Source organism: Dipodomys merriami, unplaced genomic scaffold (genome assembly GCF_024711535.1).
Source record: "Dipodomys merriami isolate MVZ:Mamm:240054 unplaced genomic scaffold, mDipMer1.0.p SCAF_46, whole genome shotgun sequence".
Lineage (NCBI taxonomy): Eukaryota > Metazoa > Chordata > Mammalia > Rodentia > Heteromyidae > Dipodomys > Dipodomys merriami.
In genome coordinates this window covers 11836378-11908466 of record NW_027206024.1, presented here as the reverse complement: position 1 = coordinate 11908466, position 72089 = coordinate 11836378, and the positions used below count along the sequence as shown (strand labels likewise).

The 72089-nt window shown below is 36.9% G+C and overlaps 1 non-coding gene across 1 annotated transcript; it reads left to right on the top strand.

The window, feature by feature from the left end:
* Positions 1-70169: 70169 nt before the first annotated feature.
* Positions 70170-70274, top strand: LOC138808630 (U6 spliceosomal RNA). Its single transcript, XR_011366540.1, has one exon. It is a non-coding gene; the product is annotated as a U6 spliceosomal RNA (small nuclear RNA).
* The last annotated feature ends 1815 nt before the right edge of the window (positions 70275-72089 follow it).

The window sequence follows — 72089 nt, the reverse complement described above, 5'->3', positions numbered from 1 at the left end:
TGCCTAGGGCCAGAGGGCTTGCAGGAAGGAAAAAAAGTGGGACAGCACAAAAAGTGGGGAGGTGTAGAGGGCTTGGGATTTTACATTTTTTTCTTTGCACTGTGACCATCGTGGGTCTGAATGACACAGTTGAAAAGTGAACCTGACCTGCCAGTGCTGATGGCTGGCAGGCAATCAGGGAAGCCATAAGCCAACAAGTCAACATAGGCCCTGGGTTCGAATCCTGGTCCTGACACCAACCAATGGCAAGAGATCACAAGAGACTCGTTCCTATGCATAAGAATACCGATTGAAAGAGTAGTTCACGCATTTGTCTAGTCTAAAATTGGAAGCAATAATCCTAGGATGCTGAGTCTATTAAGCATGAAAAGAATATTATTTCAATAATCAATATAATAAATACCTAATATTTGGTAGGAACGTAGTAAATGTCATTTAATCATAGATAGATGGCTCTGGATTTCCTTAACAATATATATTTATTTGTATACCACCCTCTGCCTATCCATGTATCGCTGTTTTGGCCAAACCTGGGGCTCAATCTCAGCACCTGGGAACCACCTGACAGCTGGGCTGGGAAGGTGGCTCAGTGGTAGAGCACTTGCCTTGCATGCATGAGGTCTGGATTCGATTCCTCAGCACCACATAAGCAAAAAGAAAAAAAGCCAGAAGTGGCACTGTGGCTCACATGGTAGAGCGCTAGCCTTGAGCTGAAGAGCTGAGTGACAGCGCCGAGGCCCAGAGTTCAGGCCCCATGACCAGACCCCTCCTCAAAAAAAAAAAAAAAAAAAGAGTGTCATTCTGTCGTCAGAAGCCAGTCATTGCACATGTTTTCCTCTCCTCTCCTGTGAAAGTCACAGGTCTCAACTAGGATGGGAATGCATAGGCAAATCTATAACCTTGGGAACAGGTTGTCTTCCATGTAAGCACAGTTATAGCTGTCACCATACTCAGTAAAATACACAATACGCCCATGAATTAGAGACAAAATAAGGAGAAGAAGTGCACTGAATGCAAGATGCTGTCCACACATGTATGTAAACATAGACCTTATGTTTAAATTATGAATTTATGAATATCTGGCCCACATTGGGTCTCAATCTCAATGTCAGGTCCTGGGAACGGCCTACCTCCTTCCTTACTCATAGGCTGGTGTCCTTACCTAGACCCTTTCCCCAATTGGGACTGAAAGGCTCTGAGTTCAAATCAAAACACTGCCAAAAGATGAATCCTGATGTGAGAAGCCCATCGATTCACCTGTCCTGTGAAAGTCCTGGGTCTCAGCTATGATGGAGAATGCATAGGAAACCCTATAGCCATGGCAATATGTTGTCATCCATGTAAGCACTGTTATATCTGTCACCATGCTCAGTAAAATACAGAATACTTCCATGGATAATACAGAAAATAAGTAGAAGAAGTACACCAAATGCAAGATGCTGTCCACACATGTATGTAAATATAGATCTTATGTTTAAATAATGAATTTATGACTACCATGGCCCACCCTGGGGATCAATGTCATATCCTGGGAATGGCCTAACTCCTTAGTTGCTCACAGGCTGGTGTGTTCACCTTGAACTTTTCACCAATTGGTCCTGCTAAGCCCTGAGTTCAGATAATGTTGTAAGAAGCCTAGTGTGAATTTTTTTCTCTGAGAGTCCAGGGTGTCAGGCATGCTGGAGAACATGTCTACAAATCTAGATGCCATGTGATAGCATGTCATCAATGTAATAAACGGAATGGGTGTCATCATAGTAAAATCAACAGTAAAATGAAGAAAACAAAAAATACAAGGAACAACCACACCAAATGTGTATGGGCTGAACATCCATAGGTACACACCCTGTCTTTACAATGTATATAAATAGTATCTTTTCCAGGGCTGAGGCTTGAATTTAGGCTTAGAGTACAAGCCTGACTTTCTTATCTTCAAGTACGGTGAGCTTCCCCTTTCTTCCACAGAGCTGCACATTTACCCAGACCCTGAGTTCAAATCCAAAGCCTGGCAGAAAAAACGGGGTGAATTGAAAGCCAGGGAGCTAATTTCTTTTAATATTTTTTTTGGCTCAACAAGGGGTTTGAACTCAGGTCGTGGCAACTCTGCCTCAGCTTCGATCACCCAATGGTAGGGTGCAGCCACTGGACCCACAGCTGATTCTGGGATCCTAGATCCCCAGACCTTGTGTGGGAAAAAAATGCATAGAAAAAATGGAGCGAGATGGCTTTTTTTCCTTTTCTTCTTTTGCACGATGACCCTCCTGAGTCTGAATGACACTGTTGCAAAGGTACTTCACCTTGCATTGGTAAAGGCTGGCAGACTATTTGTGAAGTCATAGACCCACGTGGCAATGTAGGCCCTGATTTTGAATCCCCCTCCTGACACCAACCAATGGCAGGAGCTTCGAAGAGATTCGTTCCCATCCATAAGAATAACAGTGGAATGATATCAATGTTATGGTTGAATGAGTTGATTGTGAATGATGCTCCTACAAAATTAGACAGCATGATTTCAGGAAACTGATTTTATTTAATGTTTATTAAGTATTAAAAGAATACTATTGCTTACAGGAATGCAATAATTTCAGCACCCTGATTGATTTACTTAATAGTTTGTTAAGGATGAAAACAATAACATTAATTACATGGAGGCATAATAAATACCCAAGAATTGGTAGGAATGTAGTCTATATAACTGAATATTGGATAGACATCTCTGGCACTATATATATATATATATATATATATATATATATATATATATATATATATATATATTATTTATTAGCGTACTACCATCTGTGTGTCAATCTATTCTTATTTTGTCAACAACTGAGGCTCGATCTCAGGTCTTGGGAACTGCCTGTCAGCTCAGTTTTCACCAGAATGGCATGCTGACACTCAACCATTCATGAATTGGGCCTCAGAGGCTGTGAGTTCAGATGCGAGCACTTCTAAAAAATGAATCATGGAGTAAGAAGCTAATGGTGACACATTTTCCTTTTATGTGAAACTCCTGGGTGTCAGGTATGAAGTGGAATACATATGCAGACCTATATCCTATGTAATCAATGTTCTATATGTCATAATAGCCAATAAAATGAATAGTCAATACATGAATAAAAAAATAAAATATATAATTACACTGAACGCACCATGAAGTCAATATATGTGTGTAAACATAAATCACATATTTAAAATGTACACAAATAGGATGCTTTCTAGTGGTGGGGATTGATTTCAGGCCTAAGGAACAGACTTGAATTTCTTGACTTCAAGGAGGCAAGCTTCCCCTTCCCACACAGTCCAACAGTGTTACCCAGACCATGAGTTCACATCCCATTCCTGGCAGAAAAAAATGCCACCTTTATACTATGTGATGTCCAATTTTTAGGTATTTCATTATGCCTCCATTTAATGAATGTAATTTTTAAATGCTTCATAAAGTATTCATTAAAATCGATCAGTGTACAATAATGTAATTGTGTAAAATTTTATCCTAGAATCATTCAAAAACTGCCCATTCAACCATGACATACATCACATTCCATTGGTAATCATATGGATAGGAATGAGTTTCTTAGGATCTCTTGCCATTTGGACGTGACAGGACCAGGATTCAAACTGTGGGCTCCAGCTCCTACCAATTAAACCCGAGGATAGGGAACTCACCAATCTGTCCAAGAATATCAGCAAGTCCAATGATTAGGCAGGCACCAGTGGCTCTCACCAGTCCTCCTTCATACTTACAAGGCTGAGACGGGAGGATCATGGTCAAAGTCACCCTAGGCATGAAAGTTTTTGAGACCCCTGTCCAATTGTGCCAACAAAACCAGAAATAGAGCTGTGTGGCTCCAGTGGTAGAGGGGTAGCATTGAGCAAAAGCAGCTCACAGACTGTGCCTAGATCCTGAGTTGAAGGTCCAAGAGTGGCAACAGACATACAGAACAATCTGTGCAGCCATCCCACTAAAGCAGGTCTCCCTCTTGTCTCCAACTGGATTGGACAAGGCACTGCTGTCATCTTGCCTCCACCCATTCTTCCTGGATCACAGGATCCAGATCCCCATTCTTTCATGGTTCTTTCTGTCCAATGGGATACAAGAATGGTGGCCACACTCACATTACATTCTGCCCTGTAGCACTGGGATTCCCTCTGTTGGTTGACACCACTACCAGCAGTTGAGGAAGGTAGAGGTGACTGAGTGGTGAGCAAGAGACTTGAGGCCTAGGAGAAGAGACCTTGCTCAGCCCCACCACATGCCCGCCCATGCCCCACCCCTCTACTACCCTTCCCAGCGGTGCAGCATTTCAAACCTTGTGCTGACTGCTTGGACCTGTGTTGCCTCTTGTAGTCCTCAGACAATTGTGCAATAGTGTACCACCGGCTGGCTTGCGGCTCTGATCTGGTCCTGGCCACCCTGTACGCTGCTCCGGGCCTGAGTGTCCACCATGCCTCTGACATTGCTGCTCGCCAGAGCAGCTGCCAACAACTTCTTCCTGCAACACATGTGAGTGTCTGCCATGCAGGCCCTCCCCGCGACCCCATATTCCCCTTTTCCCCCTTCCTGACCCAGACCCACAACTCCCTGCTGCCCCACATACTGGCCAAATGCATCCCAAGGTGGAGATGGGTGTTGACCCAAGGATCCCACCCCATCCGTAGTGGCCAGTGTCCCAGGAAAAGGGGAGATGCAGGATTGGGTGAGGAGTGGGCGCCACTGAGCCCCTGACTTGGAGCAGTGGGAGCCACAGAGCTGCACATCTACACTCTTCCTCTCCCTGTTGAGAACTTGGTGGCTTTAGTCAGAGGGGAACAACACCTCCACACCTGCCTTCTGGTGTCTTTTCGTGGGGGTGGGGGTGTTGGATGCAGATGATAGAACCCCCTTGCTGTGTGAGCCCTCGTCTTCTGTGATTGGTCACCCTTTTCAACTGAAGAGGGTCCCAGAAAAGCCCAGTAGGGAGGTAAGGGTGCTGGGGGTCAGAACAGAAGGTCAATATCTGGGAGGAACACCCCCCGCACACACACATACATACACCCGGCCTACCTCCCCCCCCCCCCCAGCTGTCAACAGTTCTCAGGCTGATCACATTTTCCAGCTCTGCCAGCTTCTGCTGGTGCTCCCGGTCCATCTGGTCTCCAACAAATTCAGGAGAGGCACTGCTCTGAATCTATGTGTGTGTGTGTGTGTGTGTGTGTGTGTGTGTGTGTGTGTGTGTGTGTGTGTGTTTGTGTGTGTGAGAAAGAGAGAGAGAGAGACAGACAGACAGAGAGACAGAGAGAGACTGAGAGAGACAATGAAAGATACAGAGAGACAGAGAGACAGAGACAGGGAGAAACACAGAGAGACAGAGAAAGACATAGAGAGAGAGAGAGACAGAGAGATCATCTTTCTCCTTGTACAGCCTGACTGTACTCAGGTGAGTAATAAGTTGGCAAATTACAGGTGCTGCATGGATGAGTGTTGTCACTGGTCTGGACGTGTGTGTGTGTGTGTGTGTGTGTGTGTGTGTGTGTGTGTGTGTGTGTGTGTGTGTGTGTGTGTGTGCGTGTGTGCACGTGCATGTGTAGAAGTGGGTTGTAACAAGGAGGCTGGATGTTTTGGTAACTTCTATCTGCTATCTTTGAGGGGGGGTGCATGGGCTTCACAGCTGAAGTCTGGGGGCCTGGAAGGGTGAGACGCTTGAAGGGGACTCAGCACATTTAAAGTACAAGAACAAGGGATCTCTTTTACCTGGAGCTGTGTACTCTCGAGTCTGGTAGTTGGCAGTGGGGTGCTTGGGAAGACCTGGGAGTGGCCAGCAATGGGTGGCTTCCCAGGGGTACAGAGAGCATGGCCAACACTTAGAAATGATATGAGCCTTGCTAGTATGGAGCACACCAACATAGGTCAGACTCCGGGTCTTGTCATCATGATGTCTGATGGGCAAGGCCAACCCTATTTTGAATCTTGAGCTGTGATATTCAGATCACAGCCTCTTGAGTAGCTAGGATTATAGGCATGAGCTTTGGGCAGTGGGCCTCTGATTCTTAGGTATGTTAGGGATTGACCTCAAGGCCTTTGTCTTGCCAGTCAGGTCTTCTACCATGCAAGACAATCTTTTCTGTCTTGGGTATTTCTGAGATGGAGACTTAATATATGCTAAGGCTGGGCTGGATCGCGGTCCTCCTATTTGTGACATGTGTGCGCCATCAGGCCCTGTCCTCTGTAGTTGGGATGGTAGACATGTGGTGCTACACTCAGTCATTGCTTTAGATGGATTGTCGCAAATTCAGTCCATGGGTAGCCAATTCTTAACTACAGGTTAAGCTCTGGGTTGGGCCCCCACCATTGGACTTCAATCTCCTCATGGGACAGTTGTGAGGAAACAAGGGATTAATACAGAGAGATCTCTGGAGCACGGCCAGGCACAGAGGGAGCAGCCCTCAGATATGGTTCTCAGCAGTTCTGTGAGCGTATGCCAGAAAGATACCAGGAAAGAGCTCAAAAGGTGTGTGTTAATGGTGAGACAGGCATTGGGATTATTTACAAAACATGTGTCTCTTTCATTATGACCCTATCCCTATGAGGAAGTGGATCCTTCACTTTGTTCAGTTTTGCAGATGTGGAAACAGGCACGGAGAAGCTGGGTGACCTACATGACTCCCATATGAGAGGAAGCTCAGCCTGACTTGCCGAGTCAGGCTCCCTAGGACAATGGGTGCTATTCAGTAATTTCTTGTGGTAGGAAGTCCACTTCTTTTCAGTCGTGGGGCTTGAAATCAGGGCCTGGGCGCTGTCCCCGAGCTCCTCAGCTCAAGGCTAGCACTCTACCACTTGAGTCACAAGGCCACTTCCGATTTTCTTGTGGTTCTTTGGAGATAAGAGTCTCACAGTCGTTCCTGCCCGGGTTGGCTATGAACCATGATCCTCATATCTCAGCCTCCTGTGTTCTTAGGGTTATAGGCCTGAACCACTGGCACCTGCCTTAAGTGTATTTCTGAACTTCTTTCTCTTTCTCTCTCTCAGGAACTGATTGAATGGTTGCTGGAGGAGGTGGCCCAGTGTCCCCAAGTGGCTGGAACCAAGGTGGTCCTCTCATTCTGGAGGTGGGCTGTGGGTCAGGAGCTGTCTCGCTCAGTCTGTTGTATGAGCCTCATGAGGTAAGCCCCTCTATGCCTTGCTAGACCATGATGGTTATTCATTGTCCATCTAGCCTTACTTGACACAGTATTGTGTTCCATGTCCTTTTCTAGCAAAAATTTCTGGCCAAGTTATGATATATAGTTACAAAATGAAAATGTAATGCCATCTTAAGAAAGTCATTTAGGGCTGTGGGATTGGGCTTCATGGTATGGTGATTGCTTAGCATGCCTGAAACCCTGGGTTCAATTCCTCAGTACCACATAAACAGAAAAAGAAACACTGGAAATGGTGCTGTGCATCAAGTGGTAGAGGGTTAGCCTTGAGAAAAAAAAATCTGAGGAATAATTCCCTATCCCTAAGTTTAAGCCCCAGGACTGGCAAAACAACAACAACAACAAAAATTTACCTAGTAAATGCAAAATAAAGAACCTATACTTGGAACATATAATTACTCCTTCCATACTGATACCTGACAATAGTCCCTAATTCATGTACTTTACCTATATTAGGATACTGTGTGGAAAAAAAGTTTTCTTCATAAGGTCATGGCAATTAATGCCAAGAATGTGCTTAGATGTCAGGTGAAGATTAACTCTGGAAATTCAAAGATTCCAGGCTTTTGAGTGATCACTGCTAATCACAATGGGAAGGGTAATCTAAGTGAGATTTGGAAAACTTTTTGGACAGTCATGGCACCAAAAAGGCAGAGGCTAATTAATAGTTGTGACAGAAGAGAAGGAACAACTCCAGATGGAAGGAATAAATGATAGTAACTATGGTATAGCAGAAACCATTCTAGGGAATCATTGTTGGTTATTGAAGAACTAGTTATCAACTACGCTTATTCCTCATTGCCTTTAGCATTCTAAATCTCTTAGGCTAGTTCTTAATCTCTGTGTGATAAATGTATCTCCTTCTATGCTGTTCTTTCATACCTTATATCCTTTGCTGTCTAAAAACCTCGTTCGTATTTCTATATGAACATTTCCTGATACTGAATACACCTACACAGATGGAAGAGGATGCTAATGTAAGGGTTCCATAGCTCATGAGTCATTAATGTAACAGCATGGAAAAGTAGGACATATTTATTGCTACCTCAATTAATCTGAAAAGCGGCAATGTCACATAATTTGGTTCAGATTTCTATTGTTTGAATTTTGTATTTTGTCTAGTGTCATTAACTGCACTAAACACAAATATGAGCCAGGTGCTGGTGGCTCATGCTTGTAATCCTAGCTATTCAGGAGGTTGAGACCAGAGGATTGTGGTTAAAACCAGCCTAGTCAGGAGCGTCCATGAAATCCTTACTTCATTAAACCACCAGAAACCCAGAAGTGATGCTGTAGCTAAAGTGGTAGAGTGCTCAACTTGAGTTGAAGATCTGAGGGACAGTGCCCAGGATCAGAGTTCAAGCCCCACAACTAACAAAAGTGCAAATATGACTTTAACTTTCCCCAAAAGGAATGATGAAGTAAATAGTAATCTTCCCAAGCAGAGATAGTAATTCCAAAATGATTCAGTGCACCTACTTTTGCTGAGTTACTTAAGTTATGTCTTCTTTGCTGAACATATTCTCTTCTTTTAAAAATTGTCAAATATTAACTTAATAATAATCTTCATCTAATATTTCTTAGTTCGAAAGAGAAGTCCATACAGTTGATGTCACTTAGCTTTCTTACTATCTTAGTTCAAAGTCAACTCAGGAGGCAGAGTCTGTCAAACTCTTAACTGTAATTAAACAACGAAAAAGCTAGAAGTGGAGTTCTGGCTCAAGCAGTAGAATACTACCTTTGGAGGCAGGTGGGCAGGAAAAATAACGGTAGAGAGATAGGGTGCACCCTCTGAGTTCAAACCCTAGAACCAGCACAAACTAAACAAACAAGCAAACAAAACAAACCCCAAGTATTTCTTTGGGACCCTCTTTGAAGGAGAACTGGTCTGTGGAGAGGCTCCTTTTGCTGCTCATACTCACTGGATCCTGCTTTTTTGAAATCCTTCTTGCTATTGAAAACTCAGGACCAGACTAAAAGAATTGATAACTGACTCCTGCAACAAGAGAATCACCTCAGGAGTGAAACATCCATCCATAAGACACTTTAAACCTCCATATCTTTGTTTCTTTGCAGTATAACACTTTTTTTTGGGGGGGGGGGGGCCGGTCATAGGGCCTGAACTCTGGGCCTGGGCGCTGTCCAGTTATAAACAGTGTTGGATTACATACAATAAGAATGACAAGAGGAGAGTTTCAATATCAATAAATAAAATCACATAAACAGGTACAGACAGTAAAAAATACTAACGTTATTCCTGCAGTTTCTCTAATGTGTACTCACTTTTCTTGGTGGTATTTTTTTCTAATAAATAAAATCGTTTATTTCCACATTTTGATGGACTAAGCTATAGTTTTCAACTAAGTGTGATTAGTTCAAATAACATTCTCATATAGATAGTATTCAAACCAATGTTTCCAATGATATATTAAGAGTATGTTCTTCAGTACAGCTGTAAACACATGACCCAATTTACATAATACTACTTACATATCTCTAGTTACCATAAAAGGACACAGGCCATAGAAACAGTAGTTAAAATTTATTTTTATTTCTGCATGACACTATTTGTGAATTTATACCAACAAATTGAATTTGACTCTTTATTTATAAGCTAAGGTGGAAAACGTAAGGACTCTTCACTTATCTTTTTTCTTGCTCCAGAAGTCAACAAATATATTCTTCAATATTTCTGGTAAATTACCTCCATTCACAGATGAGAAATGTAAGGCCAACAGTCAATATAGTGAGTAAATAATGATACTCGAATTTGTATATGAGCTCTTAACTCTGTGCGCTTACAAGGAGAGTAACTCGGTGATGGAGAGGACCAATATGAAAAGACTATGTGGAAAAATCATACTTTGTAAACGGTTGTTTTAGGACTAGAGGATCAGTGATGAGTATTTGAAACAGGCTGGTGTCAGGCGCATAAAAGGGAGTACATAGAAATTGTATTAGTGACAGAAACAGAAAATCTTGATCATTCATCTTATCTAATGGCAGGGAGTAGAAGGGTAAGAAGAAATCTAAAGTGCATCCACATCTCTGGCTAGCATTTGTGTTAGTTATATTCTTGGTGATAAGGACTACAAGTGGAAATGATGGATTTAGAGGAAAAAACTCTCAGAAAATTCTAAAGTTTATGTTACACAGATGCAAAGATAGGTCTGTTTAGATATCATCAAAATATCAATGACCATAAATATGAAAAAATGATAAAAATCAGGGGTATTATTAAAGGGAAGAGGAAAAGGAAAATTCTGACAAATGTGCGAGCAATGTGAGCAACAGTGTGGACAAGATTAGAAGAAAGATAAATAAGGAAACAAAAAAGTAATAAACACAGATTTACAGATGTAAAGGAAGGAAAGAATTTGCAGGAAGGTATTGAAGGAAATATGCTATTTGGATTTGAAAAGTAAACGACATAGACAAGTTCAAAAAAACCAGTGTTTTGGTGAAAGTCATATTGATAAAATTTTGAGATATGAATGTAAAGTCATGAAATTCTGGATCCATGAATTCAACAGATCCTGTTGATTTTAAATGTAGGAAACAAAGGCTTTTATTCTGACCTTAGAAGAATTATACAGATGTACTCTCATTAACTACTTAGAGGTATTCTGTGAATATTTTTTGAAGACTTTTTTAGCCAGGAGTTTATAGATTGAACTACACCACAAACCAGCCTAATTTGTGCTACAGTTCCAAGGAGTGACCCATGTATCCACACTAGTTTGGGATTTTATTGAAATGTCTTTAGATAGGTTTGGATATCTTATCAGCCTAATCATTATAAATGTAGGACAATAGCACCAAGTGTTAGGTTGAACATACAGCTTTACTGATGTGACTGAAGACTCCTCGAATTGATTCTTCTTTAGAATAAAAAATGCCTCAATAGCCATTGACAAATCATAACTGCCATATACTCTATTTAAATCTAATTTTTGTTAGGAATATCTCCATGCTGTAATAACTCTGTCAATCAACCTGCCACAAATTCTTATATGTAGGAAGTGCTCTTATAACCTTCAAGTTTTATCAAATGGAAGTGTTCAGACATTACCCTCACCACTAGGATTAAATGCCTAAAAAGATTAGACATTTTGTGTTAATGCCATTCTTTTATTTTTTCATACACATTGGCAAGTGAAGAAGGATTCTGATGTAACAATAATACAATTTTGACTTGTACCAACACAACATCTAGGATCTAGTGTTAATTCAGATACTTACTAATTAGCTCCATAATTTGTGGATATTTATATTTCTCCTGGTAAAACTAATGAGCTCCAAGAAAATGCCCCTAAGGAGCCTTTCAATTCCAATATCACTGTTTGTCTCATAATGCTTTAAATTCTACATTCTCGAATGTGGGCATAGGGTTATACTGTGGAAATTTTCTCCTCAGAGAGTGAGTACTACCCTATTGTTTAACATGGACAAAGTACCTTGATAAATAAACTGGGCGTGTGCAAACAAGAACTGGTAGTTGAACAATGTTTTAGCAGTTTGTAAAGATGAAATGGAAATAGAGCAACCATGATCTCAAAAAGAATGTGCAAAGAAGACAAAGTCACAAAGTAGAATGTGGCAAGGGAATGCTGAAGTATAATTTCAAATTATGTGCTCAGGTGTGAGGATATGTTCAAAGTACTGCTTCAGAGAATGTAGTTTACTATCTTGGAGAAAACTGCTTTAAACTACTCTGGCATAATGGTACAAGTAGAAGCCCCTAACTCCGACTGTAATCAGCCACAACATCATCAAATTAGGGACTATTTTCCAAGTGCAACGTGAGAAAAAGAGAGCTCATCACAGTTAGTGTTCAGGTTGAAGTAATGGAAATCATATAATTTTTCTTATAAATCTTCATTTGTTTTTGGAGCATTAAAGTAGGGAAAAGCCAAGTAAATATATTGCATGTTCCTAAATTAAGCGGGATGTATCATATTGTTCTGTCTTTTAACTTGGAAGTTGTAGATTATATCTTTTTATACTCTAACTTGGGACACTGCTCTGCTCTCAGTTATTTCTTGTCTTCCCCTTCTTTTGCCCGTCCGCTTGCATAATTTTTATTTAAAGAGACATACTTGAGCTTGCATTTCTAAATTCTTCAAAATTATGTGAATTTCTTCATACTTCTGGCAGCATCCTAAATCTTTCTCAAGGGAATATTTTGTCACTACCATTTTTATCCTATAGGATATCTTCCTGCCTAATTCAGTGCAAAATATACATAAGACTCATCCAAGTATCTCAACACTTGTACCAACATAAAATACTATCTTACTTAGAAATTATGATTTTAGTATATCTGGGGAGGTGGCATCTGTCATTTTTGAATGACTCTAAATGATACTTAAATGAAATCATGTTTTAAACCAATATGCCACTCAGAAGATGAACGAATCAATAAAATCGATGAAATCGATATCACACACACACACACACACACACACACACACACACACACACACGCACGCACAAGGTGGAATTTTATGCTTCCAATTCATAAGGAAATGGAAACACTTGAAAAAATTCTACTAAGTAAAATAAGCAAGACACAAAAAAACAGATTCCATGGTTTCCCTCATGTGTAATAAGTAGGGAATGTCTAGGATGGTCCTAGCAGATGAACAGAATGGCTCAAGAGCTATGTATTTATGACCCTATAAGTGGATGCTGAGTAAAATGAACTCCTAGACATTGAAACAGAGGTTTTCCTTTGTGGTTGTTATTTTTAATGTACTTTGTGATTTCTTTTTTCTTTTGTATTTTCCTCTGTGCTTTATTCCCCTGCATATGATTTCAGTATCCTTTGTATTATATACATACTTATCTTAATTTAGCAAGGAAAGAGGAACAACAAAATGGCGACACAACGGATAAAGGGCAAACCAATGCAATAGCAATACTCACAAGACAACATGTTGGAAATTTACACTACAACTTGTGAGGGGTGTTGTGAATGAAAAGTGTGAGAAAAATGAGGGAGGGGGTAAAAAGTTCGACATGTTATGTATTCACTACAATTACTGAAACCCCTTCTATATATTAAATTGACAATAAAATTAAATATAATAATAAGCTACATAAAATATAATTTCACTGTATTGGTATAGTAAATATTATTCTATGTGTATTACCTTTAAAATGAACAATATTTGGCTTCTAATTTGAATTAATTGCCCCTTTCTTTATCAGAGGGTCATCAACTGGAATGTTATCAAACTATACAAAATTTTCAGAATATACTTGCCATTATTTTGAAAAAAAAATTATTTTAGTATCGTCTCATACTAAATAGAAAATAGTTCAATTCTCTGGAAACTCCTAACTTTTAAAACTGAATTTTTGTTAACAGGAGAGAATATATGTGTTCTTTAAAATTCGTATGACTGCTAACTACTCATTTTCAAATTCTGAACATGCCATACCAGAGATATTTAAAACAGTGCCTGTATGCATTTTATTTAATTCTGCAATAGATGCAGTTTCTAATGCGGTGTTACATAATTAAAAGTCAATAGAAAAACTAGCCACATTCTGGTAGAAGATAAAACTATGAAGAATCTATATAATTAATTACACTAGAGTAAACATTTGTTCATCAGAGTAAGCTATTATTTCTATGACAATCAATCCCAACATTTTATGCATTGAAGTCATTCTAGCCCAACATTTTCCAACTTGTAAGTTGCACTTTAAAATTCCCTAAATTCACAGCATGACTATCTTAACACTATTGTGAAAAAATTCTACACTTCTACTAATGTAATGCCCTTTCTATTGTTCTAAGAACACTGCACTAAACTTTGCTGCATCATTTTCCCATAGTGGTATTCTTGAGATCAGAAAAGTTGCAAATATTCTTTATACTTATCTTTTATCTATAATAGATATTCAGGAGGCTAAGATCTGAATATTATGGTTCAAAGCACACCCAGGCAGGAAGGTTTCTTAGATTCTTTTTTCTAATAAACTGCTCAGGAAAAGACAGACAAAAGTGGCACTGAATTTCAAGTGGTAGATCAGTAATCTTGACCAAAAACAGGCTCAGGGACAGTGCCCAGCCCCAGAGGTCAAGCCGTAGGTCAAACAAAATAACAAAAACAAAATGAAAAAAAAAACCCGAAACCTAGCATATTTCTCATTGTATACAGAGGTACGTAATCGAGAAAATTTCTATGAAGTTTACAACTTTGGTGTGGGTGGGGGGAGAAGGAGGACTGCTTGGGGAGGTTGGGGGAGGCTGAGAAGGGATGTGAAGGGTAAACAAAGGAGGAGGCTGCAATGCTTGATAAGAAATGTACTCATGATCTTGCCCATGTAATTGTAACCCCTCTGTACAGTATTTTCACAATAAAAAAAAAGAAATTTCTTCCTGTGTTATGTATAGGTAGAAGAAAAAAGATGTCTCACAATAACTCTCTTCATACCATGTTACACCAAAATCTCAAAATATTGCTCTTTTTCTAAATTTATAAATTACTATCACCCATTTGTTGGCAACTCTTTCTAGATTATTCATATTATCACGTTATACATGAACTGTTGGAATTATCTATTAACTAAATCCTAATTATAACTCTCTTGAAAGAATATTCTAGACAAATAGAATGCCAGAATCATTTGTGAATTTGTAAATTAAAACTTCTACTTAAAAAGAATTTTGTAATATTCTGTAGAATATAAAATTACAAACAAAATATTTATTTTGAATCTAAATTCTCATTTAGCCAGGTCTACAATGTACTAAATTATATATCTTTTCTATTTCTCCAGGCTTAAGCTTTTGTAATCCTTCATCATTTCTTTGGAATCCAACAGAATGATGCTTACTTTTTCAAATTTTTGGTTCAGAGTCATGAGCTATTTGCATCTAGGAATATTCTGTAATGAAGAGAGCATGTAAAACATGACTGAGGATGATATATGAGTTGCATTTAAATAGGAAATGACTGCTCAAAACTTCTCAAAATTATCCCAAACTTCCAACTGTGAATTCCTTTCTTGTCCTTTGGTTTGTTTTATTGAGCAAAATTATAGTACCTAGCCCAAGGAAAGTATCACTATGCAATCCACTCTCTAATCTCCTGTCTTAATCTGAGTGCTAGAATTTCAGGTTTGTATCACATTGCCCTGCCATAGGTTGTTGGTTTATTTAATCTAGAAACATAATAGTAATTGTGAACTTCTCCAATGATCTTATAATCTAGACTGACTGCTCAAACTTTTGATGTACAATTTTCAAAGATGTCCTAAAATTTGACATAGGATATGAACATTTTCAGATGCACCTGCAGGGGTCTCTGATTCATTCCTCCATGGATCCGATCCCTTTAGTAATGATTACTTGACTCTCTTACTATCTTTTGTCCCTACCTATATAACATTCTCAAGCTTTTGGGGGTTAAGTTCACTTGAGGACTTTCTAATATTAAAAATTATGACTTCATTTTAGTCTTACTCAGGACATATTTTCTATTATTTTCTAACATTTCTACACATTCTGAGAGTTGTTTCATATGTGTGTTTGCTCATATAAGTGCTTCTGTGTGTATGTGAATGTTTGTATGTATGTATGCAAAAATCTCAAGCTCTTATTCAGAAATCTTGCTCATAACTAGTATTACATCACTTGAGCCATTCTTCCAATGCAGCTTTTGGCTGGTTAATTATAGGTATTGTTGCAAAGGCCATTCTGCCCAGGCTGGATGCAAATTGAATTTCCCTGACTCTTTTACATTCTTAGTTTTTATTTTTTCCATGAGTATCAAGTTTTAAACTAGAAATACTTTTGTTAATGTAAAGTCTAAGCTGTAGCCCAGATTTTTAACTCAAGAATTCATACAAAGATAGATGAACATACACATTACCTATCCTGAGTGTACACTCCTAGAAATGTGATCTTGAGTCGGGTACTGGTGGCTCAAGCCTATAATTCTCTCAAGAGGCTGAGATCTGAGGATTGCAGTTCAAATGCAGCACAAGTAGGAAAGTTTTCTGAGGCACTTATCTCCAATTAACCACCAGAAAAAGGAATTGACACTGTGGCTCAAGTGGTAGAGCTCTAGCCATGAATTGAAGAGTGGAGGGACATCACCCAGGCCCAGAATTCAAGACCCGGAAACATCAAAGAAATAAAGAAAAAGAAATGTGATCTTATCCCCCAGTTCATTGCTAGTATAATTCCTGCTCTCTCAACTTAGCCTTTTTTCCAGTTAAGTCCATGCTCTTATATCTGACTTCTTTGGAACAAGAATAATTCTTCCCTTCTATTTTTTACAAATTTGTATGATTAGCTAACATGATTTAGATTTAGTAGAAAACAAGAGTGGCCTCATCATTCATGTTCCAATTAGTAGTAATGCTCTTTATATCCCATAGATCTACATACTGGAATGGCTTTATTGTTTCAAAGTTTTGTTATTTGCAGAGTCTTCTGTAGTGTATTCAACCATTATACTTAAGCACAAAACTCCTTTTTTTCTATTATTCCTATTGTTTCTCCTAATGTTAACTTATGTACACTTGGGAAATAATGCAGAACACACACACTCACAAATATATGTTTCTGAGAACCTTCTTCCCAGGTAAAATTGGTCTTAATTACAGTGCACACAGGAAATTTGAACTTAAACTACTCCACGATGTTTTTTTCGTGTTTTTTATTATAAAATGGTGTAAACAGGGGTTAGAGTTACATAAGTAAGTAAATGAGTATATTATCTATTAAGCTCTGTTACCTCCTCTTTTGTTTTTCACCTTCCATCCCTTTCCTCCCCACCGCCCCAACTTCCTTCTCCCCTGCTCAAGTTGTAAAGTTCATTTTCTACATAGTTCCTTGTACAACTCATTGTTTCAATGGGTCATACTGTATTCTTTTTTCAGCTTTTTGTTATTTCCCTTCCCCTCCCCACATTAGAAAAATGTATATGCAAGATGCAGGTCGCCGACATCAAATATAGTGAAAACAGGGGTTATACCATGGAGGAAGAAAAAAATCACATAGTACATGTTAGATACATTAACAACAATAGCAAGAAAGAAAAAGCAAGTTGTGTCCCTATCTTGGGGTACATTTCACTTAACATCATCTTATATGGCCATGTGTACATGGATAATGTTTTATAAAACATTTAAATTACATATTTTCTCATTACGAAGTTATCTCTGAAACACATTACCTCATGTCCAAAGATGTGCTTGTGCTATTTCAATGAAGCCAGAAAATATTCATTTTAGATGGGGCACCATCATAGATTGTTACTGGAAGTAAGTGGAAGGAACTGTTACTGCAAGTGGAAACTGATCCTAAGAGAGGAATTGAACATAGAGAAATGACAAAGTTCAAGTTAATTTGTGCTGTCCTTTTTTACTATACAAGAAAATAATCCAAGGCCTGAAGGAAATTCTGTCCCTGATCTTTTGTAGTGTGTCCTTTACTCATATAAACTTGTCTGTAAACTTCCAGTTGAGAGTATAACAAAAGGAAACAATATGCCATTTGAAGGCAAGCATAGAATAAAAGAAAATAACTTTATTTTAAAAGAGTCCTACGGCAAAGAAAGAAAGACATGCAGGTTTTAAAGTGTCCTATGCATGGATATTCCTCTCCTCAGATGATTCTCCTATTGCAGGAGTCAGTTATCCATTTCTTTAGTCTGGTCCTGAGTGCTCCATAGTAATAAGGGTTCCAAAAATCGGGATCCAGTGAGCATGATCAGCAAAAGGAGCTTCTTCTCAAACCAGTGCTATAAGGATGGTCCAAAGATATATGTGGGTTTTTTCATTTTCTTGTTTGTTTGTTTAGTTTGTGCTGGTTCTGGGCCTTGAATACAGAGGGTGGACACTGTCCCTGTACAGTTGTATTTCCTGTACATCTGTTCCCTAACCTAGTACTCTACTGTTTGAGCCAAAACTCCACTTCTGGATTTTTTAGTGTTTAATTACAGATAAGAGTTTGACAGACTCTCCTGCCTGGGTTGACTTTGAACTGAGACAGTAAGAAAGCCAAATGACATCAACTGTATGGCCTTCTCTTTTGAAACAAGAAATATTAGATTAAGTTTATAATAAAGCTAATATTTGACAATTTTTAAAAGAAGATAATATGTCCAGCAAAGAAGCCATAACTTAAATAACTCAGCAAAAGTAGGTGTACTGAATCAGTTTGTAATTATTTTTTCTGTTTGGGAAGATTACTATTGACTTCGTTGTTCCTTTGGGGGATACTCAAAGTCTTTTTGCAGTTTTTTGTTGGTCATGGGGCTTTAACTCTGATCCTGGGCTCTGTCCCTCAGCTCTTCAGCTCAAGTTGAGCGCTCTGCCACTTTAGGTACAGCACCAATTCGGGATTTCTAGTGGTTAATTAAAGATAAGGGTCTCATGGACTTTCCTGACCAGGCTGTCTTTGAACCACAATCCTCTAGTCTCATCTTCCTGAGTAGCTAGGATTACAGTTGTGAGCCACCAGCGTCCGGCTTGTATTTTCATTGATGTGCACTCAATGATACTATGTAGACAAAGAATGGATATTTCAATCAATAATGACATTGCAGCTTTACAGAAAAATTGAGGTAGCAATAAATATATCCTCCTTTTCCATGTTGTTACATTAATGATTCATGTGTTTTGGGACTCTTACATTAGCATCCACTGCTGTCTGTTTATGTGGACTTAGTATCAGAAATTGTTCATAGAGAAATATAAAAGACTAATATTTTTAGAAAGCAAAGGAAGTAAGGTATGAAAGAATAGCATAGAAGGATATACAATTCATCACACAGAGATTAAGAACTAGCGTAAGTGACTAGAATGCTAAAGGCAATAAGAAATAAGCGTAGTTGATAACTAGTTCTTCAATAACCAAAAATGGTTCCCTAGAACAGTTTGTGGTATAACTTAGTTATTCCTATCATTTATTCACTCCATAGGGAGTTATTCCTTCTCTTCTGTCAAAGCTATTAATTATCCTATGCCTTTTTGATGCCGTGACTTACCAAAAAGTTTTCCAAATCTCACATAGACTACCCTTCTCATTGTGATTAGCAGTGACCACTCAAAATCCGGAAATCTTTGAATTTCCAGGATTAATCTTCACCTGATATCTAATCACATTCTTGGCATTAATTGCCATGACCTATTAACAGAACATTTTTTGTTTTTTTGGTTTTGTTTTTTTTGGGGTCCAGTCGTGTGGCCTCAAATCTGGGCCTGGGCGCTGTCTCTCAGTTCTTCAGCTCACGGCTAGCACTCTACCATTTTTGCCACAGCGACACTTCCGACTGTTTTCTTTTTGCTTATGTGGTGCTGAGGAATCAAACCCAGGGCCTCATGTGTGCAAGGCAAGCTCTCTACTACTGAGGCACCTTCCCTGCCCTTTAAAAAATACTATTCTAATATAGGTAAAATAAATTAATTACAGACTATTGCTAGGTATCAGTTGGAATGAGCAATTGTATATTCCAAGTATGGGTTATTTATTTCGCATTTACTAGCTAAATGACTTTTTTGCCAGTCTTGGGGCTTGAACTCAGGTGCAGGGAACTGTTCCTGAGCTTTTTTTTTTTTTTTTTTTTTGGCTGAAGGCTAACACTTCACCTCTTGAGGCACAGCTCAAATTTCAGTTTTTTTTTTCTATTTATGTGGGACTGAGGAATTGAACCTAGGGTTTGATTCATGGAAAGCAATAACTGTTCCATTTAGCCACATTCCCAAAGCCCTAAATAACTTTCTTACTTTTTATATTTATACGTTTTCTTATTGTGAAAATATCGTACAGAGGGGTTACAATTACATGAGCAAGGTAAAGAGTACATTTCTTAGCAAGCATTGTTGCCTCCTCCTTCCCCTTACCATCCCTGCCCACTGATTCCCCATCCCTCCCCCGCCAAAGTTGTAAAGTTCGTTTTTCAACATAACGTCTTATACATCTCATTTCGCAATGGGACTTGGTTAAGATGGCATTACTTTTTCATTCCATTACTATGTATTATAGTTTAGGCCAGGTGGTAGAAAAGGAAGTGGAAAACAATACTAAGTCCAGTAAAGCTGACATTCCTATCACATCACTAAGGAAGTACAGTGTTAAGGCCTGCTGGACTCACAAGGCTGTTGCATGTGACATTATTATGTAAAACATTATTGACCATCTCCGACATCCCTAATATTCTGTTTCCACTTTCAAGGTCACGAGCCAAATATCTAAGTGTTTTTATTGATAGGGTGTGTTTTCTAGGAAGGAAGGAGGATGTGGAGTATGGTGGTGGAAAAATATGTATATTGGCTCCCTGTCCACATTTTTTGCATTTTTAAAAAGTGCTACTGATAAACTCCCACTTACTTCTAATTGACTATTCTGTCTGTACAAGATGCAGATAAATGATGACATTTATTCTGGTGGATAATCACATATATTAACCAAATCCATTTCTGGAAAAAAAAGATACTAGGTAAGAAAATATTAAGTATTGTCTATAAAATGGTTTCTTTTCTTGGAGAACAAAATGTAGAATTGAAATGCTTACTCCAGCTTTCTTTGAGATTTTATGCTGTCTCAGGATCAAAATGTTCTCTAATTCCTGTAACATTCAAGCATAAAATACTTGATTTGAAGATCACAGTAATTTCAGAAACACAGGAACATAATAGTTTCCTTCCTGCAGAGACATGTGATAGCAAGTATGATTGATTGTACTGTAGTTCTATTTTTTTTCCTCTTTATCTCAAGTGTTGCATATCTGGGAATTTTACTGTATGTCCTGCATCAGCTTCCTGTAGGTAAGATTTACCTCTACTCTGCATTGTCAAGATGGGCCATGTGACTTACTTCAATTTACAAAAATGAAACAGAAGTGGTGAAAGATTATTTCTAGGGGAAGATTTCTGTCTCATTGTCTGTGTTTAATAGCTGACTTGTTTTCCCTTAGCTATAAAAATAACATATTTTCAGAAGGAGTCTTTTTTCAACTTATATACTGGAAGAATATAGCATGTGAAATTGAGGCAAAACTCAAATACAGCCTCATATATATAATGCAGGCAGAATTAAGCTGTTAGTTAGTTGTTAGTTTCTTACCATTGTTGTATACCTTTATGATAGTTGACTATAGCACATCAGAATTTAACAAATACTAAACAAGAACTAAGCAAATATATAACATTTCCTGTTGGAAATTATTACATTTTTTTTATAAATAAGGATTCTCCATATGATCACTAATGAGGTTATATTCTTTCTATAGATGGGGTTAGCCACTCTAGACCATTGTATCTAATATCCATAATCAATATCCAGACCTTGTGATTGAGATGAGGAAGATCAAAATATCTAGATTTCTATTTCTCTTTTCCTCTTCCCATTTTTCTAGTGTGAATTCTCATCCTTTTTCCCAATTTTTCTATCAACAAAGGAAGAATGACACGCTGTGGATATCAAGCAAAAGGCTTCAAATCAAGAATTTCATTCTTTCAGAATTAGATGAATAAATAAGACTGCCTCAAGGAAGAAAAAAAACATGATTTTTTTCTCTTTCTGGCTTCCACCATAGTGTCTGAACCTGACTCTAAATATCTAATAAACCATTTGCCTTGGCTAACTTTTTTAAAATATAGTTTGTTAAAGAAAAATTTTAAAACTAAAAAAATACAATTTAAATAAACAGTAATTTGTGGTTTGCTTTTGAGAGGCATGAAATAAAACTGCATTAACACTGTGTGAGTTGAGCGGCTAAATTCTATCAGAATCTAAACATATTGAAAAATAGATGACTTTAAGGTAAATAGCTTGTAGGTACATTTTTAATGTGACATACCCACAGAGACATCTATTTTCTTTTCCTCTCCACACTGATTCAACTTCAATAAGCAGTTCATGTAATTCAGATAGCTGTGTTTCAGAAATAGATTAGACACAAAACGTTACAAAAAGAGAGCCAGTATTGGGTGGTGCATTCGTTAAAAATAGCAGTCAAATAAATATTAACCATAATTCCAAAATAATAACAATCAACTCCTCTTGAAAAGAGAAGATTGTAGCAGAATGTATAAAATGTGATAGTGCCAGAACTGTTTCAGGAGCTGCTCTCTTGCATTTAGGATTTCTAGTACAGGACAATGTTTTAATCAGGATTAATTGCTTTCAGGAACTAACATTTTCTAGTTATAATTCATTGAAGAAGTAGGTTGTTCAAAATTAATGAACGGATAACAAGTTATAGTAGAAAAAAGTGCTAGACACTCATTGTGGTTGGCAGTAAAATACTTTCCAATAATGTCTCTCATCCCCCAAATGTCTAATCCCTCAAATGTAGATATGCACTATTATATATATATATATATATATATATATATATATATATATATATATATATATATATATACATTTGTAAAATATTCATCTCTCATTACCTAAGGCACACGAATTTGAATAATTACCAGATGGGGGAAGTATAACTCAAATGGGTACTTAAAATCCCAGCTGTAGTTCAAAGGGGTAATGATCAGATAAGATCCATCAGAAAGATATAAAGATGCTACATTAGAAGATAAAGGAAAAGACAACCCAGATTCTGAATTTCTGAAAAGCGGAACAGGTTGTAAATGCCTTTCCACTAGAATTATCTAAAAAATCTTTTAGCCCTGTAGGTGGCTTGATTTTAATGTGGTGAGACTTCTTTTAGATTTCTGTCCTTTAGAACTTTAAAATGATAAATACGGATTATTCACGCCAATTAATTTGTAGAAATTTGTTACAGCAGATTTGGTTTAGTAAACTAACTCAGGTACAGCCTTTTCCTGATGCAACTATAGAGACATCACATGTCCTAGTTTCTGAGAATAAGAAAAATTTGCCACTGGGTTTGTACACATGTATGAAGGATATATTCCTAAGGGCCTTGCATTAATGAAGTCTTCAAATTATAAATAATATTTAAATAAGGAACTCCCTAACTTTATTTTCATGTTTGGGGATCAAAGTACTAAAGTTATGTATAAGGCTAGGGTAAGAATATGGAAATGAAATCTGTCTCCTAATATTATAAAGATTATGTCATTTTGAGTTACAGTTTCTAAAGTATTATAAAATAAAGTAAAACAGAAACAGAAACTCAATTTTTCCATCCTTCCTAACTTTCCAACAGAAATTAGAGAATCCAGAAAAAATACAGCAATCCCAGGATGGTATAAGATGATATAGGATAACTAGACAGTGACAAAGAAGATAACAAAAATGGGTCCCCTGGAACCATGGGAAACAAAATCTACACCTACAGCATGTGATATAGCTACAAAATAGTTTCCACTATACTAAGTCTTTGATATTTTATGTTTGTTTTCACAGCAATTTTCCTCTCTTAGGAAATGACTTTTTATTAATACTCAAGGGTTTGCAATTTATAACCCAGTAAAAAATAATGCTTCTAAATGTAAACAGGCATGATTCTAAGAGTAACCAAGGCTACTTGTGTTGCTATAGCTGATAAATAAGAATGTCGTTGGGGAATAGTCAAACAATCTTGAACTTTTTCATATCTTTCCTCTCCTCCAACATGAATCATCCTAGTCAAGATATGTAAAACATTAATAGAGGATTTTTCAACTCCAAATGGATTGAAGAACTCGAAGTCAAAGAAGACACTCTGAAAATATTACAGGATGGAATAAGAGAAACCCTAGGTCTCCTTGGCTCAGGCCGAAATTTTCTGAATAGAGACCCGGAAACACAACAAATCAAAGAAAGGTTGGACAAATGGGATTGCATGAAGTTGCAGAGCTTCTGCATGGCAAAGGACATAGCTAGCAAGATCAATAGAAAGCCCACGGATTGGGAGAAGATCTTCACTAGCCATTCAACAGACAAGGGTCTCATATCTAAAATATATTGGAACACAAAAAATTAAATCCCCCAAAAACAAATCCTCAAAGAAACAACTGCCCAATAAATAAGTGGGCTAATGACTTAAAGAGAAACTTCTCTGAAGAAGAAAGAATGATGGCCACTAGACACATGAAGAAATGCTCAACCTCCCTAGCCATAAAAGAAATGCAAATCAAAACAACATTGAGATACCACCTCACTCCAGTTAGAACAGCTAAAATCAAGAACTCTAACAACAATAGATGCTGGAGGGGATGTGGACAGAAGGGAACCTTACTTCATTGTTGCTGGGAATGTAAAATTGTTCAACCACTTTGGAAAGCAGTATGGAGGTTCCTCAAAAGAATTCACATGGAGCTCCCCTATGACCCACCAATCCCACTTTTGGGCATTTACCCAAATGTTTACAAACAAGACCACACTAAAGCTGCCAGCACAACTATGTTTATTGCAGCATTATTTACCATAGCTAAGATATGGAACAAGCCCAGATGCCTGTCATTAGATGAATGGATCAAAAAAATGTGGTAAATATACACAATGGAATTCTATGCCTCTATCAGAAAGAATGACATTGCCCCATTTGTTAGAAAATGGATAAACTTGGAAAAAATTATATTAAGTGAAGTAAGCCAGGCCCAAAGAAACATAGGTCCCATGGTTTGCCTTATTTGCAATATCTAGCATGTGTATGAGTCAAGTGGAAAAGGTCAGATAATGTGTTATTAGGAAAATGAACCCTTAGATATGTATTTTAATGTTTTTTTCTTTCAAGCATTTGTTTCTAACGCATTTATAAGATTATCTCTTTGTTGCTTTGTATGTCCCTCCTCCACATTATAACCCCTGCTTTCACTATATTTGAAGTCAGTATAAATTCAAGGAAGACCATATAAATTCAAGGAAGACCATAAAACATTGAGTTCCAGCCCTAAAAATGGCATATACACACAAGACAAAAACAAAGTGTAATATGAACATCAATAATGAATACAAAATATTAGAAAAGATCATGAGAAATATGTAAACATCTGGAAGACAGAAATCATTTGACAGAATTTTGATTCATGAAAGGGAAACGTGACAGTCTCATTTGTACAATCTCATTGTAGTCATTTTTATTGAAACCTGGCTGTTAGGTAACCTGTGAAAGAGTAGATTGGATTACCTGACTTAGCAGACCTTGCCTGTGACTATGCACCATCCCACTATGCAAAATCTAAAATAATGCTTGTTAATTTAAATAAAACCTCATGTTAGAGACTCTTTGGCCAACAGAGACTGAGGTCCTTATATTGAGGCTTCAGACCAGTGCTTTTGTTTATAACCACTCCTGTTTTAACAAGTTGGGACAAATAGAAGTAGTGGGTTTAATTATAATAGGGAAGAATGCTACAGACTTATTTTTGTTGCTAAGGCTCTAACCACCTTAGATTATTTTTCAGGCCAAGCCACCCTTGAGTAATGATCGCTTACCTATGGGTTCCACAAATGTGAGATATCTGGAAATTTCGTTATATCTAGCTTTCTTTGTTTTTTTAGTTCCTCACAAATTTGTGTTTATCAGAAATGGCCCTCATATCAGTCTTCTAAATCTCAGCTTTTTAATTAGCAAGGTATATTTCATCTCAAGCTTGGACCCACATTATTTTTCAATGTAAACATTCAATATTGACTTCTGTTTTCTAGATATTAAATTCTATCGAGGTTAGAATGGATATTTATGATCATATAAGAACATAGATAAATCCTTTGAATACTTTTTCCAACTTATTAAACATTTCTAGTATGACATCACAAATAGGACATTAATATGTCTCAAGTACCTTATGCAGACCAGTTAATTATTTTGTGCACATATTAAGTCCAACATAATTTTATCAAATCTATATTAGTTTCCAGTATTTACAGATACGTTTCTTTACCAAAAATAATTGTCTCATGTTTCCCTTTTATAATTAAACCCACCACTTCTCTTTTTCAAATCCAAAACCTGTTTTATCCTGGCAACCAACACATTTTTTTCTCCGACTTTTAGATCATGCAATAAACAAACATGATTGCCATCAAATCTATGGTAGATTATTCCCAGTTATTGTATGCCTTAATTTTTTATTGCATTAACTCGAGTTGCCTTTTGGTTCTGTTATTAGAGAATGTAGCACAATTCGTTTCCCATTCACTTGAAGAAAGCCTGAATTGATTTCCTTTTCTTTGACTAGAGGAAATAATGTTGCTATAATCCTCTGTGTTTTGACGTTTGGGTGAATGTTACATTTTATTTCTATGAGACAAAGCCTGGAAAGATCAATTCCTGTGCTATAAAGTGGGTATTTGCTTATTTCATATGCTAAGAACCTGTCAAATGTTTTCAGAAGTGGATTTCCCATTTGACATTTCTGCCAGCATCCATTTTCTCTGTTTCTTGATAACATTTAGTATGGTCATTATAGTATTATGTGAAGTAATTCTTATACATGTTTTAAGATTTCATTTTGGTTTTAATGTGCATTTATTTGGCGACTGATAATGTTTTACTTATGCTTATTTTTCACAAGATATACTTTGCTGGTTTCTAATTGATGTTTTTTTTTTTAACATTAGGTTTTGAGAGTTCTATGTAGAATCTAGATTTGAGGCATTCTTCAGGTATAAGATTTATACATATTTTATCCTTGACTATGGGTACACCTCATCATCATTATAATCATCACCATCATCATCATCACTATCAGTATTACTACTATTACTTTTCTACATGTATGTATGGTCTTGGGGCTTGAACTCAGGGTCCCTGAAATTTCTTGCAATTTGTTAAAAATTTACCATTTCAGTCATGCCTCACTTTTGGCTTTTTGCTCATTAATCAGAGATAATATTCTCAAGGACTTTATTTTGTGGAGGGCTGGCTTCAAACAGCAAAACTTAAATCACAGGCTGCCAAGTAGCTAGGATGAGATACATGAGCCACCTGCTTCCAACTTCTATTCACTACTTGTATATGAGCTTTCACAGACCAAATTAATTTACCCTTTCATTGAGTTCTACTATACTGTTTTCCTTGCCTATAATTTTAATGCCAAATTTAAGAAAGCTTCATCTCCAAAATTATCAAGACCTCTTTCTTTGTTTTACATTTACATCACTCCTTTTGTTTTATATGCCACGTTTTAACCCTGCTTGAAGTTAATATTTGAATAAATTGTTATGTTTAAGTCAATGTTTACTTTTTAATTCTCCCCAATATTGTCTAACCTATCACCACTTATTAAAAAGAAAGTCATTCCACAAATGTTTGGTTTTACCCCTTATTAAATATTCCTTGATAATATTTATGTGGAGCTAATCTGGTGCTGTACAGACCCATTGAGCTGTACAATTTTCCTCTACAAATATAACAATTTTATACTAACATCTTTAATATTGGACAGAGAAATATATTCCAGTTTATTTTCCTTTGTGAATGAGTCAGAGTGCTGGTCAGGTGTTTTTAGAAGTTGTCATAAACATAAATAAAACTGTGAAGCTGGACGATGTTGGCTCATGCTTGTAATCCTAGCTGCATAGGAGGCTGTGATCTGAGGATTGTGGTTCAAAACCAGCTGGAACGGGAATGTGCGTAAGACTCTTTTGTCCAATTAACCACCAGAAAACCAGCAGTGCCAGAGTTTCTCAATGGGTAGAGCACTCATTTGAGCTGACAAGCATTGGGTCAGTGCCCAGGACCAGATTTCAAAACCCACAAATGACCAATAAATAGAGGAGGAGACAATTTATATCTTGGCTCAATTGTATCCTCCAATCCACAAAAATTATATGTCCCCATTTATCTAGATTTTTGCTTTTATATTCAGCATTGTATAATTTTCAAGACGGTGGGTGAACAGTACTTTAATAATTTTGACGATGTGTGAAGTTAGCAGAAAGGAATTCACAGAAAACAGTTGAAAAATAAAGGGCAATGGGAATGGAGAAAAAAACAGGTTAATCAGGCCCTTGATCAATATGAGAGTGTGTAAAGTATTTCAATAAGATTTCTTCGTACAATTAATATACATCAATTAATAAATATCTTCCAAAGTCATTTGTATTCAAGTATGACATAAAGGATATATACAGATTCTGAAAGAAAGATAGATGAGAAAATACATACTTATAATAACTGTGTAAATAAACTAAGAAAATTGGTTAACATCGTGAGGACACATGGCTCATTAGATGAGAAGGCTACTGGCATCTAAGATAATACCAAAATGTCAGACTTGAGCCTAACTTTAAGACTGCTTAATACTATTGCTTTTTGAGTCAGTATTCTTTTTGTTGTTGTTATTGGTGGTAGTGGTGGTCGTGGGCCTTGAACTCTGTGCCTGGGTGTTGTCCCTCAGCTCTTCAGCTCAAGGCTGGAGCCACAGCACCACTTCCAGTTTTCTGGTGGTTTATTGGTGATACCAGTCTCATGGATTTTTCCTGCCCAGGCTGGCTTTGAACCGCGATCATCAGATCTCAGCCGACTGAGTACTTTGGATTATAGGTGTGAGCCCCCAGCACCAGGCTTCAGTCAGTATTCTTAGTACACGGAAAAAATACAAATATTTTGGAACCAAGCTGTAGAAGACTGCCTTTTTTGCTTTAGAAGAGAGCTGTCAGGTACCTTATGAGTAGATAGATTTAACAAATATTGAACATATCAGTCCACACTGAATGCTACCAAACATTTTGCAAAGTTCCAAAAATGATAAGAACATTAACTGTAATAATTACCTGGGCAATAAATGACATGTTTGAGTGTTCTGTCTTTATTGTTACTGTTGTAAATGTACAATGCCATTTTATTCATTTTTGTTGTTGTTTCCTTTGTATGTTCTTTCCCCTATGGCATATCCCCTGTTGTCACTGTACTCAGTTTTGATACCCTGCATCTTGTATATACATGTCTAATCTGGGGAGGGGAAGAAGAATTACAAAACGGTGAAACAAGGACACAGGATGACACATTGCAACAAATATACTCACAAGACAGTATATTGGAAATGAACTTTACCACTTCATGCAGTAAGGGGTGGGTTGATAGGAATGTGAGAGCTGGGGGAGGGAAGGGATAGTGGGACAACCCAAGGAAGAGAAAGGGTAACAATGATCAACAATTAATGTACTCATTGCCTTACTCATGTAACTGTAACCCCTCTGTACATCTTAACCATAAAATAAAATGAAGTAAAATCAATAAAGGACATGTTTGGCAAATATAGTACAATGATAACTTGCAGAGAAATGAAAATAATAATATACATATATACATATATATATGTATATACACATATGTATATTCATATATGTATACATATATAGGCATTTGTATGTATACACATATAAGTATGGATATATGCACATGTATACATAGTGTGTATGCATATTCGTTTACTTAAATCATTGAATCAGAAATATATTAAGATTCCTTTCTGTCCACATCCCCTCCAGCATCTGTTGTTGTTAGAGTTCTTGATTTTAGCTGTTCTAACTGGAGTGAGGTGATATCTCAATGTTGTTTTGATTTGCATTTCTTTTATGGCTAGGGATGTTGAACATTTCTTCATGTGTCTATTGGCCATCCTTCTTTCTTCTTCAGAGAAGCTTCTCTTTAAGTCTTTCGCCCACTTATTTATTGGGCAGTTGTTTCTTTGAGGATTTGTTGTTGGGTGGTTTAATTTTTTGAGTTCCAAGTATATTTTAGATATGAGACCCTTGTCCGTTGTATGGCTAGTAAAGATCTTCTCCCAATCCGTGGGCTTTCTATTGATCTTGCTAGCTATGTCATTTGCCCTGCAGAAGCTCTGCAACCTTATGCAGTCCCATTTGTCCAACCTTTCTTTCATTTGTTGTGTTTCCGGTCTCTATTCAGAAAATTTCGGCCTGAGCCAAGGAGACCTAGGGTTTCTCCTATTCCATCCTGTAATGTTTTCAGAGTGTCTGCTTTGAGTTCAAGGTCTATGATCCATTTGGAGTTGATTCTGGTGCAGGGTGATATATAAGGATCTAGCTTCAGTTTTCTACATGTAGTTAACCAATTTTGCCAGCACCATTTACTGAAGAGGCTGTCTTTCTTCCATTCTATTGTTTTAGCTTCCTTATCGAAGATTAGATGGCTATAGGTCTGTAGGTTCATTTCTGGGTTTTCAATTCTATTCCATTGGTCCTGAGGTCTGTTCTTATGCCAATACCAAGCTGTTTTGATTACTATGGCTTTATAGTAGAGTTTGAAATTTGTTATTGATATTCCTCCAGCAGTGTTCTTTCCGTTGAGAAGTGTTTTTGCTATTCGGGGTCTTTTTTGTTCCATATGAATTTTTGGATTGCCTCTTCTACTTCATTGTTGGTGGGAATGTAAACTTGTTCAACCACTTTGGAAAGCAGTATGGAGGTTCCTCAAAAGACTACACATAGATCTCCCCTATGATCCAGCAATCGCACTTTTGGGCATTTACCCAAATGTATACAAACAAGACCACACTAAAGCTACCAGCACAACTATGTTTATTGCAGCATTATTTACCATAGCTAAGATATGGAACCAACCCAGAAGCCCCTCAGTAGATGAATGGATCAAGAAAATGTGGTATATATATACAATGGAATTCTATGCTTCCATCAGAAAGAATGACATTTCCCCATTTGTTAGGAAATAGAAAGGCTTGGAAAAAATTATGTTAAGTGAAGTAAGCTAGGCCCAAAGAAACATAGGTCCCATGGTTTCCCTTATTTGCAATATCTAGTATAGGTATGAGTCAAGCGGAAAAGGTCAGATAATGTGATGTTAGGAAAACGAACCCTTAAATATGTATTTTAATGTTTTCATTTCTTTCATGCATGTGTTTCTAACGCATTTATAAGATTGTTGCTTTGTATGTCCCTCCCCCACAGTGTAACCCCCGCTTTCACTTTATTTTATGTCAGTATAACATGTGGAGGAGATGGGGACAAACAAGTCGTTTAAGGATTCAGGTGGACCTCTTGCAACAAGGAGAATTACAAAATGTCATCAAAGCAAGCTTTATAATGTCGGTATGTGTGGGGGGAGGGGGTATGATTGGGTGGGGCGGAGGGGGGGAGGCTGGGAAGGGAGGTGAAAGGTAAACAAAGGAGGAGGCTGCAATGCTTGGTAAGAAATGTATGCATTATCCTGCCAATGTAATTGTAACCCCTCTGTACAGTATGTTCTCAAATAAAATAAAATTAAATTAAAAAAAGATAAAAAAAGAAATATATTAAGAGCATATTAATACCAATGAAAAAAATTAACCATCGTGAATAAATTATCAAAAAATTGAAATACATATCTCTTTATTAATATAACAACATAGGAACATACCTAGACATTGCATACATATAGAGATTAGTGGAAATAGAAACAACAATGAGATTGCACTGCACAACCACTATGTAGAAATTGGAATTCTTATACATTGGTGCTTGTCACTTAAAATGATAGAGTCAGTGTGTTAAACATACTGGCAATCTTTAAGATATTACACATAGAGTTGCTTCTATGATCCAGCGTATTTCTTGTTTTCTTTTTGCTCTGTCGTGGGGCTTGAAGTCTGGGCTTGGGCACTGTCCCTGCACTCTTCAGCTCAAGGAGAGCGCTCTACCGCTTGAGCCACAGCGCCACTTCGGTTTTCTAGTAGTTTATTAGTGATAAGAATCTCATGGACTTTGCTGCCCGGGCTGGCTTTGAACCTTAATCCTCAGATCTCATCCTCCTGAGTAGCTAAGATTACAAGTATGAGCCACTGACGCCCAGTTTGATCCAGCATTTTGAATCATAATTTTATATACAAAATATATTTCAACGTATAACCAATGAGACGCATATACAGGAATATACATAGCAAAACCTTTTACAATAACATATGATAAAATATTGAAATGTCCAATGAGAATGTTATATAATTATTCACATGCATACAAAACAATATACTCCATCCATGAGAAAAACTTACATGGTATTACTTTGGAAACAGTAATATTACATGGAAGAAATGGATAGACTACATTTTATAATAATGTGAGCTTTTTAAAATTGGCACATCTGTAGAAGTAGAATATGAAATAATAGCTGCTCAAGAGGAGGTAGGTTGAAATGATGACAGGAAGTGACTACTAATAAATATTGGAGTATTTTGAGAGGGTAGTGATGACAAAATGTTCTAGAACTGAAGCTGATGTTCTTACTCCAACTCTTTAACATTTTAAGAAACATTGTACTTTATTAAAGAATTACAGAGTGCATTTGCATAAACCTGAGAAAAATTTTTATACTAGTAATGTGTGAATCTGAATAGTAGTGTGTGCAAATTTAGAATTTCAAATCCCAGAAATCTGTAATGCATAACTTTAGTATGTTGATGAATAAAACTAGCAATAAAGTATAATCAGTTATATATTTTCTGAGTGACAATATATAACATTGCAAGTAAGTGAATATTCTACAAAATTATGTAAATTGAGGGATGAGATAGGATTGAGAAGGATGAAGGATAATGATCATCAAGGTGCATTGTATTGGCCATGGAATATGGCTTAGTAGTATACTGCTTGCCTTGCATGTGTGAAGCCTTGGGTTTGATTCCTCAGTACTACATAATTTTTAAAAAGCTGGACTTGGCAATATGACACAAGGTGTAGAGTGTTAGAGTGAGGAAAAGAAGCTCTTGGGCATTGCCAAAGCCCTGAGTTCAAGCCCCAGGACTACCAAAAGAAAGCTTCATTGTATACGCCAGGCACTAGCTGCTCACCTGTAATCCTCAATAATCAGGAGGCTGAGGATTGAGGTTTGAAGCCATCTCAGGCAAGAAAGTCTGTGAGAGATTCCTATCTCCAATTAAATCTCAGAAAAATCTGATAGTGCTGCTATGCCTCAAGTGATAGAGTTCTAATATTCATGCAAAGGAGCTCAGGGACAGCGCCCAGACCCAGAGTTCAAACCTCAGAAGCCAAAAAAGAAAAAAAAAACACACTAAACACTATTCATAAACTGCTTTGTCAAACAGCAACTCCCATACAATTACTTAAAGTTAATTAAAAATATGATTAGAATAAAATACAAATCACTTTAGGAACCAGACATGGATAGAATACAGGGGACAGAGTAAATTTTATATCACACGATTGAGTTGAAATGTGTTCTTCAGTCTTTTTACATCATTTATGAAATTGACAATACTGCCAAATATAGGTCAATTTCCTTGAGGAATAGATTGAATTCTATTGTCTTTTCATAGTAAACCATAAAGGTGATTTTTTGCCCCTTTTTGAAGTATATCTGACACTTTAAAGTAGATTTTTCCTAATCTAATATTAATTTAATCAATAATTTATTAGGGTGATGTTGGTCAGATTTTTTTCCAGTAAATCTTATCCCTTATAATAAGTGAGAGCATGCTGTGTCAGTCTCCTATCAATATGACAACATACTTTATAAAATTAACTTAAATTGGGGAAAGATTAATCTTGGCTTCTGATTTTATACATTTCATTTTATGTTTCTTATCCTCCTTGCTTTTGGTTGGTGGTGGCACAGTACCCCATGTCAGGAACATGTGATGGAATGTGTGTATTCATGGAAGCCAGGAAGTAAAGAATAGGAGGAATAGGAGTGGGAGAGGGAAAAAGAGGAGGAGGGGAAGAGAAAGAGTGAGACGAAAAAGGAGAAGGGAAAGGAGAAGGAAACAGAGAAGGAAAAGAAGGAAGAGGAGGAAAGGACTTGATCTTAACATCCTCTTTGATCACAAGTTCTCAGTGACCAAATCTCTACAACTATGCCCACTTAAAAGAGTTCACTTCTTTAAGGCAACCTAATGAAAGCTAATTATTAATCCCAATCCTTTATGACTTCAGATTTAATTTCTAGAGTGGTGGGTAGATATTTCTACACATTTCAATAACTTCTGTTCCTAAATATTGACTTGAATTAATCAGAGAAGCTATTTGGCATGAAGCTGGTTTGGTTATACCATTGCTGGAGAGATGAATGAAATATTTGAGTGCAAATACATTTTATTTACCAGATAAGAAAGCTTCAAGAGATTTCATTTTGTGACCTTCAAAAATGACTATTTCATCTATCTCATAATGACTTGAATTTTTCATAAACTTTATGGCATCTACATTCAAGTTTTTGTCATCTATAGTGAGGTTCTTTCTTTCTACTTGAAGGAAAATTAATATTATCATGATCATTTATTTCTTAAATATTTTATAGAGAGTAGGTATAATATGAATTTCCTACCATTCAAAAATAAGTTATATCCAAGTCTATAGTGTAATGACAAAGTCGCAGGACCCCCCACAAGAAGACCACCGAGAGTCAGACTCCACAGCTGTTTTATTTAAACGGGCGGCAGCTTGGGCCTCTTCCTACACTCCGACACAGTGGAGCCTAGGAGGAGAGCCCCGAGCTAAGGATTTGCAGGTCTTATATAAGCACACAATCAACCAGGTGTTTTGATTACCACCACGTTTTGCTTTGCTAAGCAATACATGGTGGTCACTGCCTCAAACTTTAAACTTTCATTCCCTCCCTTGACTTATGGTCCTGAGCCACAATCTTGTGGCTCTGGCTCAAAACTAAACTCCAACAGCTCTTGATTTTGAAAGAGTATACCAATAACAATCAGTCCATTTTTTTTTTCTTCAGGAGTGGTTGGGTAGGATGCTTGGAGACTTCCCATGTTTCCCCACAGTCGTCCAGACAAAGGGGTCAGCTGGTCTGGTGTGGGAACAGTGGATCCAAACAGCAATGCCATCCACCTTAAGGGCAGTAGGTGTAGCCAGTAGCACCATGTAAGGTCCCTTCCACCATGGTTCCAGAGATCGCAAGTTGTGCCTTCGAACAAACACCCAGTCCCCTGGTTTAAACAAATGTGGGGTAGGAATAGAAGCAGAATCATATAATGCTCTAAGCTGGGGCCCCATACTCTTATGCACCAGCTGTAAATAGTCACGCTTACACAGAAATTCAGTATCATCCAAATCAGCAAGCAATTCAGTCTGAAGGCTAGCGATTATGAGTGGAGGGTGTCCATACATTATTTCAAAAGGATTAAAGCCAAGCCGATAGAGTGAATTTCTTATTCTAAATAAGGCAAAAAGAAGGAGTGATACCCAGTCTGTGCCACTCTCCAAGTCCAATTTAGTTAAGGTCTCTTTTAGAGTCGGATTCATTCTTTCTACCTGTCCTGAACTCTAGGGTCTATAAGCACAGCGCAATTTCCAATCCATCCACAGTACCACAGATATTCCCTGACTTACTTTTGAGACAAAGGCCAGTCCTTTGTCCGAGTGGATGGGAAGCCATACCTGGGTTGGATTTCTTCCAGGATCTTCTTAGTCACAACGTTCGCAGTCTCATGCTTTGTTGGGTAGGCTTCAACCCACCCTGAAAAAGTATCTACAAAACTAGCAAATATTTATATCCAAATTTTCCAGTTTTAATTTCTGTGAAGTCTACTTTCCAATGCACACCTGGCCTATCTCCATGGAGGCCTATCTCCTTTTGTAACGGGTTCATTAGGGACATTGTTGAGCTGAAAGGCTTTACAATTTTTAACAATGTCCTCAATAAGTTGATTTCCTTGCCTAATTTTTACTTCTGAGTGTCGGAGCAAGTCCCTCCCCAGTTTTCTACGAGTCTTTGTTTCCTTCTCTCTCTGGGGGTTTATAGGCCATGGGAATTTTCTTTATCCACTCCAAGTCTTCTTGGGAGTACTGAGGCTCAGGAGGCAATATGTGGTGGTCACTGCCTCAAACTTTAACCTTTCAATAGGAATAATTGGATAAGTGCTGGAATATCTTGCTTTAGTTCAGATTTAAAGTTAAATTTACAAAGTGCCTTATAGTTCAATTTTGGCAATAAAAATGAAAAACAGGCATGTTTTATCCTGAAGAATGTCATTATTTTATGTGTGAAAAAATAAAATAAACGTAATATTAATTCAGTGGAAATAAGAAATCAAATCCTTATGTAATGCATCTATTCCATAGATTATGAAATATATTGGTAAAATTAATAAAACTTGTACTAAGTATGTTACTTAAGACATGAAGCAAGTGATAATTTTTTTTCTAGGTGACGTTGATATAGAAATCAAAGCCCAAAGATTCCAGAGTTCTGTGTGATTGATACATGTCAATTTACACATATGCTTGTCTCATCTCAATGTTATTTCAGCATAACTGAGAACAGAACTAAATAAAAATATCACTCAAATGTTTAGCTTTATTTTGTTACTAAATATGTCATTTTGTATCTATTTTATTTGAAAAATCTGGTAAATTTATTTGTCATATCAACAATAATGAGAAATAAACAGGATCTAGCTCCTTAAAAGAGAATGAATTTAAAAAAAATGACTCTATTGTTTTCTTCCAAGGCTGAATTAAGCTAGGCCCAAAGAAACATAGGTCCCATGCTTTCACTTATTTGCAACTAGTATTTGTCTGAGACAAGCAGAATCGGTCAGATAAGTTTATGTTAGAAAAAATGGACCCCAAAATAAGGATTCAAAATTTTTTTTCTTTCTTGCTATTGTTTCTAACATATTTATAAGATGATTTCTTTGTTGCTTTGTATGTCTCTTCCCCATGGTATAACCACTGTTTTCACTGTATTTGATGTTGGTATACTTTGTGGAGGGGGAGGAAAAAAAACTTATTGTTTAAATAGTGATAAAGGTGGACCCATTGGAATAAAGAGATGTACAAGCCATTTTGTTGAAAAACGAACTTTAGAACTTTGGCGGAGGGGGTCTGGGTTGGGCATGGGAAAGGCTGCGAAGGGGTAACAATGGAAGACGCAACAATGCTTGTTAAGAAATGCACTTATTACCTTGCCCATCTAATGGTAACCTCTCTGTAACGTATTTTCACAATTAAAAAAGAAAGAAAAAAAAGAAGGAAAAAAGTGAAACAATAAAGAAAAAAATTGAACCTCATTTTGCATTTTGACTTTGTATATTCTGGTGCTTTGCAATTGTGTACTATGTGACTATCCCATAAATCTGGGCTCAAATCACTAAGGCTACTGGAAGAAAATTTCAATATCGAAAGCAGCTAATACCACTGTGCAGTTGTTTGTGGGTTTCACTACAGTAGCAGCAGGGCATTGTTATACCTGGAATGGAGACCCTCCAAAAATCACCAGAGACCAAGATCAATGTAAGTGAAAAAAGAGTCATTTATTTGCAAGTTCAAGCTTGGTCCTCCACACACTCGGTAACCTGTGACACTTAGAAGCCCTGAGCATAGACTCAGTACAGTTTTCATGGTATTGAATACTCAACCTTAAGGGAGTGTTACATGAGATATTACACGATTGGCTAATATTTTAAGCAAATTAAGCTACACATACATGATTGGTTATTATTAATACTGACTTGTTATTGACGGATACCACTTGGCCATTGGGTCACCGTGTCTTGTATAGCCACCCAGGGTTTGGTTGATGTATCCAGAGAAAATTCCTGTAGCTTGCCCAAGGATTATTTGTTTCAGTTGCCTGGCAATTGTTTTCTTTTCTATATCATTTCTGGGTCAAATTCATGGTTCTTTTTATAATCCGTACCTCACAAGATGGTTGCTAGTCTGTAATGGAGTTAGTTCTTTATTGTGCCTCTTTAAGTCTTAGACTCTTCATTCTCCCGTTTCTATTATGCACCTGAAAGGCTAATCATTGTCCTTACGGGCCTGAGTTATGTCTTTTATCAGGGATTAATTGATATGGCGTTCTCAAGACCATCAGTTGTACAGTATTGACTCGTTTCTTAACACACATCACTAATCAATTTACAACACAAGGCCCTATAGTGAACACAAGCACTAGAATGAAAATGGGACCCAACAGAGTGGATATTAATGTAGTAATCCAAGGGGAATAATTAAACCATGATTCAAACCATCCTTCTTGCTGTTCCCTTATTCTTTTACAACTCCAGAGTGATTTGCATAGAAGCAACATTCTTCCCTAGGGCAGCACATAGACCTCCTTGCTGTAAGAAAATTAAGTCCAGCCCTTGCCTGTTTTGTAACACCACCTCAGGTAAGAAATCATGAGATTTTTGAAAGTAGGCTGTAGAACATTCCAGGTTTTTGATATCCTCATCTATAGAAGCACAAAGGTTAGAGTAGGGTGTTCTCTGAGTAACCAGGGATGCTACTCGAGGCCCTACTCCAGCTAAGCCCATCAGGGCCACGATAGTCACGGCTGTTATTATTTCTATTTTAGCTCTTCGTGGCCAGTAGCTTGCTGTGGACATTTTTATCATCTTGTCTTCCAGAGAATTGTAAAGTAGTCGTGGGATGAGTTGCACCATGACACAAAAGCTGTTTGTCCTATTTGAAACCTCCAATGCACAAAAGGGGTTAGGACAGTTGAACATGTCTACCAAACATCTTGGAGAGGTAATCGATAAGCTTCCTCAGGAGTCCATTTTTGGGTCTGATTACATAAGTGAGTAAAATTAGTTAGTACTCGTCATACACATAACTGTTGTCTTATAACTGCCTTTAGGGTAAGTTTTGCCTCTTTTTATTCCCATCTGCATGATTTACTTGTTTTAGTTACATTCTGTACCCCTGCAATACCCTCATAAAATGGGGGTCTCATATCATAACACATCCAACATGTACTGGTAATATCAGGCCAGGTCTGATTGATTACATTATAAGTTTGAACCAACAGCTGCCATAGAGAATCCTCCTGCAAGAGGATGTTCTCCCTGAGGGGGTCTCCTCTTTTCGGACGAGATGGGGTCACTACAGACTAGGGCTTTTTCTTTACACTTGCTTTGGCTTTTGTGGCAGAAGCCAGTCTTAAAACAGTGTTTGGTCCCATTACTGTGGCAATTGTCTGTAGAATTCTAAGTGTGCCATTGTGAGTCTTTCAACATCGGTAAAATCTTAGTCCCCAAGTCTTTCCTAATTCCCATCCTAGGACTTGTTTGCCCTTGTCTGTGAACCGAACTTTCACTCAGGCATCAGAATCCTGGGGAACCCTAATTTGTTGGTGCATAGGCATCCCATTAAACTGGATGCCCACTGGCCCTGATTTAGTAAAAGTAACACGGTCTCTTCCTTTTCCTTTCCATTTTCCTGAGGTACTTGTTTTGCAGCCCCAGCTCTTACAGTAAAAATCCTCTGGTCCTCCACAATTACTAGTCCTTCCTTCCCCTGGGCAAACATACCAGTGTCTCCATCTACACTCAACAAGCCTAGGTCCTTTCCATACTCCCTCAGCGAGCTGGCACAAATTAAATGTAAGCCTGTCTCGAAACCATAGTGAGGGTCCCTCTTTCACAGCCAGAGGGAAACGTTTGTCAATTATCTGATTACTAATAATCCAAGCCCAATTATATGGGCGATTAGGATTGCAGACACCCACTATTATGTCAATACAATTTCCAAGTAAGGTATACGTCAACAACCATTTCATGACTTAGTCTTTTTTACAGCTCAATTTGAGCTTTAAGGATTGTCTTTGGAAATTGAGACTTATCACTCTGGGTTCTCTCCAAAATCGGTTATGGGATCTGCAGGCTTCGCATGCAAATGGTGGATCCAGGTAGCGATGCTGTCGACTTTGAGGACAGTTGGATTCTTCAAGATGACCACAAAGGTCCTTTCCACCGCGGTTCCAGGTTTTCCTGTCGGTGTCTTTTCACCAGGACCCAGTCCCGGCGGTGGAAGTGATGTGGGATCAGTGGAGGGCCTGACTCGTACAGCACAGTCATTCTAGGCCAGACATAAAGGCGGGTCCTGTACAGGACCCTGAGAGAAAACAAAAGTTCAGAGTCATCATCTTCCCTAAGAAACTGCTCTGAAAATTAGGAATTATGGGAGGGGGCATTTCGAAAACAATTTTATAGGGGGAAAGACCAATTTTCAAAGGGGAGTTTCGTACTCTGTATAAGGCAAAGGGAAGGAGAGTTACCCACTTACCACCAGTCAACATGGTCAATTTGGTCAGGGTCTACTTTACAGTTCTATTCATCCTTTCTACCTGTCCTGAGCTTTGGGCGTCTATAAGCGCAATGCAGTTTCCAATCTGCCCCAAGAGCATTAGCAATTCCCAGACTTACCTTCAACACAAAGGCTGGTCCATTATCTGATCCTATCATGCTAGGGAAGACAAACCTGGGTAAGATTTCTTCCAGCAACATCTTAACCACCACCTGTGCTGTTTCATGCTTTGTAGAAAAGGTTTTTACCCATCCTGAAAAGGGAAAACTAATAGATATTTATATCCATACTTGCCAGGTTTGATTTCTGTGAAGTCCACCTGCCAGTAGGTTCCTGGTCTATTTCCTCTTATCTGACTGCCTGGTCCTGCCTGAATTTTCCCTGCATTAGACAGCTGACATGCCTTACAGTCCCTGACAATCTGTTCTATTTTAGCATGTCTATTCTTGACCCTAAGATCAGTATTTCTCACCAGGTCTTGCATCTTCCTCCCACCCATGTGGGTGCTCAATGCATTTTCAGTAGTATTTTACTCCCTAACTGTTCAAGCAAGACAATGTTGCTCTTATAGTCTCTCCATCAACCATTCAGGCATTGTGCCATTGTTAGTTGATCAATCCATTTTAAATCTTCCGTGGTTGATGTAGGAGTGTCCAGGAGAGTTCTTGCACTGGGGTCTGGCAGGTTTATCATCATTATAGAGTCTCTTTGTGTTGTCATTTCCGGGCAGTTCTGTCGGCCAGGTTATTGCCTTTATTCACAGCATCTTTAAGTTTTTGATGTCCAGGGAAATGAACAATGGCCAACTTCTTAGGCAACCAAAGAGCAGCGATTAAGGCCAAAATTTCATCTTTATTTTTGATGGACTTTTCCTATGCTGTCAGTAATCCTCTTTCTTTGTAGATAGCTCTGTGTATATGAGCCATTGCAAAGGAATACTGACTATCACTATACAGAGTTAGTCTTTTCTTCTTTCCTAGTGTTAGTACTTGGGCTATTAATTTGGCTCTCTAGGCTGACGTGCCTATGGGCAGAGGTTCGGCCCAAACCACATCAGTCTCAGCCATTACTGCTGCTCCCGCATACCTGTGTCCTTGATGAACACAGCTGCTCCCATCTGTAAACCACACAAGTTCAGCATCTGGTAACACTGATCTCTTAAGTCCTCTTGGATATTACGGACTTGCGCCAGGATCTCCGAGCAATCATGTAGTGACATGTCTAGGTCTGGATCTGGTAGAAAAATCGCTTGGTTGACAGCTGAGGGAACCAGGAAATTAATTCTGAGAGGACTGAGTAGCAGTCATTGGTAATGGATTAGTCAGGCATTGCTGAGCCATGGATCTGGTGGCTGCTTTAACACACTCTCAATAGCATGGGCTTGGTCACATACAGTTCCTGCCCTATAGTTAATTTGCATCTTTTACCATTAGAGCAGTAGCCACTTTCATTCTCAGGCATGGTGGCCATCCTGCTGCCACCGGTCTAATTTCTTTGATAAGTAGGCTACTGGTCTGCTCCACGGGCCTAGATATTGGCTTAGGACCCCTTTCATAATCCCATTATGTTCATCCACATACAAATTAAATTGTTCAGCTGTATCAGGGAGTCCTAATGCTGAGGCTGACAATAAGGCAGTTTTTATCTGTTCAAAGGCTTGTTCAACCTACTCCATCCATGAAAACAGCTGCTTTTCTTTGGTAGCCCCATAAAGGGGTTTAGCCAACTCTGCAAACCCAGGAATCCACAGACAACAAAAGCCTGCTGAGCCCCAAAGCTCTCTTACGTGGTGCTGAGACTGGGGTGTTGGAATTTTAAGGACAATTTCTTTTCTTCCTTTTGTAAGCCACTGCTGCCCCCCTTCAATAAATAGTCCAGATAAGTTACCTCTGATCTGCAGATTTGAGCATTCTTGGCCAACACTCAAGAAACCAAGGCTTCCCAAAGTCTGGAGTAAATCCTCCATTCCTCGGATGCATTCTCTTTCAGTTTTAGCAGCAATTAATAAGTCATCCACATATTGCAACAAAGTCAAGCTAGGGTGGCTTCCCCTAGCTTCACCTGTCCTCATGCAGGGCTTGGTCAAAGAATGTTGGTGAGTTTTTAAATCTTTGAGGAACTCTTTTCCAGTTCAGCTGTCCATTAATATCTCTTTCTACATCTGTCCACTCAGAGGAGAAGAGATCTTAGCTTTTAGCTGCCAAGGGTAGTCTGAAAAAGGCATTTTTTAAATCTAATACTGTGTACCACTGCCTTTCAGGAGGAAGGGTGCTCAGGAGTGTGTAGGGGTTGGGTACAGTAGGGTGAATGTCCATTACCCATTTGTTTACCTCCCTTAAGTCCTCCACTGGCCTATATTCATTGGAGTGGGGCTTACAGACTGATAGCAGGGGAGTGTTCCATGCCGACTGACAGGGCCGCAGTATACCCAGTTCTAGCAGACACCTAATGTGGGGTGTTATTCCCACCCGTGCCTCCATGGATATAGGGCACTGCCAGACCCTGACTAGGTCAGCTCCTGGCTTTACCTCAATGAATAGAGCTGGTCTATTCTTCGCTAGTTCCACTCCTTCAGTCTCTGCCCAGGCTTCTGGATACCTTTCCAGCCAGTAGGTGATTTCTTTGTGAGGAGCCTGATGTGATTGGTGCAACCGGTACTCGTCTTCCAGGCTTAGAGTCAGCCCTTGTATTGGTCTCCCATGGGCATCTGTCACCTGGAAGCCTTCTGGATAGAAGTGAATCTGTGCCCCGACCTTAGTCAACAAGTCTCTTCCTAATAAGGGATAAAGGCTCTCTGGGATAACTAAAAATGAGTGAGACACTCGTCCCGTCACCAGATCCACTGTTCTTTGGGTGGTCCATGAAGTTTTGTTCGAAAGTTTTCCATGGGGCTTTATTACTCCTTGGGACATTTTGAGTTGTGGTCATATCCCAAATTGCTGAAAGCATCGGCTATTTCATTTTGTGACAATTGTAATTAATTTTCTCCTTTCCTCTGGTCTTATGTGTGGATTGATATACATTGAAATGGGTCAGAACCAGAATTCACCTCACACTCCCCTTACCTTCCTAACCACTAATTTAAAGAATGTTAAGGACAGAGCTAACAATGTCCCAAGGTGTAAAGTGTGGACTAGCTGGTTTGTCTAAGATCCCAAAGGGGTAGACAGAGACACTTTGCGATATTCTAGCAGTGGCATCCGATAGATTACCTGACCCCAGCTTTGCTTCACGTGGGCCAATCTTTCTAGGCCAGATTTCACCCTTCGAGGTGGAAAAATAAGGGGGTCTGAAAGAGAAAGTAGTTATTATTGGACAAAGAAACAAAGCGAAGACTAACAGCCTCAAAGGGAGACAGAGTCTCTTGACATCCATCTCCGGATGAACCTGAGTGAGGAAATGGTAGACTGTCAGTCAGAAAGTGAAGGATTATAGACAGGATAAATCCCAAATGTCCTCACTAGTGGACAGTCTCCCTTGTAAACTATCGGAAAGAAAGTTTCTGACAACAAACAGGCCCAAGTGTCCACACTAGTGGATAGTTTACCTTCCCGGGGAACCGGGGGACCTCTCCCACCAGTCCAGTTGGCTGCCTTATCCAACAGGACTTTTTGCCAACTCCAATACCAATCCTGCAGGACATAAAGACCCCAGACAGTTACAAAGTGGCAAAGCCTTAACTTACCAGCCATTCTTTGCTACTCTCTGATCAGGTATCTGGGTGGGTTTATGGGTTTATCCCGGATGAGCCCCCCACCTGTTATACCTCCTCCAAAGACCACCAGAAACCCAAGATCAATGTAAGTGACAAGAGTGGTTTATTTGCAAATTCAAGCTTGGTCCTCCATGCACTCGGTAACTGGTGACACTAAGAGGCCCCGAGCATAGAATCAGTACAGTTTTTATAGTATTGAATAAACAACCTTAAGGGAATGTTACATGAGAAATTATATGATTGGCTAATATTTTAAGCAAATTAAGCTACACATACATGATTGGTTATTATTAATACTGACTTGTTATTGATGGGTACCACCTGGCCACTGAGTCACGGTGTCTCGTATGGCCACCTAGTGTTTGGTTGATGTATCCAGAGAAAATTCCTGTGGCTTGCCCAAGGATTATATATGTTTTAGTTGCCTGGCAATTGTTTTCTTTTCTGTGGCATTTCTGGGTCAAATTCATGGTTCTTTTTATAATCCGTACCTCAAAAGGTGGTTGCTAGTCTGTAATGGAGTTATTTAGTTCTTTATTGTGCCTCTTTAAGTCAGACTTTTCAGTACAAACTCTACAAAGGAAATAATTCTAGTTCTGTGCAGGTAAGAGTGTGATGAAAAGCATACTTTTACTGTCCTACATGAAATAAGAAGACACACTTTAAAAGCTTACTACGTGATCAGTCCTTAAATAACAGTGCCAGTTTTAAGGCACTCTAGATAATTCAAGTCCTTTACCTCCCCACAAACATAACTGCCATTCAGAAATCATTGCCAAAGTGAATTTCTAGTTCTTTTTGATATTTCAAATGTTTTAGGCGTAACATAAACAATAATTCAACTGGTTGATAAAATTTAATTTAGAATAAGCAAAAAATCAGAGTCAACTACATAGCATAACCTTTAGGGAAAATGAATTAAGGAATATGGTATGTTCTGTGTAACTTAATATTAGACATTAGGGCAAAATACCCGGAACAGGCTCTGCAAGAAGGACATAGTACTCTTTAAGATATATAAAAGATTACCTAGGGACAAGTAATTTTACCTACATTTTCTATTATATGATAGCACATTTGTGTCTGCTGATCAGAGAGACTCAAAAAGTTTTTAAATGTGATATGAAAAACGCATTGTCATGAATGAATGAAATCAGGGATTAGAGGGCTTAGGAGCTGGGTGGTTCTGTTAAATAATCTCATTATTTTGAATGATCTAGTTTTTTTGTATGTGTGGAATTATGAATGTATATTATGACTGGGCAAGGAAGTTTATTATTAGATAGATCATTTTCTCATACCCAATGTCAGGAATCTAACCTAAGTTAGATTGGTAAATATGTGAGTATGAGTGTGTGTGTGTGGGGTGTGTGTGTGTGTGTGTGTGTGTGTGTGTGTGCCTGCAAGCATGTATTTAAAAGGAAGAATCTTCTTTCTCTCAGGGTATTTACTTAATTGTATTAGTTATAATAAATTAATGACAGCAGATAAAGGTAATTAATATTTTGTGCCATATGTTTATGTTCCTAAGAATGCATGAACAAACTAAAAATTATGTATGGGGTATGAGTTTTTTGGAAGGTCTGCTGAAATTATAAGCATTTGGAATCTTGAGAAGGATATCAATGACAATGATTTTAATGTAGATCAATTTTAGACAACACTTGCAAGGATATGTAATCCTATATGAAAATGCAATATTTATTGATTTTTCCATAGCTATACTATTCTATAAATTTGTGGGGAAACAAGTTAAATTATGGAAATATAAAGTAATGTCATTATTTATTGCATACAGTTTTAAACTTTAGTTTCTTCAAGTAGACATACCATTTGTTTCTACTATATAAGAAGGAAAACCCTAAATATTACATTTTGTGCCATATTTCACATTGGGAAGCTTTGTCTATATCATTAAGTTTATGTTTTTTGTTTCTGCTTTCCTATTCATAACTCTGTTTCTCATAGTATTCTTCTAAGAATTTTTTCTTTCTCCCAGTTTGGGGCTTGAACATACCTCATGTTCTCAGTTTGTTTGCTAATAGTAGTAAATCTACAATAAGAACCATGTAGTTATTTGGAGATAGAATCTCATGAACTTTCCTACCAGCCTGAAAACCATTATCCCTCAAGTCTCATCCTTCTTAAACACTAGAATTATAGAGATGAGTCATGGACCCCAAGCGTCAATGACTTTTCATGTCTTATAGATTCCTCATGTTTTCTAGTAATTATAATAATAAACTACCACAGATTGGGTAGCGTTAATAATGTAAATACTTTGCCTCTGAGTTGGTGGAACTAGAACTCCAAGGTAAGAATTGGCTTCTTCTGAGACCTCTTTCCTTAGTATATTCAATTCCTTCTGCTTCTCTTGGAGGAGAATTCAACTTAAATGCTACCTTTGAGATACTGTATCCACATGCAGTGAACGAGTTTTCGATTTTAATATGACTTCAGTGGGAAAGTATCCAACAAATAACATATTCCTTAGTGGATAAAAGAAAATCTCTAATAGGAAATTATTTGGTTTGGCCATGGAAATTATGACTATACTTTCAAAATTAACAAAAGAGGTAAAGTTTTTATTAGAGCTTGTAAAACCAGCATGAAGTCTTGACCTTAGACATGCCGTTCTTACCCTGGCACACATTTAAATTCCTAGTGGTATGGGAAGATTGAACCCAAAACCCTGTATTTGTGAAACAACACCTCTACTACTGTCCTACCTGCAAATTGTAATTGGATTACTTATTTTGAGGTAGAATCACTGTGCGTGGGCCTTATTGGACTGTGATCCTCCTAAAACAGGCAAGAAAACATTGCACCGAGCAAATGGTTAGAGTTTCTGAAACTTCTTTTTTTGTCTGGGCTTGCCTGGAACTGGAATTCTCTAAACTTTGTTTTCCAAGTACATAAGATTATAGGTTTGAGCCACTTTATCTAGTAAAGGTATACAATTTCAAAATGTCTGGATATTGCCTGTATTTGTGCTTAACATATATACCTAACCTTAATTTTCTCCCTCTTATGTTTAGTACTCTGAGTTGAAAACATTGGCTTTCTTGATATACATGGCTTGTTTGGAATGGAATCCCATAACAATAAAAAAAACTCCCAAAAGTTTATGTCAAAAACCATGGAAAAGAAGACTTCAGGCTGGAAAAAAACACTAATCCTTAATTTATAAATGCAATATATTTATAGTGTTAGTCAGTGCTTTCTTAAGTATGAGAAGAGAACGAAGGCAGAAATGTGAAAAATGTCAGATATAATTTTGATAACTTTCTAGGTCTCTGTAGAAATTTTGTAGTTGTCACTTCATGTTATCTTACTATCTTAAAGCTTGATTTATTAAAACCCTCTGGGTAGATATTGCTTGGGCTGACTGGTAACCTTCTCCAAGAAATGAACCTTATTTTAGAAGGCTGATGGTGTAGTAAATAAAGGAATGTTGAGAAAGAGGACAGGTATTGTCACAGAATGAGCCGACCAGGTTCAACAGCTGAACAGCAAAACAAAGCAGTTTCAATTCTGATGATCCACTAGGGAAGATATTTGGATATCTATATACACATATGCATATGCATGCATGCATGAAATCGTAATTCTCCAGTAGAATGTTGAGAAACTTGGCCTGATAATTATAAAACTATATCAAACTGATTGCAGGAAAGGTACAGTAAAATATTAATATTTTAGCAGAGATTTTGCATTGATTTTGTAAAGAATGAAAATAATTCCTTCATTTTATACTTTACAAATATCATTAGTAGATTCTGTTTTTTCATATTGTAGTAGGAGAATCTATACAATGCTGAGAATTGGAATTACACAAAATATGCAACTTGGCTGGGAACTGGAATTTGAAGTATGTAATCTTAGCTAGTTAAGAGATTGAGATCTGAACATAACAGTGTGAAGCTAGCCTAAATGGGAAATTTCATTAAATTCTTATCTCCAATTAACCACCAGGGGAAATGAAGTTCCAGTTCAACTTATATGTAGAGCACTGGCCTTGAACACAAAATCACCATCCAGGCCCTGAGTTTAAGCCCTAGGATCAACAGAAACAAAAACACAAAATACAACATGGAATTAGATATTTTATAATGAAGTATATTTTAATACAGTCTACATTGTTACAAAGACTAGACTTCTGTGTTAGCTTTATAACCTACCATAATAAGTGATATTGTCCATTTATTAAGCAGAAAGGCTTACTCAGATTTACAAGTCTGAAGGTTTCAGTGTATGTTCAGTTGGTTTTATTGCTTTGGAGGGCTGTGACAAGACAATGTCAAGGTGGGAAGTATGTCAAAGAGAAATGTTTTTTACCTAGAATGATTTAAAGATAAAAGAGAAAAGTATGTGAGAGGCTATGTTCTCATGGATTTCACTCTAAAACCTAATCTCCAGAAGAACTATTCAGGTATTCTCCACAATCTGGGAGGAAGTGGAAAGTATTTTTTCTTTAACACATAGGTCTTTCTGCGGCATTCTAAATTCAAATGGCAACATTTTCACCAATGATAATGATTTGTCCAAGGGTGGAAGTAATTAGATATTTCAAGAAATTCTAAGCAGATCTCAGCAGACTAAATATTTTATGGAATTCCTATTAAAATATTTTCTTTCAGACTGACTGGGTCTTCATACTACACATGTGTATATCTGTGTGTTTGTATGTGTGTATGTGTTTGAATAAATTAATACAACAATGGAACTGATAGAAATAGTCTTATGGCCTTTTGTTTTTCTTCTCATACTATGAAAGCCTGTAAAAATTACCAATCAATGTTTATTGCAGCATTATTTACCATAGTTAAGATATGGAACCAACCCAGATGCCCCTCAGGAGATGAATGGATCAAGAAAATGTGGTATATATACACAATGGAATTCTATGCCTCCATCAGAAAGAATGACATTGCTCCATTTGTTAGGAAATGGAAAAACTTGGAAAAAATTATATTAAGTGAAGTAAGCCAGGCCCAAAGAAACATAGGTCCCATGGTTTCCCTTATTTGCAATATCTAGTATATGTATGAGTCATGTGGAAAAGCTCAGATAATGTGATGTTAGGAAAATGAACCCTTAGATATGTATGTTAATGTTTGTTTTCTTTCATGCATGTGTTTCTAACGCATTTATAAGATTATTTCTTTGTTGCTTTGTATGTCCTTCCCCCACAGTATAACCCCTGCTTTCACTATATTTGATGTCAGTATAACTTGTGGAGGAGATGGGGAAAAACAAGTCGTTTAAGGATACAGGTGGACCTGTTACAACAATGAGAAGTACAAGTTGTCAGTCCCAAAAGAGCTTTACAACGTCGGTACGTGGGGGGGGAGGGAGGAGAAGGATTGGGATTGGGGGGGGTGAGGAGAGGCTGGGAAGGGATGTGAAGGGTAAACAAAGGAGGAGGCTGCAATGCTTGGTAAGAAATGTACACATTATCCTGCCCATGTAATTGTAACCCCTCTGTACAGTATGTTCACAAATAAAAAAATGAAAAAAAAATTACCAATCAAATAGCATTCAAGATTAAAACATTAGTGCTGTCCAGAAGATTTGCATGCAAACCCAAGAACTTGTACCTCATTTCAGACCGCCATGTTTTAGGAAAATTTTAAGTCTATCAATTATGTCATCACAAAGGAAACAACATACAATATTTCTTTTAAAAATACCTAGATTGCAGAACACTTTAGCAACTAAATTGAAGGAATATAATTTATGGGATTTAATGTAAATATTTAGACACTTAAATGGATATCTATTATTATTATTATCATTGTGAAAGTATCTTACAGAGGGTTTACAATTGTTTCCTCCTTATTTCTCGATACCATCTTCCCCTCTTCCCCTCATCCACCCCTCATCCCTCTACCACCACCATCCTCACAACCTCTCCGCACACTCCACCAAAGTTGTCAAGTTCGTTTATCGACATAACATCTTATACATCTCATTGTTGTAAAATGCATCCACCTATAAACCTATTTAAACAGTTTGTTTTTCCCATTCCCTCCAAAAATTATATCAACATCAAATACAGTGAAAGCAGCACTTATAGCCTGGGGGAAGTACATACAAAGCAACAAACAAATCATCTTATAGACATGTAGAAAACAATAACAAGAATGAAAAAAAAAAACTTTTGAATCCGTATCTTGGGATTCATTTCTCCAAACAACAACCTGTCTGACAGTTTCTGTTTGTCTCAGACATATATTAGTTATTGCAAATAAGGGAAACCATGGGATATATGTTTCGTTGGGACTTACTTTGGGACTTACTTCACTTAATATAATTTTTTCCAATCTTTTCATTTCCTAACAAATGGGGCAATGTCCATTGTGTATTTATACCACGTCTTCTTGATCCAATCAAGAATATGTCTAGATTGGTCCCCTATCTTAGTTATGGTAAATAATGCTGCCATGAGCATAGTGATGCTGGTAGCTTTAGTATGGTTTTGTTTGTGATCATTTGAGTAAATGCCCAAAAGTGGGATTGCTGAGTCATAGGGGAGCTCTATGTGGAGTCTTCTGAGGAATCTCCATAAAAATTCCAAAATGGTTGAACAAGTTTCTACTCCCACCAACAATGCAGTAAGGTTCCCTTCTGCTCACATCACATCCAGCATTTGTTGTTATTAGGGTTCTTGATTATAACCATTTTAACTGCGGTGAGGTGGTAACACAATGTGGTTTTCATTTGCATTTCTTTTCTGGCTAGGGAGGTTGAACATTTCTTCATGTGTCTATTGTCCATCCTTCTTTCATATTCAGAGAAGTTTCTCTTTAAGTATTTAGTCCACTTATTTATTGGCAAGTTGTTACTTTGAGGATTTGTTGGGGGATTTAATTTTTTGAGATCCAGGTATATTTTAGATATGAGACCCTTGTCCGATGTATGGCTAGTGAAGTTCTCCCAATCAATGGGCTTTCTACTGATCTTGCTAGCTATATCCATTGCCATTCAGAAGCTCGGCAATTTCATGCAATCCCATTGGTTCCACCTTTCTTTGATTTGTTGTATTTCTGGGTCTCTATTAAGAAAATATTGGTTTGTGCAAAGGAGACCTAGGGTTTCTCTTACGACATCCTGTAATGTTTTCACAGTGTCTGCTTTAACTCTGAGTTCTTTGATCCATTGGAGTTGATTCTGATTCAGGGTGATATATAAGGATGTAACTTTAGTTTTCTACAAGTGATTAACCAATTTTGCCAGTACCATTTACTGAAGAGGCTGTCTTTCTTATATTCTTGTTTTTAGCACCCTTATTGAAGATTACAGTGCTATAGGTCTGTAGGTTCATTTCTGGGTTTTCAATTCTATTCCATCTATCCTGAAGTCTGTTCTTGTGTCAGGACCAAGCTGTTTTGATCAATATAGCTTTGTAGTAGAGTTCATATTTTGATATTTATATTCCTTCAGCATTGTTCATTCTGTTAAGGATCATTTTGCTATTTGGGTTCTTCTTCTTATTATTCCATATGAACTTTTGGATTGCCTCTTCTATTCCTTGAAAAATGAGGTTGGAATATTGATAGGTATCACATTGAATTTGTAGATAGCCTAGGGAAGGATTTCCGATTTCATGATGTTGATAATTCCAATCCAGGAGCATGGGAGGTTTTGCCACATTCTAATTTCTGTTTTGATTCCTTTTTAAAGTTTTTAAAGTTTTCATCATTGAGGTCCTTCACTTCTTTGGTTAAGTTAATTCCTAGGTATTTTATTTTTTGTGGGGCTATTACAAATGGAGTTGCTTTCCTGATTTCAGCCACACTTTACTCATTGTTCGCATACAGAAAAGGCATTGATTTTTGAGGGTTAATTTTATACCCTGCTACTTTTCCAAAGTTTAAAATCAGCTTGAGTTATTTAGGAGTGGAGTGCGTGCAATTCTTTAAAGAGAAGATCATGTCATCTGCAAGTGGGAGAGTTTTATTTCATATTTCCCTATTTGGATCCCTTTTATGTTTGCATCTTGTCTTATTGCTGTAGCTAGGCATTCTAATGCTAAAATGAAGAGAAATGGAGAGAGTGGACATCCTTATCTTATTCCTGAGTTAGGAGGAAATGGCTTTAGTTTTTCACCATTAAGTTTTATGCGGGCTATAGTTTGTAGGTTTGTCATATACAGCCTTTATTGCTTGAGGAATGTTCCCTGGAATCCTAATTTTTCCAGAACCCTCATCACAAAGGGTTATTGAACCTTGTCAAATGCTTTTTCTGCAACTATTGAGATAACCATGTGGTTCTTATCCTTGCTGTTTGTGATGTGATGAATTATACCAGATTATTTGGTTATATTGAACCAACTTTGCATCCTTGAAATGAATCCTGTTTGATCCTGGTGTATGATACTTGGGATGAATTGTTCAAGTCAATTGGCCAAAATTTTGTTGAGAAGTTTTGCATCAATACTCATCCAAGAAAGAGAACAAAGAAATGGGTCTATAGTTCTCTTTCTTTGATGAGTACCTGCCTGGTTTGGGGATGGCTGCATAGAATGAGTTCGGTAATGAACTTTCTCCTTCAATTTCATTGAAGAGTTGAAGGAGTATTGGTGTGAGCTCTGACATGAAGGCCTTGTAGAATTCCGCTGTAAATCCATCTTGTCCTGGGCTTTTCTGAGATGGGAGGTCTCTTATTACTGTGTCTATTTCAATACTTGATATGGGCCTCTTAAGATGGTTTATCTCATCTTGGTTTACTTTCAGCATTACAATATTTGCTAGGAAAACGTCCATTTCTGCCAGGTTTTCTAACTTACTAGTATAAAGGTTTGATAAATATTCCGTTATAATGTTCTGAAGCTTGGTTGTTTCTGTGGTGATGTTTCCATTCTCATCTCTGAGTTTATTTATTTGAGTGTATTCTCTTCTTTTTCTCATAAGATTTGCTAAGGGTCTGTCAAATTTGTTAATTTTTCAAAATACCATTTCTTTGTTTTTTTTGGTTCTTTCTGTTTTCATATTTGGATTCTAATTTGTTTAATTCTGATGTAATTTTTATGATTTCTTTCGGTCTACTGTATTGGCGTTTATCTTGCTCCTCTTTTCAAGGCGGTTCAGATATCTCATTAAATTGTTGGTTTCAGATCTCTCCAATTTGTTGATGTAGGAACTCAGAGCTATAAACTTGCCTCTGAGTACTGCCTTTGCTGTGTCCCAGAGGAGCTGGTAATTTGTGTGTTCATTTTTGTTGAATAGCATGAACATTTGAATTTCCTTTCTCATCTCTTCCATGACCCACTGGTGATTCAACAGTGTGTTGTTCAGCCTTCATGTGTTACAGGAAGTTCTTTGGTGGATTTTGGTGTTGAGTTCTAACGTTATTCCGTTGTGGTCTGGGAAAATGAATGGTATAAATTTAATATTTCTGAATTTGGACAAGATTGTTTTTTGACCTAAAATGTGGTCTGTTTGGAAAATATTCAGTGTGCTACTGAAAAAAGGTGTATTCTGATGCTGCTGGGTGATATGTTCGGTAGATGTCTGGTAAATCTAGCTGATCTATGCAGTTGTTTAGATGTGCAGTTTCTCTATTGAGTTTTTTGACGAGTTGATCTACAAAGTCAGGATAGTGGTTTTTTAAAGTCGTCAGCAATTAATGTCTTTGCATCTATGTGAGGTATGAGGGAAAGCAGTGTTTCTTGGATAAATTTTCGTGCTCTGTTCTTTGGCAAATATATATTTAGAATTGTAATAATCTCCTGGAGGGGAGATCCCCTAATTATTATGTAGCGACTTTGGTAATCTCTTCTCATTAATTTTAATTTGAAGTCTATTTCATCTGATATTTGGATTGAAACTCCTACGTGTTTATAGGAGTCATTTGCTGGGTAGATTTTGTTCGAGCCTTTCACTTTCAAAAGTTGTTTGTTTGTATGATCAAGGTGTTACTCCTGAAGGCAGCAGATAAAGGAATCTTGCTTTTTAATCCAACTAGACAGTCTATGTTGCTTAATTGGAGAGTTAAGTCCATTAATGTTGAGAGTTAGGACTAAGTGGTATTTGGGAGTAGCAGGATACAACTAACATCATTATGGATGATGACACTGGCATGAAATTCATTTCCTTTTTTATCTGACAAATGAATATACAAAATAACATAAATTTAACTAAATATCAAGACCTAATTAAACATATTACCAGAAAAGTCATCATGCAAGCCATATTGCAACTGAGGTAAAAGAAAAATCCGTCATACTCTGTATTCTGTATTTCTTTTACATGTTGATTTTTTTCTTAAATTATTTACTTTAGCTCGCATCTTAAAAACATTGTGTTAAATGATGTATATTTTGGTAATTAATTTTGGATGCCTCCTTAAATTTTGTTTTGAGTATAATGTCTCACTTCATTTACTAACTCATGAAATGATGCTGATTACAAAACAAATGCTAATAACCACTGTTTATAATACACAAAATCTTATAAGCAAGATTTCATGAAGCAGTGGTTAACATTTTGATTTCATGGTCTCATGATGATGAGGCCTACCTGCAGGAGTACAGGTGTACCTAGATTCCTCAACCTATATTTAGCCACAGTTAAAAAATGTTTATATCTTTTCCTGTCATCCAACAGAGATTAAACTTGAGTATAAAACCTAAGAAAATGATAAGGTAAGAATTTAGCTTTTCTTGACATAAAGTAAACAATATGCCTCATAAGGTAACTCATTAGTTTAAAGTCAAGATATTTCTCCAAAACATTCTAAATATTTCCCTACAATGTATATTATTCTCAAGAAGGGAATGGGGAATGTGAGAAGAAGACTAACCAAGTATTGTCTTCAAATATACATTGTATTTACCTCCTTTTTTTCGTTATAAGCATTTTTGATAGAACTCTTTGAATAATTGTTTTCCTGGTCAGCTATAATATGTCTTGGTTGCATATACCAAACTACATTCAGAAAATGGTATATAGTAATTAAGTAAGGAAAACATATTCAATAAATTGCAAAAAGTATATACCTATAAGTATAATATTTTGAAGAGTGCATTGGAAATATTCTAATATAATTATTAATTTGATTGTACAATTTCACATTGACAGTAATGAAGTAGATAACTTTAATGCTAATTGGACAAGATTGTCTTTCTAAATGAGCAAAACCAATATCTCCTTCTATTTGATCAAGGAAACAACTGAGCAAAAAATGGAAATTAACATAGGAATCTATAACATCTTCAATGAATTTTTGTTTATTAACAAATATTAATTTCACAAAGTATTTTATTGTGTTATATACATCTGTCCATATAATGTAGCTTGGTAAATTATATTCCTTTTATTAATTTCATTATCCTATTTTTATACTCACGTTTTATTCTGTCATCATACTAACATAAAATATTTGAATATATTTACTCCACAATATTTCTCTTAATCTCCTCTCTTACTTTTTTCCAAATTTAATACTTTCCAACTTTTACACCTGAGTCATTCATTTTATTTTCTGAGTCTAGAGTCTGCATATGAGAAATCTAGTATTTGTTTTTCACACTATGGCATATTGCTTTAATATGAAGGTTTCCAGTTCTAACTATTTTCTTGACGATGAAATTATTTCATTATTATGTGTGACTAAATAATATATCATTGTGCATATATGCATATATATTATAATTTCTTTAGTCAATCAGTGATTAAAGAACATGTAGGTTGAGTCTGTAACTACTTATGTTTTTTATGTGGGAGAAGGAAGGATGGAAATAATGATGTTTGGACTGAGAAACATGCTCTTTAGGCAGGCACTCTAGTATTTGAAACATCCTCTCAGCTGCTCTTTCATTAGTATTTCAGTAATGCATTATATTCAAAAAGTAAAATTTAATTACATTTGCAAAGGAGTTCTTTTTCAGTATCAATATTATTTTTTATTACAGTTTTACATTTAGTATGTTATATGAGTATGGGGGTGTATGTGAGCATGAAAATGCATGCATGTTTGTACCTGTAGCTGACTCTAGGGAAATGGACACTGTGAGAAACAGGATTCAAATAAAAGTTTACGACCTGTAAGTTGATAAATTAATGTATAAGTCCAGTTTGTTGAGTGTGATTTCAAGATCATATTTTTTAGGTTTCATACCAACAAAGTAGATGTTTCTAATCCAAAATCATAAGGAATAAAAAGCTACTCTGTTTCATAATCATTGTCTTAGTACTCTAGACATTTTTTATTAGTGAAAAATATGATTGGTCAGTAGTAAGTCTTTAGAAACTCTACATTTTCCCCAAAATCTTCAGATGTACTATTTGGAAATAAATTACAAATATATTTATAAACATACAGTTACAATATGATTTTATATATTTAAATATATGTATATAATATAAAAGTATCATATATTTAGTTATGATTTAAATGTGTATCTTAAATATTTATTTAATTTTAAATGTAATTCATTTCATCATATATATATATATATATATATATATACACACACATATATATATATATATGTAGACATATTTTTTTGGTAAGTCATGTGGCTTGAACTCTGGGCTTAAGTGCTATCCCTGTGCTCTTCAGCTCAAGGCGAGAGCTCTACTGCTTGAGACATAGGTCTACTTCCAGTTTCTGGTGGTTTATTGGAGATAAGAATGTCAAGATAAGTATTCAAATGTTTTTCCCCCCTTGGTATTATTTCTAACATATTTATAAGATGATTTCTTTGTTCTTTGTATGTCCCTCCCCCACGGCATAACCCCTGCTTTCATTGTAGTTTATGTTGGTATAATTTGTGGAGGGGAAGGGAAAAAAACAACTTGTTTAAATAGGGATACAGGTAGACTCATTGCAACAATGAAATATACAAGGTGTTATATCGAAAAATGAACTTTACAACTTTGGCTGGGAGGTGGGGGTAGATGGGAAGGGATGGGAAGGTGAAACAAAGGAGCACGCAACAACGCTTGATAAGAAATGCACACATTACCTTGCCCATGTAACTGTAACCTCTCTGTATGGTATTTTCACAATTTAAAAACAAAACAAAACAAAAATAAAACCTGAGAGAGTCCAGGACAAAGACGCCAGAAGCAGCAGGAGAGCAGATTCTGCTCAACACCAGCTATAACTGACAAGGATCAGATATCTTCATCCTGCAGATCACTGAACAGAGACGGCCCAGGATCCAAGACTGTGGTGTGAGTAGAACCCTGACATCCTTACTCCTCAATGAGCAAAGGAGAGAAGGCCACCCCTCCCCCATTACCAGAGATCTCCATCTTTGATCCTGACAAAGCCCCACTGAGCAACTACCTCCAACTCAAGCCTTGGTCGAAAATAAAAGAGTCATTTAACTGCTCACAGGAACCTGACCTGACCTGCCAGGCTCAACTCCACCCAGGGCAAAGTCACACATCCCAAACAGAGATTGCTCAGCCTCCAGAGGAGTGACTTTTTACATTGGGTAAACAGAGTCAGAGGCTGCCCCTCCCTACAGCAGCCTAGACAATCAATTGAAATTTAATAAACAAAAAACCTAAGAATGTCTCTAGGCTGACCTCTGTGAATGTCTCAGGAGCTAACCCTTCAGGAAAGGCCTCAACCCTACCCAGAACCTAGCCTCATCACAGCATCTCCAAACTAGAGGAAACAGCCATCTCCCTCTTTTGTGATACTCAAAGTAGATTGCCCTCACACTGAACTATCCTGGGAGGCAGATCACAAAATCCTGGGTAATGCAGAGCATTTTTCTGCCTGCTCAAACAAACTAACTTAAGAAACCAATCAAGCCAGTGGAAAAACAACCACCACAAGCAGACCAGAGACTCCACCAAGAGACTGGTTAGGGACACAGTGGAGATACAGGATTTTCCGATTCTCACCCTCCCCCACCAAAAAGAAATCAAAGAACTCTTTTTTTACCATTTTTAATTTTTTTGAAAAATACTTTTTCTATTAATCTATTTTTTTCTCTCATAAATTTTTAGTTGTGTGTGTGTGTATGTTTTTTATTTTTTGACCTTTTAGTCCTTTTTTAATTCTTTTCATTTTTTTTTCTATTTTTTTCCTTTTTTACATGACTTAATTGCTGTTCTGCTCAGCCCCAGATATATACCTGCCATTGATTATTAGACCTTATGCCCCATTGTGTACATACTTAATCCAGAAGTTTATCACTCAATTGACAACCTCAGGCGTAAGTTCTTCATTAGCAGGATTATATCTTTATACCTATATAATTTTCAAGTAACTAATTTTAGGAAATTTTATTTTTTAGTTTTTCATACCTCTTTCTATCTCTCCTCTCTTCTCATCCTATCCTTTTCTTCTCTCAACATCACTTCTTTAAACTTATATAATTTTTACGTGTTTCATTTTTAAATTTAAATTTTTGTTTTTCCATTTTTTTCCGTTTTTTTGTTTGTTTGTTTTACTCACTCTCCTATCATTCTGTCCAATCCATTTCCCTCTCTGCGATTAGGATTTGGTTAAATTCACTCTTTTTTTTACCTCTCTACATCCCTCTAATCCTATTTTTCAACACATTTCTCCTTAAACCTAAAAATTTCTGGTTTGCCAAATTTATATTTGCTATTTTTAGCCCATAAATCCATAGTTGTTTGATGTTGAATAGATCGTATCTGATTAACTACATTGTATCTCCAGCCATTTTGATGGTGCAACTACAGTACTTTGGTTGATGCTTGCCTTAAAACAGTGTTCTAGCACAAAATTGGTGTTATTTTCATACAAAATGGGCAGAACAAGCCAGCAAAACACAAGAAAAATGGCAGGTCTGGGTATCTCAAGTCCCACTCATGACATCTGGTAACAGAACAATTCATGAATAATCCAGAGGAGAGTTCCTAAAAAGATCTACAAATACTACTGGTGAACATGGTCAATGAAAAGATTTAAAATCTGCAAAGGACTCAGTGTGTACATAATAAGGAGAGAGAGGAGGCAAAGCAAAGGATAATACAGGAATCTCGTGAACGTGATTAAGCTACTCAAAGATTGATACAGGACTTGAGCGAACAGGTTTAGAACAGTCAAAGAGAAATTAAGGAATTGTGTGAACAGGCTGAGAACAGTCAAAGAGAAAGACAGGAATTTCATGAGGAGGCTGAGAACAGTCAAAGAGAACTACAGGAATTGTGTGAAGATGAGGAAGCTAATCAAAGACTAATAGAGGCATTGTGAGTGTGGGATGACACTAGACAAAGATCAATAGAAGCATTCATGGAATCCACAAACAGACAGCTGAAGGAATTCATGGAGATCACAAATGGAATGCTGAATGGAGCCCTACAGAAGGAATGGGAATCCAAGGAAACATAGCCAATCAACTAAGTGATTTGAGAATAAACTCTGAACACCAAATTAAGGAAGTAAAAAGTTTATACAAGATTAAAACAAAGTTCCAACAATGAATTTGAAGCCATCAAAGCTGACCAATTAGAAGGAAAAGAAATAAAAACCAAAGTAGAAAATCTTGACAGTAGATTTGATCATGTAGAAGATACAATCAAGGGGATTGAAGATAGCCTAGATATTATAGTGAAAGAACATACAACTATGCAAGACAAATCCAAGTATTATAAAAGATCTATTCAACATTTGGAAGACACCATCAAAAGTCCTAATCTGAGGATAATAGGTATAGAGGAGCCCATAGGGACAGAAGTTAATGGTTTAGGAAATTCATTTAACAGGATGTTAGCAGAGAATTTCCAAACATGCAAAAAGGTAGACCTATTCAGATACAAGAAGATTTTAGAACCCCAAATAGACCAGACCATAACAGTACATGCCACCATGACATTAAAATCCTCAGAGGATCAATTCAGACCAAGGAAAAGATCCTTAAAGCTGTCAAGGAGAAAAGATAAACCACTTATAAATGGAAACCAATTAGAATAATCTCTGATTTGTCAGCAGAGACAATTGAAGCAAGAAGAGCCTGGAATGATGTATACCATGTCCTAAAGACAAACAACTATCAACCAAGATACTGTACCCAGCTATACTCTCCTTCATAACCGAAGGTCAAATAATAATTTTCCATAGCAAATAAAAGCTGAAATAATATATCTCCAACAAGCCAACCTTACAAAAGATACTTAAAGATTTCCTCACATAGAAAACCAACAAGACCACAATAAGAGCAAAGAAACCGCACAAAAAGTGAGAATCAAAGAACCATAAGAAGAACACAGTTGCCTCAGCACCCAAGAAGTTGGATAACATGACAGGAACTCATAAAAACCTCTCAGTCATATCTTTCAACATTAATGGGCTTAACTCTCCAATTAAGCCACATAGATTATCTAATTGGATTACAAAGCAAGATTATTCTATATGCTACCTTCAGGAGTCACACCATGCCCATAAAAACAAATATATTTTGAAAGTGAAAGACTAGAACAAAATGTACCAAGCATTCTCATTGTGGTGAGGTGGTATCACAATGTTGTTTTGATTTGCATTTCTTTTATGGCTAGGGAGGTTTAGCATTCCTTCATGTGTCTACTGGCCGTCCTTCTTTCCTCTTCAGAGAAGTTTCTCTTTAAGTCTTTCGCCCATTTATTTATCCTACAGTTGTTTCTTTGAGGATTTGTTGGGGATTTAATTTTTTGAGTTCCAGGTATATTTTAGATATGAGACTCTTGTTCATTGTATGGATAGTAAATATCTTCTCTCAATCCATGGGCTTTCTATTGATCTTGCTAGCTATATCCTTTGACGAGAAGAAGCTCTGCAATTTCATGCAATCCACTTTGTCCAACCTTTCATTGATTTGTTGTGTTTCTGGGGCTCTATTGAGAAAATTTCAACCTGTGCCAAGGAGACCTAGGGTTTCTCCTATTCCATCCTGTAATATTTTAAGAGTATCTGCTTGACTCCGAGGTCTTTGATCCATTTGGAATTGATTCTGGTGCAGGGTGATATATAAGGATCTAGCTTTAGTTTTTTACAAGTGATTAACCAATTTTGCTACATCATTTACTGAAGAGGCTGTCTTTCTGCCATACTATATTTTGAGCTCCCTTATCTAAGATTAGATGGCTATAGGTCTGTGGGTTCATTTCTGGGTTTTCAATTCTATTCCATTGGTCCTGAGGTCTGTTCTTGCGCCAGTACCAAGCTGTTTTGATTACTATAACTTTGTAGGAGGGTTTATAATTTGGTATTGAAATTTCTCCAGCACTAATCTTTCTGTTAAAGATTGTTTTTGCTATTTGGGGTCTTTAATTGTTCCATATGTATTTTTGGATTTCCTCTACTATTTTCTTGAAGAATGAGATTGGAATATTCATAGGTATCGCATTGAATTTGTAGATAGCCTTGGGGAGTATTGCCAATTTCAGGATGTTGATCTATCCATTCAAAGAGCATGGGAGGTTTTCCCACTTTCTAACATCCGTTTTCATTTCCTTTTTCAGATTTTTAAAGTTTTCATCATAGAGGCCCTTCACTTCTTTCATTACATTAATTCCTAGGCATTTGATTTTTTGTGGGGTTATTACAAATGGAGTTGCTTTCCTGATTTCAGCCACACTTTTCTCATTGTTGGCATACAGAAAAACCATTGATTTTTGAGGGTTAATTTTATATTCTGTTATTTTGCCAAAGTTTTGAAGATGCTGGAGGGGATTTGAACAGAATGGAAAATTACTGCAATGTTTGTGGGAGTGTAAACATGTTCATGTACTTTGGAAAATGCTATGGATATTACTCAAAAGACTCCACATAGAGCTCCCGTGTGACCCAGCAATCCCACTTTTGGGCATTTAACCATATGATCACAAACAAGACCATACTAAAACTACCAGCACAACTATGTTTATTGAAGCATTATTTACCATAGCTAACATATGGAACCAACCCCGTTGCTCCTCATTAGATGAATGGATCAAGAAAATGTGGTATACATACACAATGGAATTCTATGCCTCCATCAGAAAGAATGGCATTGACTCATTTGTTAGGAAATGGAATGACTTGGAAAAATTATATTAAATGAAGTAAGCCAGTCCCAAAGAAATATAGATCCTATGGTTTCCCTTATTTGCAATAACTAGTATATGTGTGAGACAAACAAAAACTGTCAGACAACTTGATGTTAAGTTAAATGAACCGCATGTTAAGGATTCAATTTTTTAAATTTCCTGTGATTGGTTCTAAGATGTTTATAAGATGATTTCTTTGTTGCTTTGTATGTATATCCCCCAGAGTATAAGCCCTGCTTTCACTGTATTTGGTGTTGATATATTTTGTGGAAGGAAATGGAAAAAAATACAACTGTTTAAATAGGCTTACAGGTGGACCCATTACAATTATAAGATGAACAAGAAGTTATATTTAAAAATGTACTTTGCAATTTCAGTGGGTTGGGGGGTGGACGGGTGGGGATGTGGTGGTAGGAGCCTGTAGGGGTGGGGGTGTGGAAATGGGAAGGGATGTTATGGGGAAACAAAAGATGAGGCAACAATGCTTGATAAGAAACTTACTCACTATCTTGCCCATGTAATTGTCAACCCTCTGTATGATATTTTCATAATAAAACAAAACCAAACCAAACAAACAAAAAATCTACCAAGCATATGGCCCCCATAAAGAGGCGGGAGTTACAATCCTAATATCTGAAAAAATTGACTGCAAATTAAAATTAGTCACAAGAGATAAAAAAAGTTTATTATATACTAATTAAGGGATCTCTCCTTCAGGAGGATATTACAATTCTGAATATCTATTCACCAAACAATGGAAAACACAAATTTATGCAAGAAACACTACTTTCTCTCAAAGATCACATAGATAAAAAGACATTAAATGTTGGGGGATTTAACACACTACTATCACTACTAGATAGAGCAACTCTTCAAAAAATCAATAGAGAAACTGCACATCTAAACAACTGCATAGATCAACTAGCTTTATCTGACATCTACTGAGTATTTCAACCAGCAGCATCAGAATACATGTTTTTCTCAGCAGCACATGGAATATTTTCCAAAATATTCCACATTTTAGGTAACAAATCAAACTTGTCTAAATTCACAAATATTGAAGTAATACCTTGCATTCTTTTAGAATACAAGGGAATAAAATTAGAATTCCACACCAAAAGCCACCAAAGAGAGTAATGTAACACATGGAGGCTGAACAACACACTGTTGAATCATCAGTGTGTCATGGAAGAGATGAGAAAGGTAATTAAAATGTTCATGATATTCAACAAAAATGAACACACAAATTACCAGCTCCTCTGGGACACAGCAAAGGCAGTACTCAGAGGCAAGTTTATAGCTCTGAGTTCCTACATCAACAAATTGGAGAGATCTGAAACCAACAACATTTGAACCACCTTGAAAAAGAGGAGCAATATAAACTCCAATACAGTAGACGGAAAGAAATCATTAAAATTACATCAGAATTAAACAATTTAGAATCCAAATATGAAAACATAAAGAATCAAAAAGATAAAGAATTGGTACTTTGATATATTAACAAATTTGACAGACCCTTAGCAAATCTTATGAGAAAAAGAAGAGAATACACTCAAATAAATAAACTCAGAGATGAGAATGGAAACATCACCACAGAAACAACCAAGCTTCAGAACATTATAACGGAATATTTATCAAACCTTTATACTAGTAAGTTAGAAAACCTGGCAGAAATGGACATTTTCCTAGCAAATATTGTAATGCTGAAAGTAAACCAAGATGAGTTAAACCAGCTTAACAGGCCCATATCAAGCATTGAAATAGACACAGTAATAAGAGACCTCCCATCTCAGAAAAACTCAGGACCAGGTGGATTTACAGCGGAATTCTACAAGGCCTTCATGTCAGAGCTCACACCAATACTCCTTCAACTCTTCAATGAAATTGAAGGAGAAAGTTCATTACCGAACTCATTCTATGAAGCCATCATAACCCTCATCCCCAAACCAGGCAGGTACTCATCAAAGAAAGAGAACTATAGACCCATTTCTTTGTTCTCTTTCTTGGATGAGTATTGATGCAAAACTTCTCAACAAAATTTTGGCCAATTGACTTGAACAATTCATCCCAAGTATCATACACCAGGATCAAACAGGATTCATTTCAGGGATGCAAAGTTGGTTCAATATAACCAAATAATCTGGTATAATTCATCACATCACAAACAGCAAGGATAAGAACCACATGGTTATCTCAATAGTTGCAGAAAAAGCATTTGACAAGGTTCAATAACCCTTTGTGATGAGGGTTCTGGAAAAATTAGGATTCCAGGGAACATTCCTCAATGCAATAAAGGCTGTATATGACAAAAACCTACAGCCAGCATAAAATTTAATGGTGAAAAACTAAAGCCATTTCCTCTTAACTCAGGAACAAGACAAGGATGTCCACTCTCTACACTTCTCTTCAATTTAGTATTAGAATGACTAGCTACAGCAACAAGAAAAGAGGCAAATATAAAAATGATCCAAGTAGGGAAAGATGAAATAAAACTCTTCCTCTTTGCAGATGACATTAGCTTGTGTTTAATGAATACCACAGTCTCCACACCCAAGTATTTCAAGCTGATTCCAAACTTTGGCAATGTAACATGGTATAAAATTAACCCTGAAAAAATCAGTGGCTTTTCTCTATTCCAACAATGAGAAAAGTGTGGCTGAAATCAGGAAAGCAACTCCATTTGTAATAGCTCCACAACAATAAAATACCTAGGAAGTAACTTAAACAAAGAAGCTAAGGATCTCTGTGATGAAAACTTTATAAACTTGAAAAAGGAAATCAAAACATAAATTCGATAGTGGAAAAATCTCCCATGTTCCTGGATTGGAAGGATAAACATCGTGAAAATGGCAATACTTCCCAAGGCTATCTACTAATTCAATGCAATACCTATCGATATTCCTACCAGATGCTTCAAGGAAATAGAAGACGCAATGCAAAAATTCATACGGAACAATTAAAAGACCCAAATAGCAAAAATAATCCTTAACAAAAAGAATAGTGCTGGAAGAATATCAATACCAACTTTTAAACTGTACTACAAAGCTATAATATTCAAAACAGCTTGTTACGGGCACAAGAACAGACCTCAGGACCAATGGAATAGAATTGAAAACCCAGCAATGAATCCACAGACCTAGAACACTGTAATCTTCAATGAAGAAGCCAAAAAGTATAATGGAAGAAAGACAGCCTCTTTAGTAAATGGTGCTTGCAAAATTGGTAAATTACTTGTAGAAAACAAAATCTATATCCTTATATATCACCCTGCACCAGAATCATCTCCAAATTGACCAAATACCTCAGAGTCAAAGCAGACACTCTGAAAACTTTAAAGGATGGAGTAAGAGAACCCTAGGTCTCCTTTGCACAGACCAATATTTTCTTTAAAGAGACCCAGAAAGACAAAAACAAAACAAAAAAAAAGGATGGACAAATGGGATTGCATTAAATTGCATAACTTCTGCATGTCAAACACATAGCTAGCACGATCAGTAGAAGGTCTAGGGATTGGGAGATCTTCACTAGCCATACAAAGAACAAGGGCCTCATATCTAATGTATACCTGGATCTCAAAAATATTAAATCCCCCAACAACAAATCCTCAAAGAAACAACTTCCCCATAAATCAATGGACTAAAAACTTAAAGGGAATCTTTTGTGAATAGGAAAGAAGGATGTCCAGTAAACACATGAAGAAACGCTCAACATCCTTACCCAGAAAAGAAATGCAAATCAAAACCACATCGTGATACCTCCTCACCCCAGATACAATGGCTATAATCAAGATCTCTAATAACAACAGATGCTGGAAGGGATGAGGACAGAAGGGAACCTTACTGCATTGTTGGTGGGAGTGTAAACTTGTTCAGCCACTTTGGAAATTAGTATGGAGGTTTCTCAAAGACTTTACATAGAGCTCTCCAATGACCTAGCCATCAGACTTTTGAGCATTTACCCAAGAGATCACAAACAAAACCATACTAAAGCTACCATCATAACTATGTTTATTGCAGCATTATTTACCATAGCTAAGATATTGAATCAAACAAGAGGCCCCTCAGTAGATGAATGGATCAAGAAAATGTGGTCTATATACCCAATGGAATTCTATGCTTCCATCAGAAATAATGACATTGCCACATTTGTTAGGAAACAGAAAGAATTGGAAAAAGTATATTAGGTGAAGTAATCCGAGCCCAAAGAAACATAGTTCCCTTGGTTTCCCTTACTTGCAATCCCTAGTATATGTCTGAGACAAGCGGAAACGTTCAGATAAGTTGATGTTTGGCGAAATGTACCCGAAAGTAAGGATTCAAATGTTTTTCTTTCTTATGATTGTTTCTAACAAATTTATAAGATGATTTCTTTCTTGCTTTGTATGTCCCTTCCACAAGGTATAACCCCTACTTTCACTGTATTTTATGTTGGTATAATTTGTGAAGGGGAAGGGAAAAATCAAATGAGGACCCATTGCAGCAATGAGATGTACAAGATTTATGTCGAAAAACCAACTTTACAACTTTGGCTGGGGGGGAGATTAAAGGGGGGGAGTGGGGGGACGGGAAGGGATGGGAAGGGGAAACAAAGGAGGAGGCAAAAAAGCTTGATGAGAAATATACTCATTTCCTTGCACATGTAATTGGGCCCACTGTTTACTATATTTTCACAATAAAATATTATCTGAAAAAATTGTATGAATGGATATGATTTTATTTTTCATTACAAACATAGAATGTAGTAAAAATTTTCATAGCAATTACACTGCACTAGGTTGAGGGCAGATTCAAATGTAAATAATATACTGTGTTCATGTACAGAATTTGAGCATGAAAAATTTTAATATGCCTGTGGTCCTAAAACCAATACCTTACTGATATTGTGTGACAAATACAACTTCCTATATGTACAGAAATTTTCCTTGTATATTTCTAATACATATTTTTATTGTAAATGTCCTGTGCACAGGGTTTACAGTTACATAAATAAGGTAATGAGTACATTTCTTACTGAGCATTTTTATCCTCTCCTTGTTTATTCCCATACCGTCCCTTCCTTCCACCCCCCCCAACCCTTCTCTACACCCCCCCCCCGCATCTGATAGAGTGTCTTGTACATCTCATTGTTACAATGGGTCAACCTGTATCCATTCCTTGTATCTTAAATGAAGAATTCTGGCTTGATTTATGCTGATTCTACTTGTATAGATACACCTAAAATCACTCGCCAAGTCCAAGAGCACATAAATAATATGCACATCACTTTTTTTCATTTTGTTATAATTGTGTTCTACACATTTATTGACAGGTTACAAATTATTCTCAAATTTTAATGCATTAAAATACTTTCTTTTTTTCTTATTTTCTTAGCTAGGAAATCAGCAAGACCTCAGTAAGTATTCCTCACATAAGACTTTTCAAATGGGTTGGTGAAATGTTGAGCTGAGCTCCCATCTTTTCAGAACTCACACTTCTGCTTAGGAATTGATGCTGGCTGTTGGAAAAGAGCTCAAGGAAGAATGTCATTTAAAGCCTTATAACTTTATTCTGTACCGGGGTATTTTCTTGCTACTTTGTTTATTGAGCGTGTTTACAAGAACAACATTCCCTGGGGAGCAGGGAGATGCCATATGAGGTTTTCTTACTGAGATTTCTGAGTGAGTTGCTATCACTTGTACTGCATTTTGCAAATCGAATCTGTCAAAACCATTTTAAGAGATATTTGGTTTTAAAAGATATTTGGTTCCAAGCATTCTGTCTAAGGCATATTCAACAACTAGTGAAACTTGTGTTGTCTGTAGCTATGTGTCCTTCTCTATGTGTGCATGTATACATGTGTATAAGTATGTGTGTATTTTTGTGTATAGTAACATGCATGTCTACATATAGACGGGCATATACACCCATATATTCATATACAAATAAATATACATATATAAATATATGTGCATATATATATATATATCAGTTGTTCAGTGATTCAATCTATAGTTCCCAGCATATTGCCACTCTCACAATGTGTACATGATAAACTGCTCTGAGGGTATTTGTTGTATGATAGACATCTTTTGTACTCACTTCCCCCATTAACCTTGTTTTTCATCCCTGAATACCTTCGGTCTACTTTGCATAGGTTAGCATTGTTTTCATTATATGTATTCACTGATAATAGAAGAAAAATTGGTTTGTAAAAGAAAGAGAACTTTTAGGTCAGAGGTTAAAAGTATCCTAACGTCTCAATGATTCTTATGAGATAAAATTTGTAATAGTAGTAAAAGTGAAAAGGAATTCCTAGATCTGTTGTTTTGCCATTTAGAATAGGAAAGAATAACATCACGTCACTATTATAACTCTTAAAGAATGCAAGGGTAACTGATGGTCACTATCATTTTTCCACAACACCAGTGGATTCTGAAGGATAATAGTAGACCAGCAGAAATTCTAAGTACCATACATGGAGCATGAAAGATAAAGAGAGGAAATGAGAGAGTGAAAGAGAAAGAGAAATATCACAATACTGAAAGTGCATAACAGATAAACAAGAGCTGTATGAGAATATTCATACTGCTATCTTTAGACTCTACATGTACATTTGGAGGTATTTGATGTATGTTAACCCATTAACATGAAATATAAAGTTATTTTGATAAAAATAAAAATGATTCAGGAGAAATTATAAATGCAAAAACAATCTTCACAGAAGCAAATTCTCAGAAATATTTCATCACTTTGAAAAGGATAAAGTGGATGAAGTTAGTAGTATGACAATTCAAAAAGACATAAAAAGATATTAATATATTTCATTATATATCCCAAAGAAGAAAGCAATTATTGTTTAGATGATTTTTTAAAACACAGTCTCTCAGGTGTTGGGAAGGTGGCTCAGTGGTAGAGTGCCTGCCTTGCATGCACTGGGTTTGATTCCTCAGCATGACATAAGCCGAAAAAGATGGAAGTGTGTTGTGGCTCAAGTGTTAGCGCTAGCTTGGAGCTGAGGGAGAGCACCTAGGACCCAGATTTCAAGCCCCATGACCACAAAAATCAAAATATAAAACAAAACAAAACACAGTCTCTCACGTTTGTGGCTTCAACTCTGTAATACCACTGCTTCAGCCTAGGGCTAAGGTTTTAGGTGTGTATATTTATCAACACTCCTGATTCACTCTACTTAATCATTTTTTTAAATAAATATTTTGTTCTTAATTTTCCTCTTTGTAAATTCACATGCCCTATAAAAAATGGTTCGGCCATCCCAGTAACCTTCTCAATGTACCTCCTAATAACGACTTTCAAAAAGTTGTATTATATTACAAGGAAAACAATGCTACAAATAAGGAAAACCAATAAAAATATTAATGATTAAAATAAAAACTAAAATAATTAATCAGTGTTTTCAGTATTTGAAGGGTATTACCTATTAGATTTTACAATTTTCTCATATCCCTGTACATTTAAAATGGGCTAAGGTTATGATATTCAACAAGAGGTTTTTAGGTTATGAGTAATCTTTAAAGTTACCCACTAAGATTACTCTTTATGGCTCATCTAATCATTTGTATATGTCTTATATCATCATTTGTTCCTCGCTAACATATAAAATAAGGAAGCCAGGGGCTGGGAAGGTAGTTCAGTGGTAGAGAGCTTGCCTTGCATGCTTGAGGCCCTGGGTTCAATTCCTCAGCACCACATAAGCAAAAAGAAAAAAGCCGGAAGTGGCGCTGTGGCTCAAGTGGTAGAATGCTAGCCTTGAGCTGAAGAGCTGAGGGAGAGCGCCCAGGCCCATAGTTCAGGCCCCACGACCGGACCCAAAAAAATTAAAAAACATAAAATAAAATAAGGAAGCCCTATAGTTTTAACAGAAACAGTGTAGTTAACAAAGTCTTAACTCTTTATTCTGCTCCTTTACATAAAGACTTGGCAACTTCTGATTAGTAATGTTCCTATAAACTCTTAAATATACATACATAGTAGCATATGTCTGTTCTGTTACCATAAATCTTAAATATTTTATCGAAAAGTTTTATTACCTGCCAAACAGTCCTTGTTTTAGCATATATAAGCAAATTCCCAAAATTAAATATATTTAAACCATTAAAACTTTTAACAAAACTTAACACTTGCTGCAGTGTTCATTATGACAGGTGCCTTGTATAGAATAATTTAATTCCTCCTCCTACACATCTCTTGAACAACAAATATCTGGAATTATTTTGTTTTTGACATGTCAATCTTGATTTTAGTCTTAAATGTGTGCTTATTTAAGAAGTACATGGTTCTAAAATTTCATGAAAATTCTTTTAAACTTACTTTTTGTTGAATTGTCTAGTTTAAGAAAATCAATTACATTTTTTATATAAAACATGTTCTATGTTCTATTCAGCATCACTTACTCTAACATTGGAACTATACAGAGAAGATTTGAATGACCCCTGTGCAAGGATTGCAGGCAAATTCCTGTACCATTACCTACTTTCACAACAACAGATGCTGGAGGGGATGTTGCCACAAGTTAACTGTACTGCACTCTTGGTGGGAGTGTCAACTTGTTCATCCACTTTGGAAAGTAGTATGGAGGTTCCTCAAAAGACTTCACATAGAACTCCCCTATGACACAGCAATCCCACTTTTGAGCATTTACCCAAAAGATCACAAACAAGACGGTACTAAAACTGCCATCACAATTATATTTATTGCAGCATTGTTTAAGATAGCTAAGATATAGGACCAACCCCAATGCCCTTCATCAGATAAATAGATCAAGAACATGTGCTATTTATACCAATGAAATTCTATGCCTCCATGAGAAAGTATGGCATGACCCAATTTGTTAGAAAATGGAAAGACTTGGAAAAAAATTATTAAGTGATGTAAGCCAAGTCCAAAGAAACATAGGTCACACGGTTTCCCTAATTTTTAATAACTAATATAACTGGGATAAGCAGAAAAGGTCAAAATCTATGCACATATGACCAGATAAGATGTTGTTAAGGGAAATGAACCCCCAAATAGGAACACAACTGTTTTTTTTTTTCTTTCTTGCTATTGTTCTAACGTACTTATAACAGGCTATGTGATTTTTTTTGTTTCTTTATATGTTCCTCCCCCATGCTATAACCCCTGTTTTCACTGTATTTGAATTTGGTGTGCCCACCTCTTGTATATACGCTCCTGTAATTTGGGGGAGGGGAAGGAAAAAAGCAAAATGCTGAAATAGGGATTCAGGTTGACCCATTGTAACAAAGAGATGCACAAGACACTATGTTGAAAACTGAACTTTACAAAAATTTAGGCAGGGGAAGTGGGGAGGGGCGTGTACTTGTAGAGGTGGGAGGGAAAGGACGGTAGAGGGAAAATAAAGGAGGAGGTAACAAAGCTTGTTAGGAAATGTACTCATTACTTGCTCATGTAAATGTGACCTCTCTGTACAGTATTTTTAAAATAAAAAACATATGAAAATGTTCTGAGATGAAAGAGTTTATTTCCTTTATTTTACTCATATAATATGTTTAACAAAGAAATTAATGCGAAACACTGATATGAAGGTATTTTGAATGAATGTGTGTGTGTGCACGTGCACGTGTTCTCATGCACTTGCATGTATGTTGGTGTGCTCACAGTTTGAAAAAAGGGCGTCAAAGTCTTGCTAGGCCTGCTCTCTAGATTGGTGAGCTACTATATGATCTACATCTCCATTCCTGGCCCTTTGCTAACATTAAAATTTTTGAAAAATTATCTCATGAATTTATTTTGTCCTGATTGGCTTGCACTGTTATCCACATATCTCTGGCTCCTGAGTAAATATGCCAAGTAGTTAGGATTACAGGTGTGACCAACCAGCACAAGGCTTTCAGAATAATTTTAAAAGTGGAAGAAAGTTTACTTCACGGGGGCTTGTTTTATCATCTCCTACTTATAAAGCACTTTGGAGTGATTATTTGTGATTTTTTTTTGTTTTTTAGATTCTTAAGAAAGTAAGTGATGATATTTAAAATGGAACCTGGAAAAATGGGACAGAATATATTTGTCTCTCTTATAAGCTCAGCTCTGTGCATGATAACCCAATATCACCAACACAGTCTGTGTTGAAGACAAAAGGTAACAGAAAATAATCACCATGGCCAATAATTGTTATGGTATTATTTCTTGGACAATATGAACCTTGAATAGAGAGTGTAAGAGAATGGAGAGATTTTACCTACCTTTTGTGTATTGCTGAAAGACTTTTGGAAACTTTGACTCATTTCCTTCCTCACAGTGTGTGCTTGGACCATGCACTTATTGACTTTAAT